At 39.9% G+C, this 72089-nt stretch overlaps 1 protein-coding gene and 3 long non-coding RNA genes across 14 annotated transcripts; 2 read left to right on the top strand and 2 right to left on the bottom strand.

The window, feature by feature from the left end:
• Positions 1 to 17665: 17665 nt before the first annotated feature.
• On the top strand, positions 17666 to 20149 carry LOC149685326 (uncharacterized). 3 transcript variants are annotated; one of them, XR_016383998.1, is made up of 5 exons: positions 17666 to 17941; positions 18120 to 18238; positions 18384 to 18524; positions 19202 to 19752; positions 19831 to 20149. It is a non-coding gene; the product is annotated as an uncharacterized LOC149685326 (long non-coding RNA). The 3 variants fall into 3 exon arrangements; XR_016383999.1 differs by having other exon boundaries at positions 19202 to 19757; XR_016384000.1 differs by having other exon boundaries at positions 19175 to 19752.
• Positions 20150 to 21277: 1128 nt separating this feature from the next.
• LOC149685325 (uncharacterized) lies at positions 21278 to 36379 on the bottom strand. 8 transcript variants are annotated; one of them, XM_089870920.1, is made up of 19 exons: positions 36296 to 36379; positions 34656 to 34818; positions 34426 to 34499; positions 33511 to 33620; positions 30350 to 30421; positions 30102 to 30272; positions 29966 to 30010; positions 29638 to 29693; positions 28835 to 28954; positions 28201 to 28339; positions 28025 to 28132; positions 27047 to 27430; positions 25836 to 25898; positions 25640 to 25772; positions 25290 to 25577; positions 22652 to 23331; positions 22505 to 22588; positions 22326 to 22448; positions 21278 to 22267 (listed from the first exon to the last, which is right to left on the bottom strand). In XM_089870920.1, the coding sequence occupies exons 4-19, from the start codon at positions 33521 to 33523 to the stop codon at positions 22086 to 22088; spliced, it is 2661 nt and encodes an 886-aa protein (XP_089727046.1). In that variant the 5' UTR covers positions 33524 to 33620; positions 34426 to 34499; positions 34656 to 34818; positions 36296 to 36379; the 3' UTR covers positions 21278 to 22085. The 8 variants fall into 8 exon arrangements, with proteins under 8 accessions (XP_089727046.1, XP_089727042.1, XP_089727045.1 ...); XM_089870916.1 differs by having other exon boundaries at positions 22505 to 23331; XM_089870919.1 differs by having other exon boundaries at positions 22505 to 23331; positions 27047 to 27382.
• Positions 36380 to 38653: 2274 nt separating this feature from the next.
• Positions 38654 to 40125, bottom strand: LOC149685324 (uncharacterized). The gene is made up of 2 exons (XR_016383997.1): positions 39301 to 40125; positions 38654 to 39180 (listed from the first exon to the last, which is right to left on the bottom strand). It is a non-coding gene; the product is annotated as an uncharacterized LOC149685324 (long non-coding RNA).
• Positions 40126 to 41398: 1273 nt separating this feature from the next.
• On the top strand, positions 41399 to 47759 carry LOC149685323 (uncharacterized). Of its 2 annotated transcripts, XR_016383996.1 has the most exons (5): positions 41399 to 42883; positions 42970 to 43488; positions 46090 to 46165; positions 47218 to 47331; positions 47652 to 47759. It is a non-coding gene; the product is annotated as an uncharacterized LOC149685323 (long non-coding RNA). The 2 variants fall into 2 exon arrangements; XR_016383995.1 differs by lacking the exon at positions 41399 to 42883 and having other exon boundaries at positions 42892 to 43488.
• The last annotated feature ends 24330 nt before the right edge of the window (positions 47760 to 72089 follow it).

Here is a 72089-nt window from a genome sequence, read left to right as displayed (position 1 = left end):
ACTAGCTTCACGGCCGCCGTGTCCTGGGACAGGTACAGCGGTAGAGTATTACAGCAAAGATCCCTCCGAACCAGGATACACGCCCTAGGTCTAGCAGCAGTATGTTCATAAAAGAGTGACCCCGCCGCGTCAAGACTGAAGATTTTGCCATGGCAAATCCACGGTTATTGTATGAGGGCCAAATCAAGACCCTCTATAGCAAACCTCCTACAGAGTACCGCAGATGCCGCCTTACTATGGTGCAGATTAATTTGAATTGCACGTAGCGTCCCCATGATCCCCAAGAGTGGGGTTCAGAAGGAACCTCGCTACACCTCATCAGTCCCGAGAGGGCCAGTAGCACCTCCCCCCCGACAGGCAAGCTCCCAGTCCCAATATCCTCCCCCTCATCAGGACCAAAAGAGCACTCATCGGCCGGACCCCGAAGGGTCCCATCCGATTCTTCCAGTAGGGTGAATTCATCCTTGAAAGAACAGACTTCGGAATGAGCCCCCTCTCCCTTTGTGCCTAGAGCGACACCAGCGAGCTCCACAGCGAGATCCCCCATCTCGCTAGTCCCACCCCCTGCCGCAGACTCGGCTGCAGTGGTTTTAGTGGTTTCCGTGTGCTGAAGGAGTTTGAAGGAACCCTTGTCCACTCCTGTAAAGCCCACGAAACCAGCACTCTTGATGGCTTCCAATGAGGAACCATCAATGGACAGTACCCAGTACCGTACGGCCCTGTCCACGTACGTCCGGATACATTTCCAACGTTCAGTGACAAAACCTGCATTAAGGGCCTTTAGGCGCCGAAACAGCACCGCCGGCTCTTTGGTTATCTGGTCCCTGGTGCGGAACATTACCTTAAACGGCTTAGGGAGTTCGCTAGCTCTCATTACTGAGAGCACCGCATCCCCCACCACAGAGAAGGTTAAGTTTTCCTATAACTATTGCCCAGTAAACGCATCATCACAGGAGTACGTTAGGATCCAGGCCGTCAGGCTAAAATTCGCTAGGCGCGGTAGACGGCTCCTCAAAGTTATCCGGTCTAGCGCCCCTAGAACCACCTTCAAGATTGGGCCCACATCTTCCTCCGTGATGACCGCAGTCAGAAAACCATTTTTGACAATGGCCATCTATTCTGAGCTGGCGGCATCCCTAAAGGAATTAGTCCTTTTGGCCGCCGCCTGCGAGTTGCCGGGCGAAGGAGTCGAGTCCTCCACTCTCGGTCTCTTCGTTGTGTTGTCGCGTGTCGCCGCACCCCCGACAGGAGTGGAGACCGCTTCAGAACCCGGTTTGGCCTTTTGCCGAGAAATATGCCCTTTAAGCCGGCGTCGCTCCGTACGTTTCGAAGCTTTGGGGGGGCTGAGTGGAGCCAGTCACACGCACCGATAAATCGGAGCGAGTATCGCTGGATCCAGGCCCTAGCTTTGTGGTATCTGTGAGGGTTCTGCCAAGAGCAGACTCCTGCACTGTAGTTTTAGTAATATTAGTAGTTTTTAAATTGGTATTTAAATCTGAAACCATAAGAATCCCACGAGTAAGGGGGCAAGTAAAAGGTCGCCACCCGGTAGCCCCCACCCGGGTGGAAGGCTAGATTCAACGGGGTGTCGCCTGGTGCCCCGAGGCGATCGTTAGCGATACCGTAGTTTTACTTCCCCAGTACCATGCAGCCCTCGGCACGATGCCTCAACACATTGGCTTGAGAAGGACTCGTATCCGCTCAGCCCACACAACGTAGTGGTTACCAGCTCTCACCACCGAGGTGTTGTACTACGCATTGATGAGGAACAAGCTAGCGTGTGTAAAGTTAAGAACGCGAGCGGGAAGCAAAAGCAAGAGGGGGAAAGAGAAAACACTTCATCTAGCTTGCGTCCCGATCTTCGAGAGCCAAAAGCCGAGATAAGTAAATTTTTGAAATTGATTACCAGTAAAATAAGTTATTTCAACGAAATACGGTAATGGAACATTGTTTCTTTTTAAGCAAGCCTTTAAGTTTCAATTTAAAATAAAAATTAATATCCGAACCTTCAGTCAAGTCTTACCTTAGTCTTATCGACACTTTCTAAGCCTTGATTCTAATCAAGACATTGTTTCTTAATTTATTTTAATGTTAAATCTAGGGTTGAATTTAGCCATTTATCATCGCGTATTCCCTCATACCATAGAATAGGCCTTATTATTTAATTTCCGATGCAGGCTGACCAGAAATATACCAGATGCTCCCAAGCTGATAATTTTTGTCTGTTTCAAATGCCATTGTTTCAACAACTGATTTAAGTACGGATATTTCTCTTAACTTTCAAGTTTAATGTAAATGACTTTAAAGTATGTCTTATTCCCATAGTCGCAACTAATCGAGGAAGAACAGATAAATCTCTTCTGGCTAAAAAGAAGCGTCTCTTATTACGGTTTAATGAAAGTGAAATAGCCAAATTGTATTAGACGTTAATAAAAAGAAACTAATTATTAATAATAATACGACAACATAATAGTCGCTGTAGTAAAAAAGAGAAAGATTTTGATACCGAAATTAGTGGGATAAAATTGTAAAACTGATTCACAATAAAAAATACTTTAAAAACCAAATGTCCATTTTATTAAAATCTTACTTCATCAAATATTGGTAATGTCAAGTTTACAATGCCAGCTGCAATTAAGAACATAGGATTAATGAAAGACGTCATCTCCCAATCCAGTTTTTCATTAAAGATTGAAAAACGTTTTAATCTTTGTATCACACTCTCTACGTGCACTCTTGCTTTTGCTATTTTCAAGTTTTCGAGTGATTTCGTTTCCGTAAACAGTTTGGATGTCTTCAGAAATTGTGGGACAAAAATTTTAATTCCTTTTTCTAAACATTCGGTCTCTATTCTGAATCCTTTATCTACTATGCATGCGTCAACATATGGTGTTGTCTTGTCCAATACTTTATTGTGCAAAGTGATAAATTTGTCAGATGCTCTTCCTCCATAAGCTCGACTCAAAAATGTAATCAAACTGGCAGGAGAAACGCCGACCAAAACTTTAACAGTGTGATTACGTTTGTAATAAGAATTAGACAAGATTCTACATTTAGGTTTCTCCTTCATGGTTGCCGTCTTTCAAACCAGAAGAAGGTTTACATCACGTAAAGGAACCAGAAGAATGTCGTGTCGAAGAAAAACTAGTCACACTAGTCTCAGCACCATGTCAATTGGACAACTCCATGCTAAACAACTACTCGTCTTTAAGAAATTTGACACACGTAACGGCCTATATGCTGCGATTCGTTTTTAACGCAAGAAGACCTACGGAACAAAGAAAAATCGGGCCACTTACTCCAGATGAACTTGAAACAGCACTACTGCATTGGATCCGACGAGCGCAACTCAAAACCTTCGCCGAAGATTCCGATCGGCTAAGGCAGCAAAAGGAGCTACCTTCCAAAAGCAAACTATTACCACTACACCCATTCTGAGATAAAGTGGGGATAATTCGTGTTGGAGGGAGGCTTCAACACGCACGCATATCGCCAGATAAGGTCCACCCGATGTTACTTCCACGAAGACATAAACTAACGGACTTGATAATTCACCACGAACATATCAAGCATTTGCATGGAGGTGCACAACTCTTGACCGCCGTGATTCAACGACGATTTTGGTTCCAGGGCATACGAGACGCAATTCGTTTCCACGTCAGAAGATGCGTAAGGTGTATCCGACAACAATCGATTGCTGCAAAGCAGTTAATGGGACAGTTACCAGAGCCCAGAGTCAATCCAGCACGAGTGTTTCTAAGTTGCGGGGTGGATTACGCCGGTCCTCTTGTGCTTCGAGTCCTAAAGGGTCGTAGTCAGAAAACATTCAAAGCCTACATAGCGCTCTTTGCCTGTTTTATTACACGTGCCATACATCTGGAGTTGGTGAGCGATATGTCAACGGGAGCTTTTCTGGCGGCGTTAAAACAATTCGTCTCCCGACATGGAAGATGCTCAAATATTTACAGCGACTGTGGCACAAACTTCGTGGGAGCCGACCGAGAACTCAAAGACTTTATCAGAGTTATCTCATCGAATTCAAATAGCTCTGAAATTACACAATGGACAGCCGAAGAAGGCATCAATTGGCATTTCAATCCACCTGCAGCGCCACATTTTGGTGGTTTATGGGAAGCCGGAGTGAAATCTGTTAAATTTCATCTGAAGCGAGTCATCGGCAACACAACATTGACATACGAAGAATTGCAGACGCTATTATGCCAGGTTCAAGCCTGTCTTAACTCAAAAACCCTGACATCCATGAGTTCAGACCCGAATGACTTGTCGGCTTTAACTCCAAGACATTTCTTAATTGGATGCCCGATATCTGCCATACCTGAACCAGACTTAACCTCACAAAAACTCAACCGCGTATCCCGTTGGGAGTTGAGCCAGAAACTTGTGCAACACTTCTGGAAGCGATGGAGTAATGAGTATTTATCCCGACTACAACAACGCCCAAAGTGGGCCCTACCAAAACCAAATTTGAAGGTCGGTGACTTGGTGTTACTAAAGGACGAGAACATGCCCCCCACAAAATGGAGGATGGGTCGCATAACAGTATTGCATCCTGGGATGCGTGGTAACAGTAAAGACAATAGACAAGGAAATCAAACTACCGATTGTAAAGCTATGTCATCTGCCGTTGGAAAGTTGAAGCTAGTCGCTCAAGGGAGGCGGAATGTTCAGTAGATCAATTTCGTCGACCGTATAGTAGGCGAATAAAAAATATCTTGGAAGTTTTAATTTATTATTTATCTATTGGGACTATGAAAAAACATGTGTCTGCTAATTTTGCTAAAATTATGTTTTATTCCTCTATATATACGTGAAAGTTGATTGTAAACCGGGTTCTTTTTTGGTTTGACGTTGTTATCTTCACATACGATGATTAGTGACTATTTTTAAATAAATGGTTTTACTTAGTTAAATTTAAAGTTGAGTCGGTTACTTGTTTTCTTTGTCGTACACGTTCATAGTATCATCATGGATTCATGCGCGTTATTAAGGTCTGATTTAATTTCGATCTTAATAGAGATGCTTTAGACGATTACGAGGGTAATCCGACACCGCAATTTATCGCTAGAGTCATGAATTGTGACGGATTCAAGTAAATAAACAGGGTGTTTTAATTAGTCTGTTAAATAGTTCTAATATAATAACAATATTAGAATTATCGCTAACATCCGCGAATTGATGATGCCCGACTTATTAATTGCCGGGGTTGAGGAGTTAATGTTGATGCATGAAGACGTAACCGCCGAGCAGATGCACCCCGTGTATGTATTGTTAATTATATAAATAGTATAGGGATAATTGAATAGGGTAAAGTACGTATCTCATATGGTTTCGCGAGTGGTCGAGTTTTTGGAGGGAACCCGCGGATGAATACACTTCCCCGAATTGGGAGTTGTATATTTATTTACATTTATATTTAGCCCGGAGAGAGATGCGCATCACGTGAAGTATATCCCGAATGGGGCGCACATAAGCCCTAATTGCGATGGATTCAGGTACTTAATTAGTTTTCAACATAATCATACATTGTGTTTTCATACTTTTTTCGATTAATTTCATTGTTCTAAGTGTCTTGGCTGCGATCTACGCAATCTTCATTAAGAGAAAGGACGCCCGGACAATCAACCCGGAAGTTGATAGTGAGACGTGGGCGCAAATCTTGGAGTTTGACCGGGGTTTAATAAACCACATCAATCGGTTTATTTTATCTGATTCTTTGGGGAATTTGGAGGATTCATACATTTACAATTAAAGTCGTTTTATCGGTATGCTATCGATTGGGCGTGTTATCAAAACAGCATTGTCCAAAACGGCTTTTTCATAAACGGGTTTGCCATTATAGCCATTTCTCGTTTTAGCACATTTTGATTACAGCGTTTGTATCTTGAGCGTTGTTTCGTACGCCTTTTCCAAAATATTGTTTTTCATCTTCATTGAATTCCCAAAATAATATGCCTTTTCCAAAACATTATACTTTATATTTACTTCCGATATAACATTACTCCTTTTTGCATAATATTGTTCTTTGTTCTATATACTTAATATATTAGAGATTTCCCTCCCTATCAATCACAGTTTGGGCGGAAACAGCAACCGCTGTTTTGGGAAATAGCGCTGTATTGATAAACGCGGAAATAGCAACCGCGGTTTTGCTTCCACGCGCTTTTGCAAACCTCTGTTTTGGGAACCGCTTTATTCCAAAACGCTCTTTTGAAAACCGCTCAACTACCCGTGAACCGTTTTATCGTTGTTATTTTATTCGATTTATTAATCTCCTAAATGATTATTTACAATTTTTTTTGATTATAAATCCACTCGGAAAATAATATACATTTAGATAGTGCACGTAAATACTTGTTATTACGGACAGCTTTATGATTTAGCATGCATGTAATCATCGGACCATCATCATCGATTTCGTTAGCTTTTGGACATCCTACTCCATTCAAGTCTATAACTTCTCGATTAATAATGTTTAACAAAAAGAAACACTTTTCCTCTCCTTTACAGAATACGCGGCCGTAACCTTGAACTGCAGATCGGAGGCACTCGCCGAGTTTTTCGTAGGGGGTTACCCCATAATCCCATTCCAGGCCGTGCAGGTTGTTTAGAAGCCACCTGTTCTGACGCACAGTGTCGAATGTAAGTTCTTTTTCACTGTATGGGGGCACGAAAGACCATGAGACAACCCTCGGTGTTTTCTCTGCGGTTGTAACGGCCACCTCCTTGGCATTTGTTCCCGTTCAACTCCAACAATTCGCCCGGTTAGAAAATCAAAGTCAACGACCACGGATTTCTTAAGCCTTGGTGAGGGTAAAAAAATCTCCTATTAACACTGATATTTACGGTTCAAACTATAACTTTAAAAATAATAAGTACACAAAAACTATACTTACATTGTACTTGGTGGCTGTTCCTTCCTTCCAAGTCGAGCTTGAGTGAGATTGTGATGGTTGTTTAACTCAGGGTCCTGGCTATTTATACTATTTAATAAGATCATCATCATAGCTTTGACTGTACATTAATGGGTTTTTGACTGTACATTTTACGTCCTGGCCTTAAACAACGTTAACTCGGGTTTTACGGGGCGAATTTTAATTTCTCTAGAATAATCTAGTGACTTGGGTTTTAAGGGGAAATAAAATTTTTCCCAGTAGGGATTTTTGGCGATTCTTTATTTTCCCCCAACGTCATCTGGAGTTTCATACCCCTTAACCATTTGATTAATATGGGAGAAATTTATGGTTAAAATTTTAATCTAATTAACATATTAAAATACTGTTTATTTCGTAAATCATAGTTCACCCTATCTTCATACTCCAATGTATGTACTTCTACATCCGAGAATCGAACACGCTTCATTGACCTGTCAATCAAAAACACCCCTTGTAGGTGCGAGAGCGCGGTGCGTCAATCAAAAACGCCCCCTTGCAGGTCTGAGAGAGGTGCGTCAATCAAAAGGCTTACGTACAAAGTCTTATCCACCATCTTGTTTTCTCACCCGCCATCTTGCAATCCTCCAATCCTCAATCCTTGCCTGCCTTCCACTGTACCTGTTCTGGGAACGGCATATTTCCCCTACTAATGTAAATTTGCCAAGTTACTGTTACTGTTTATCAAATTCTCATATTAAATCATTATAAAATTCAACCTGACATATATAGACATTCCTGGCTTTTTCTTTATATTTTTATTTTCATAAAAATGGCTAGTTGAAGTGACACGAGCTGGACTTTTTATAAGTTATTTACACAAATTTTACAATTTTTTCAAGTTATTGCGCAACCCACTCATAGTTCCGTTAATTTAACTTCTCTTGCTGATAATTCCGGTAATTTTCCTAGTGCCGCTGATAATTCAGCCCCAACTGATAGTTCCTGTAATTTTACTTGTTATCGCTGATTTCGTAATCATTAACTTGCCTTTCTTTACATTTATTGCAAAACCACCGGATTTTGCAGGAAATACATGTGGTATGCATGTTTTCAAAAATATTAATTATTTCCATTAACGTGACCTTTTTACAGTTATTGAAAAAAGCAACGGATTTTTAAGGAAATACAAGTGGTATGCATCTTTTCAAAAACGTTATTTCCATTAACTTTACTTTTTTATAGTTATTGAATAACAAAAGATTTTGGCGTTAACTCTAGTGGTACGCGTTGTTTTTAAAATTATTAATTATTATTTACATTAATTGGACATTTTTTATACTCTAAGAAAACGCCACGGATAATTCCGTGAATGGTACAGGTTTTTGCTTTTTTAATTATTAAATATTAATTGCTTTAATTAATTTCATATTTTTTAGATGTTATAAAGTCATAGGATATATCTGGGACCTAAAAGGGTATTTAGATTTCATTTTCATAGCTTTAACATATATGTAATTTGTGAAATTAATATTTATGAACATGACTATTATTTGTAGAAAAAATGAACATTACTATTATTTGTAGAAAAAATGAACATTACTATTATTTGTAAAAAAAATTAACATTACTATTATTTGTAGAAAAAATGAACATTACTATTATTTGTAGAAAAATGAACATTACTATTATTTGTAGAAAAAATGAACATTACTATTATTTGTAGAAAAAATGAACATTACTATTATTTGAGAAAAAATGAACATTACTAATATTTTTTAAAAAAATAATAATAATATCTGTAAATTACAAAAAAAAATTAAAGAATCATTATTTACAAAAACTGAAAAGATCACATTTAAGCAGCGATGTCAAAAATTTCGTTTGTATTGCCAGAATCAACTTAGTTTCTACTCCTTTTTTCTGGCAGGGCACATTGACTTTATGCCACAAGCCACTCTCCCTTCCACAAATGGGATTCTAGAATCAGCAGATTTATTATTCAGGTAGTTTTAATCTCTCCTAAGACGGAGTCGCTTTTGTATTTGAGTCTGTTACGGGTTTATTCCTTTATATGATAACAGAAAATAAAGTATTATTGAATTTGGATAGGACTGTAAGTCTTAATTATTTTATGGCCCTCGGAAAGATTTTCCTTTTATCTAGAGGGTTACATAAATGGTGCCCGAACAGGGAGTCGAAGCAAGTTAGGCCATAAGCCTCGGTTTTGCCCCTTCAAAATGTTGTTTATCATCGTAAGTATTATAAGCCCCCCCACGTGCGACGTTAATCCTCAGCTCTCACAATCATAAACTAATTAAAGTTAATTATTAATTAATTAAATCTATTAATCGTGACCTTTTTGAATTATTAACGAGAAATAAAACTATCCTTGACTTTAGTTCATTAAATTAAGAGAACTTACTTAATTTTTTAAATATAACGATATTTTGTATTAACTTAAATTAAAATAACCTAATGAAGACATTTTAGCAGCCTTGCCTCTTCTTATCCGAGGACATGCTTTACATTGGTATAGGGATTTAATCCGCCAGTACGATGATATCTGTACGGCTAAACCAAATCACCCTCACCTGGCTTTGAAGACTTTTAAGAGACACTTTAAGGCCCAATTTAGAGATTCAGAAGCTGACACAAGGATAAGATTAGAGATTTCTCAAAGGAAACAGAAGGATAAGGAAGCGGTTGAAGATTTTTTGGGCAAATATTAAAGTTAAATTTAGGAATGAGTCATCCTCTTTCTAAAAAGGAGAGAGTTCCCATAATTAAGAGTAATTTAAACGATGAACTAAGAACTCCTCTTTTTACAAATGTCTAAAATGGAGCAATTGAGGATTGCCTTTAGGAAGGTAGATAAAGATATCCGACAGACCAGGCGTACCGAGAAAAAGGAGAGGAAATCTCACCCAAAATCTTACCCTAATAATTGGGGTCCTTCGCATGTTTCTTATTCCCAAGGGAAATATCAAACCCCGTATTATCCTCCTACTTCCCCTCCACATCCAAAATGGGAATATCCCTTACAACCATTAGATTCTAGAACTAGAACTAAAGTTTAAAACACCTTTAGTGGCCAGAGAACTTTCATTAGGAATCTTAACTGGAGATGAAAATCTCCTAGCCATCAATTAACCTCAATCACACCCACCTTCACGCGTTGTTAGGTGTTATAACTGTAAAAAATACCTGATTCTTCGCTTTGAAGAAGAGAAGGATGATGAAGATGCTGATACGAGAAAGAGGACTGCAGCATCTTCAGTTTCGGGATTTTCTCCCTATCAATTATTCCCTCCTAAGGGCATTCCCGCTCACCAGGGAAGTTCAACTCCCTCAAATTTCCCTCCTCGAACTGGGCTTGATACCCTTGTTCCTCCCATACCAGAGTCTAAAAGCGTCAGGCCTAAAGTTAGTTTTGCAAACACTTTACCTAATCCTAGAGTTAAAACTACCGGAACTCAAATGTCTCCGTCTCGTCCCACGAGAGATGCTGGTCCCTGCAAACAACCTCTTCAATTTGGACCAGATACTACTGATGAGGAATTTAGATCCTTTATGCTGCCTTTACTTCAAACTTTGGCAGATAACTCCACCACTCAGGCTAATGCCGTATCTCAAAATGTAGCAATAACTACTGCAATAGCTGCAAGTTTGGACAAATTAGTCAGGGATTTACCTGCATTGATAAATAGAAGTACAACTCCTTCAGTAGTTCAAACGGAAAAAGTTCATATTGAACCTACAGAAAGATTAGAATTTACGGGTTCCTCTAGTGATAATGCCTCAGAATTTTTAGCTGCTTTTGAAGAATATGCTAAATTTCATAAGCTTTCGAATGAAGATATGTTAGTAGCATTGCCTCTTCTCTTAAGAGGGCATGCTTTATACTTGTACAGAAATTTAGTCCGTCAGTATGATGCTATTTGTAGCTCTAACCCTAATCATCCTCAATAACGTGGAAAACCTTTAAAAGACATTTTAAAGCTCAATTTTGATATTCAGAAGCTGACTCGAAGCTTAAATTAGAGATTTCCCAAAGATCTCAGAAGGATAATGAATAACAAGAGGATTTTTTTGGGGATGTTATGAAAGTAAATTTAGGGATGACCCATCCTCTTTCCGAGAAGGAGTTAGTTCCTATTATTAAAAGAAATTTAAAGGATGAACTAAGAACTCCTCTCCTCTTCTTGCAATTTACTACAATGGAATAACTAAGGAATTCCTGTAAAACGATTGAAAAGGACATCCAAGTAAGGAAAAGGAATGCTGAGAAATGGGAGAAAAAGAAATCTCCCCCAAAATCTAAGGTTAAAGCTGAGACCTCTTGCCCTGCAAACTGGGGCTCCGCCCATAGTCAGTGTTCCCCCGGGCATTGTCAAAGCCCTTGTAATCCTCCTACTTCTCCATCACATCCTAAATGGGAATATCCCTTGAAACCCTTAGACTCTTAATCGAAAGCTAGAACTCAAAACACTTCAAATAGTCAAAGATCCTATAATAGATATTATAATCAGAGATCTAAGTCCCCTGGTCGTCAGTTGGCCTTGTCCTACCCGTCTACACGTACTATCACGTGTTTCAATTGTCAGAAACCAGGTCATCTGGCACCCGACTGTCAAGAAAAAAAGATTAGCAAGTCGGGGGAAGCCCAGACGGAAGAGGTCCCACGTGGTCCCTCTCCCGGTGCCCAATAAATTCCCCTACCAAAAAGCGTGTCGCGTTCCCCCTGAGGATTGAATCCCTCAGGAAAGGTTCAGTTTATAAAAGGGTTACCATTCCCGTTACTTTTGAACACGCGACAGTTCACGCTAAGTTAGATAGTGGGGCCGATGCCTCTTTTGTCAGTCTAGATCAGTGGCAGAAAATTTGTAAATATAGAAACTCTTCAGAATTACCTGAAGATAAACAATTAGATTGTGTAGTTTGGGGCGATGGCCGTTATACATTTACAAAAGGTTCTCACGAACTAGAGTTTACTCTTAAGTGAAACGAAAGCGAGAAACAATTTAAATTTAAATTTTACATAGTTCCTTCCCTCAATAGTGACTTTATATTGGGTCAAGATTTCCTTGAAGAAAACAGGGTCAAGCTAGATTTCGAATCTTCACAATGTCTAGTGGGTAACTTAAAGATCCCTTTTTCAATTCCATCAGAAAAGGATCCAATAGATAAGGAGATTGTGAATAGTATTAGGGACGCAGTTTCCGCAGCCCCTATCTCTGATGAACAGCGTCATCAATTAGAATCCCTTTTATTAAAATTTCCTGAGTTGTTTTCGGATGAAGTAGGAAGAACAGGACTAATCTTCAATGAAATTCATACGGGAAATAGTCCGCCCATAAAATCTCAGCCTTATCGGGTTAATGACCAGAAAAAGAAAATAACAGAACAACATGTCAGGGAAATGTTAGATGATGGGATAATCAGACCCTCAGTATATCCTTGGGCTTCGCCCGTAGTTTTAGTTGATCAAACAAAACGGGGTAAACCCTATAGGTTTTGTATTGATTACAGAAAACTAAACAGTGTAACCATATAAGAACCTTATCCCCTGCCTAATATAGAGGATATGCTAGCCAGGGTAGGAAGACCGAAATACATTACAACACTTGACCTTAAATCAGGGTATTGGCAAGTGGAAATGCACCCTAAGAGTAGAGAAAAAACTGCTTTTGTGACTCACATGGGAAAGTACGAGTTTAATGTACTCCCATTTGGGGTTTGTAACGCCCCCAGCTCTTTCCAACGTTTAATTGACGAAATTTTTAGAGACGCCGACTATTTCCAGATAATTGACTATTTAGACGATTTAATCTCTCTTAGTGAGGATTGGGATCAGCACTTGACGTGTTTGGAATACGTTCTAAATAGAATAAAGGAAGCGGGTCTCACCCTTCTGTTGAAGAAATGTCGTTTCGCCCAAAAAGAAGCTACAGTAGTTGGTCACATAGTCAATGAAAAAGGAGTGCATTTTGATCCTTCAAAAATTTAAGCCATTGAAAAATTTCCTCCACCTAAAAATGTTAAGGAAGTCCAGAGATTTTTAGGGATGGCAGGTTGGCATAATAGGTTTATTAATCACTACTCGCAAATAGTAGCGCCTATTAACAAGCTTAAAAGGAAGGATCAAAGATTTATTTGGGGTATTGAACAACAACAGACGTTCGACAAGACCAAGGAAGAAATTTGTAAGGCTCATCCCTTAGCTTCGTTTAGAATGGATTCCCCGTGCATTCTAACTACAGATGCTAGTGATGCAGGGTTAAGTGCCCTTCTTTTCCAGATTCAAGATAATGTTGAAATTCCAATAGCTTACGCTAGTACAGGACTAAAAGATGCAGAAACTAGGTACTCCACTAGCGAGAAAGAATGTTTAGCTATTGGTTGGGCAGTAAAAAATTTAGACCCTTTTTAGAAGGTCGTCAGTTCACAGTTCTTACTGACCATCAAGCTTTGCAATGGCTGTTCAATATTAGGGAACCAAATTCTCGTCTAGTTAAATGGGCCATGTACCTTCAAACGTTTGACTTTAACATTAAACACAAGAAAGGAGTAGAGAATGTGGTAGCTGACGCGTTATCGAGAGCACCGATAAACGTCTTAAGCATAAATCTCTTCCTCATCTACTAGTATACAGGATCCAACTAGTAGTAGTACAAGTTCCAATTCTACCGGTAGTAGTTCATCAACTTCCTCTAGTGATTCTGTTGAAGGTCAGAAGATGTGAGAAAATCCCAAAGGGAAGACCCTTTTGCTTCTCCTATACTAAATTCCTTACAAGAACCAAACCCAGTTAAGCATAAATTGTTTGAACTGAAAAATAATCTTCTTTGTAGAAGACCTTATAGAAATCAACCTGAGAAAATATATTTACCTCCGCGGTTAAGGTTAGAAGCCATGCGATTATTGCGTGATCACCCTTTATCTGCTCATAGGGGCAAAGATAAAACCATGAGCAAAGTACTATTTAGATATTGGTGGCCTACTATAGCAAAAGATGTCCAGGATTACGTTAGAGGTTGTACGTTATGCCAACAGTTTAAGGCTAGGAATAGAAAGAAGCCAGGGCTAATGCAACCCTCCGAATTGCCAAGTCCTTGGGACCAAATTAGTGTCGACATAATGGAACCTTTCCCTCAAAGTAGACATCATTATAAGTATTTAATAGTCTTCGTCGATTATTTGACAAAGTTCGTGGAGATGATTCCACTTAAGACTATTACAGCTAAAACTTGTGTTCAAACCTTTAAGTCTATTATTACTAGGTGGGGAGCACCTAAAGCTATTCTTAGTGATAGAGGGGTACAATTTACTTCGAAACTTTGGCTGCAAACTTGCAGAGCTTTAAGAATAAATCCCAAGTTTTCTACCCCCTACACACCTAAGGGAAATCCCACCGAAAGAGTAAATAGAGTAATAGGCGAGTTAATATCATTCTATGTAGGGAATCATCATGATAGATGGGATGAATCCCTTGACCTTCTTCAATTCGCTATAAATTCCGCACCCCATGAAACCACGGACAGATCCCCTTTCTTTTTGAATTTAGGGCGGGAGCTACGTCTCCCTTGGGATTTAGACATTGAAGAACCCATTCAGGACCCTGATGACCCTAGTCGTAGTAAGGCTTTAAAGGTTCTTAAGGAACAATTAGCATTCAGTAATGAATTGTCTAAGTTAGCAAAAGCTCACCAATAGAAATACTATGACCTCCGCCATGACCCTCTTGAGTTTGAGGTAGGAACATTAGTATGGATGGAAACGCATCCTTTATCAAGTACGACCGGTCAGCTTATGAAAAAGCTTAGTCCTAAATGGGCAGGTCCCTTTAAAATAGTAGCTAAACATTCTCCCGTAGTCTACGAGTTAGAAGATGCTAACTCAGGGCAGAATGTAGGAAAAGTTAACCAAGAACATCTTAAACTCTACTGGACTAACGTAGCTGTCTTCGATAACGCCGGAAATGCCCCCGCTTCTCAATCCGAAGTCGCAGATGAAATTGAACCTAGTCCTTCTACGGATGGTGGTAGCGCGCACCACCAACCTGAGGAGACTTCCTCAACTACTTCATCAGAATCATCATCATCTTCTACGTCACCGTCACCTCAGGACGGTGAGGAAGTCGATCAACCGATCATTCCTGCTATCCCAGATATCCCTCAAACCTCGACATCAAGTACACTAGAAGAACAAGCAGCGGATCAACAGATTCCTCCTGCAATTCCAGATGATTCACATCAACCTACAGACTCTGATAGTGAACCGGGCATGGCCCTTTTTGAAGACCCTCCTCTCCTTCTCCGTACTAACCACGATATGAGGGCTTTTTAGCTCAATCATCCCACTAACGATAGTCCACCTTCTGCGGCAGGGGAGGCTTCCCCGTCTGATCAGGAATCAGTCGCGGGAACTAAGCTACATACACCAACTTCGAGTTTTACGGAAGAAATCCTCACGCCGGAACACAAATCAACGTCTTCTGAAAAATCAGTATCGGAACCGGCGTTACACCATTCACCTTCTTCTGGCTTTTCGGAGGAGACTTTGGCTCCTAAACAGATTCCTCAATCGCAATCCCAATCGCTGCGTGCGTCTGACAGTTCATCGACCACGTTATCAGAGTCTATGAGAACTCCTAGATTAAACAGGGCTACTTTACCCGATAGTTATTTAGAACCTTTTCGATTGGTATGGCGACGAGAGGTATGTAAGAGGGCGACGGTTCAGCCCGGAGGTAATGAAGTCGATATATATTACCGACCTCCTGATAATAAACGATTACGGTCGAAATATGAGGTCCAAGTTTACCTCCAAAATAATAAGATCCCGAACCTAACCAAGGAACATTTCTGTTTTTCCCGAGAGCCAATCTCTGATTTCCCTTGGGAATTTATCTCCCAAGCAACTAAGAGAAACTACTAACAAACTATTATTTTTAGATGGCCGAAGGAGGACGAGAATTTACAAGACCTATTTATTTTGGAATGTTATCGATTGGGCGTGTTATCAAAACAGCATTGTCCAAAACGGCTTTTTCATAAACGCGTTTGCCATTATAGCCATTTCTCGTTTTAGCGCATTTTGATTACAGCGTTTATATCTTGAGCGTACGAAAGTACGCCTTTTCCAAAATATTGTTGTTTATCTTCATAAACTTCCCAAAATAATTTGCCTTTTCCAAAAAATTATATTTTATATTTACTTCCGATATAACAGTACTCCTTTTTGCATAATATTGTTCTTTGTCCTATATACTTAATATAATAGAGATATACATCCCTATCAATCACAGTTTGGGCGGTAGCAGCAACCGCTGTTTTGGGAAATAGCGCTGTATTGAGAAACGCGGAAACAGAAACCGCGGTTTTGCTTGTACGCGGTTTTGCAAACCGTTGTTTTGGGATCCGCTTTATTCCAAAACGCTCTTTTGAAAACCGCTCAACTACCCGTGAACCTTCAAAATTGGATTAATCCCAGGACATCTGTATCAAATATTCCAACTATTGTACTAACTGCGGCCAAGCCTCACATACACAACAAGACTGTTATTTCCCTAAGAGGGAGGAAGGGGAACCTCTCCGCTGTGTTGAATGCGGAAAACGTGACCATCTTTCCAAAAATTGCAAGACCCCTCCAGATGAGATACTTTTAGTATTAACAGTCGACCAAGACGAAAGGAGTTCCCTTATCAAAGAAGAAGAACCCGAACAAGGTCCTGTTACTGCCTTCAGGCGCCAAACGGATTCCGTCCAAAGTTCCCTAGTACCTTGGCCTCAACCTCCTGCTCGGTTCCCAGTCCCTCCTGCTCCCCGTCAATGGCGCCCATCGTTGGAGCTGGATGAGGAGGATGACCTCCATTGGGAGCGTTTTGGACGTCAGGTTGGACCCCGATGTCAATTCCAAAAATTCTTATTCCGGCGAAAGTTGAGGGGGCGAAACACTCTCTCATCTGGAATACTGTAGTCTGCTGGCGATGCAGAAAGACGTACCACCACGTCGTTTCAGACTGCCCAGGAGGGCGCAGCAAGGAATCGATTGCCAGACGAGAGGCCCGAAGAATTGCCCGATTGGCAAAGAAACATTCGCTTGATTGAAAAAAAAACCTTTGTGATAATCACCCCTGCCAAAACATTCAAGGTTCCTCGGGGTAACCTTTCTTTCTTTTTTTCATTTTTCTAGCTGTAATACGATAGTTCCTAAAGAGGGGAGATGTAGCATGGCTGCCAGATTCCTTGGAGTTTCTACTCCTTGGATCTGGCAAGGTATATATGCCTCCATGCTACATACTCCTCCTCCTTGTCAAATCGTTTGTGATTTTGATATAATTGTTAGTCAGTCACTAGTCAGCTTTAGAGAGAGCGGTCGTTTTTTGTTACATTAACTGTCAAGTGCATGGTTTAGACCGTTTAGTCGGGTTTATCCCTTTTGTTTCAATTAATAAAATAATAGAAGTTTTCTTCTATTTTTGGATTAAATTGTAAGTTGTCTTTAATTCATTTTTATGGCCCTCGGGAGAATCTCCCTATTTAGTAAATTTCTATTGAGGGTTACAATATGCCAAGTTGTTTGGCCGTAAAAAGAAGTGAGATCTAAAATACGGCCAAGTTATTATCTCCAGGTGAACCAACATTTTATTCGACTTAAAACTTCTCAAGAATGTTTTTCTGACTTGGCCATTATTAAATCAAATTGGTTAAATATTCTTGAATAGCCTTTGTGGTTAAACTTCCGTTTTTCACCTTCACGGGCGCAAAGAAGAGGTATTCCAAGAGTCAGATATCGACCACAATGATCATTATCGAAATGCACTGCCAAAGGCTGGCTGTTCTTTAGGCGGGTTATACTCCCCAACTTCCTGTTTAAATGAATAAAAAAGATGGCTGCCTTCGAATCGAAGTAGCTCGTAGAATTAATTACAATGCAGTTTGAAGATTTTATATTTAATTCTATGCGACTAATGTTTTTCAGAACTATATGTTTCAACCTTTTATAGTTTAATTTATTCGTTTTAACGTCACCGAAGCGAGAGAAACGTAAGTATTTTGAATAACAATTGTTTTTCATGATAATCGACCAAGGCTTAGGATTGTTTTCCTTACTGTTTCGCGTTATTAAATACATATTTTGCATTTTTAATTAAGGGGAATCATTCTTAAATGCATAGTTCCATTGTTAATTTAATTAAAATTGAAAAAAACTACATAATTTCAGATTTTTCTTAACTACGGAGCACTGAAAGCCGTTGCTTATTGCAGTTTCAACGAACATCAAGAAGATTACGAGTTAGTCATTACACCCCCCTTAAACAAGTCAAATTAACTCAAATAACGGTAAATAAACGTCATATTAATTGAAACTAATCTCATTATACCCGAAACTCCCGTCAGAACCTACTAACCTTGCATGTTTTAAAAGATCTTCATCCCCGTTCCGTTTCCACTGAAATTTGGTAAATAATTGTTATTATTATTGAAGCATATTGGTAGCGGCAATATTTAACACGATTGATAGCCACCATTGTCATTATGACTTGATGATAGGGGGTGGGGCGCAAGCCTTTCGCCTCAAAATCGTCTCTCAATGGAGTAGGCTGTCTATTTAGCGCAAAGAGACACGGTAGGTTCCTATTTGATGATAGACCAAGCCCCGCCCATACCTTACCTTATGTAGTTGTAAATAGACCAAGCCCCACCCATACCTTACCTTTTGTAGTTGTAAATAGACCAAGCCCCGCCCATACCTTACCTTTTGAAGTTGTAAATAGACCAAGCCCCGCCCATACCTTACCTTATGTAGTTGTAAATAGACCAAGCCCCGCCCATACCTTACCTTTTGTAGTTGTAAATAGACCAAGCCCCGCCCATACCTTACCTTTTGTAGTTGTAAATAGACCAAGCCCCGCCCATACCTCTGTAGTTTTAAATGCACCACGCCCCCAAGACTTCAACCCTCTTTAATTGGAAATGATGGAGCGCAATTAGTACTATGGTGGGCTTTATCTAGTTCAAGGACGCATGGGAGGTTCTTGTTTTCTGTTACACGATGAAGCCCCGCCCATAGCTTCTGTAGTTAGTACTAGACCTCGCCCCTAGATTGCCAGCCACTTTAATTGGAAACTATGAAGCGTTGTTAATGATTATTGTTTAAAAATTCCCTATTTCCCTCTTAAAGGGACACGAAATTGATTATGACACAGTCAATTAGAATAACGTCACAGACTTTTGCGAAATCATTATACTCATTTAATTCCAATTCTTGTTCTAAAGACTAAAATTGCAACCTCAAATTTTCAGAAAAGTTGCCAACTTATTGCGTTTCTCATCATTGGTATATTGCAAAAGAGACCCGAGCGTAGTTGAAGGAACACTCTAGACGAAGCTGAAAACTCTTTGAAAGGATGTAACGAGGTCGAAAAGGTTGGTATTTAAAGGGACACGAAATAGCGGTGACAAATATTTTAAGAGATATTATTTTTAGTTGTTTGTAATTATAGCAGAATTTCAAGTTAAGAATTAATGTTCAAATGTTGGAAATTAATCGAAATGAAAAAAAAGCAAATCATATTTTATTTCACGCAGTTTTTTTTGCAAACAAGGCTTCTCCGGTGAATTAGAATTATTTGAAATATGTCACAGACACCTGACTCCAAGATACAAAGACTACCCAAGGAATGAGATGGACAACATAGTCCTTGTTATTCACGAGATTGTAACGCCGATTCTCCCAAGTATTAGTTTTTCGAAATAAAACTAACCAAGCTTCTTTGAACCAAGACTTTCTTTGGTCACGTCCTTATCATTATTTTCAACTCGCTGATGCCTTCTTTTCAGACCATTTAATACAAGTACGGTGAGGTTTTTATTATTTTTAAAGTGTGCATAATAGCTTAACCGTTAATTTGAATATTCTTAAATTATTTCAGGTTTCCTTTTACAAAGGGTTTCACCGCAACACGATCCCAACCAGAAAATATGGGATATCCAGTTTTACCCACTAATCTTGAGATTGATAAAAATTTATGGAACATTAATCGTTATTTTAATTGTGTTTGTTTCAACCCCCCTAATATGAGCCTGATTCAATGAATTTATTATTAGATTAAATTTTAAGAAATTTTAAAATCGTAGAAATTTTCCGTTTTCTTGCAAAATAATGAATCTCAGTTTTCAATAAAATATTTAGAGTGAAAAGAGAACGTTGTAATTGTTTCGAGGTAATAAAAATCTTTAATTTCTAGGTAATTGAGGGATTTGCTTCATTTAATAAAAAGAAATCAACATTAGCTACTAGGGGGAATTAGGCAACGGAAAACGAGTCTGTGAATAGGAGACGTCTTCATGGGAGACATGGACGTCTCGTTGGTTATATCTATCAAAATAGCTAATATGAGAGGCTAAAAAAGCATTTCCGCGCTAAATCAAGGTAGGTTTCAAGTTTTAAAAGAGTTAAAACAGCCATAATTGGATCATGAAGCAGTACAGTAAGCAGACGACACGACAAGAGCAGCTTAGCTAGCAGCGATGATAAACGTATTTACAGCCCGCCTTAATTACAATCCGTAATTGTTGTCTGCAACGTAGTCTGCTAGCGTGGAGATTCCTGAAAAACACTTTAGTTTACTTATTTATCTATTTTAAATTAAACTGGATTGGCGAATTAAACTAATTACACTCGCGCTTGTTAATTGCTTACGTCTTTAAGGTTTATTTTTTATATTACCTCAAATTTCAATAAAATCATTTTACTGTTGAAAATCATTTTGATTTATTTACAGCCCTCTTAACTTTGATTTTTAAAATTACGCGAGTAACGCGATGTCTGAATCGTCGTCTGCTAGGAAAGTGTTTCCCGAAAAACGTTTAATATTTTTAATTAAGTGTCTAAAGTTAAAATAAAATAAATATTTCAGATTTCTAAAGTGAATTCTTTTTACAATTCGTTGATTATTAACAGATTTAGTTTTATATTTTGTCTATATTTTACAAAGGTTGTTTAACAGACCTTGACGTAACGCTATTACTGAGGTTAATGAATATTAACTAGTTCAATTTAAATTATATTTTAACTCATTTATTGAATTATTACAAATATTCGACTCATTTATTGAATTATTACAAATATTCCAAGGGCCTAGTTTTGTTTTCAAAGCCTAATAGACAGCGGACGCTTAGATTTGGAGCTTTGAATGTAGAAATGTTCAAGGAAGGTGCAAATTATTAATTAACAATTGATTTTTAACTATGTACCATGTTGTATATAAAATATTAAGCGACACTAACCTTTCTCATCCGTGTATTTTCAATGGGATCCCTTTAACTTTGAAACTCAGAAAGATGAGAATCAAATAATCAGAGTAAATAAAACACAGAATATATATGTTTTTTTTAATCAGGAAATAGTTCATTTTCGCAATACTTAATTGCTTTTCATTTTTGGTAGATGTTTTTCACTTTTTGGTTTAAGTTTTATAAAGAACAAGATTCATACATTAAATAAGAACCAATTTTATCATAAATGTTGGTCCCATTTTTACAAATCACTTCTAAGGTTCTGTAATTATAATTACAAATTTTTGTTTGTTAAGAAGTAATAATATACAGTTAACGCATTAATTCTTATATACATAGTTAACACAAAAGTGTGATATTTGAAAATCTTTACAGTTTCTTCATTGTTATCAAAATTGAAGTATTTTGTCACTTAGTATAAATTTTAATAAGATAAATATGAAAACAGGCAGTTGTATTTTAAGTCAAACAAATTTTTGGTGTAAATATCAGTATTAAAATTCATAAAATAACAGTTAATTTTTAAGAACTACAAAAACATCTATCAGAATCAAAAATCATATGATAGTGCACATGCTGCACCTTCTAACCAAAGACTACAATGTATGAAAATATCACGTTATTTTTGGTAACTATCACAAATTAAATGTCTGAAGTGCGTGTTGAAGACTTCATTGTCTGAAGTTTAAATAGTATTTATGAATATTATACAAATTTAAGTCACTAAAATATAACACTTAATTGTACCACTCTTAATAATTTAATATAAATATATATATTGATTGACAAACCAACAAAATTTCATAGTTTGGTTTTAAAACAAAGTGCAAATGAGCATGGAAGCACAGTACTTTTCTTCTACCCCAATTTCATGAAAACATTTTATAGCCTATTTTTTGGATTCGTTGACCAACCATAAATATAACTTACAATGACGCATAAAATTTTCTTGAGTCATGTACGACAAGGAATTTTTTATTCTTTGTAAGCTGGCATTGATTTGCTCGTTGATTTGAGAGTTGATACTCTTATATTTATTGTATTTATCTAAACAATATCCTACAGAGCAGCCTAGAATTTAGTTGTGATTAGAAAATTAGTTGCAAATGAAATTTAGAAGTATAAATACCAGTATGATTTTTCCAGTGAAGCCTATCAATCAGAAATTTAGTGTTCTTAAAAAGCATTGGTTCTCTATTTAGGCAGTATTTATGCAAGGCACAAGCGTGATCATAGATAACAGCACTGGGCACTAAAATAAAATTATAAATACCACTGCGCAATTATGACAATTGAATTTTTAATTACTTTGTGCAAAACGTGTCGTTAATATGGTGAAGGGAACATCCACGCATTCACAACTTGGCATCACTTGGAAACCATAGCAGACACCTGACAAAAATGTTACAATCAAAATAATTTTAGATGGAAGTTTTAATATGTAACAGTTATTACCATGTCCACAATAGAGCGTGAAAACGCCTGGTAAAAGTATTGGGTGGCCACTAAATGTTTTATTGCAGGCACTAGGGTTTTTCCTTGTATTTTTATCCGCAGCATAGTTCTGTCTTCCGCAAAGCAACTGGAGTGATGGAAAGTGAGTCACTTTTTCTAAATTCGCGTCTAGATCTGTTAGGGGCTGCTGTAGACGATGAGAAACGTATTGGGTCTCAAAAGGCTTAAGGCTATAAGATATGAGAATTCGAATCAGGGGCCTCATAAATATAGGAAAATTTCCTTCAGATGATAGGTTCAAAAATTCTGCCAGTAACGGAGCGTGTTCACTTAAAATTTTCATTAGCTTCACGTCATCTTGGATTTTAACACCATCAATTGCCGATTTCAGAGCGTTTATACAGTCATCAGTTGGGAAAATAGTGGCACATATTGGGGAGTCTTTAGCTAACACACCAACAACATTTTTGTAAACAGTTTTACAATAAACTGCACCCGTTTCTTTGTCAAGAACTGTAACTGACGTAACAAAATCAAAAAGTTCAGGAGTGTTACGAATTCCATTTTTTAAATCGAGATACTGAGTCGAAACCATAGGACTTGACTTGGTTGAGTTTCCAAACAAATCCAACAACTTTCTAGTTTTAGAATTGGAAATGAATACTCTTTCTTGGAACCTAGTATAAACATTATCAAAACACTGTCAGTTAATTTGAAAAGGAAAAAAAGTTAAACCAATATAAGTCATTTCCTTCAAAGCCCCTTAGGTATTTTTATCGCTACTTTTTAAGATTTTTAAAACAATGCTTCATACCTTTTTAGATAACCATAAAAAAATTTGAACTACAACTTTAATTGGGACAATCTCCATAAATCAACACTACCTTTACGGCCAAGTTGGGAACCCACAATTTAAAATACAAGCCGAACCATAAAAATTAATGAAAGTGATTAAAAATGATAGGTACGTCGAGTTGGATGTCCAACAGTTTATCCATGGTTTATCAGTCAAAATATTTCAAAGCTATGTTTTAAAACCTTAAAGCGAAGCGCGGGTCTAGCGGATCCCCTACAAGTTGACTTTCCCTACGAACTCCAGTTTTGGCTTGGCGAAGGCAGGAGTCATTTGTAGGCGGGATTTATAAGTTTACTTATAAATCCCGCCCACTAGCCTTTGGCAAGCCAAAACTGGAGTACAGGGGGAAAGTCGTCTTGTAGGGGACCCGCTAGACCCGCGCTTTGCTGTAATGCAAAAGGGGTCCAAAACTGAATCAAACTATCTTCTACTTAGGCATGTGTAAATGCTCTAAAAGGTTCGAGTACTCAAAGTGATTTTTGAAAAGCTCGATAAGTTTTTGAGCCTTGGCCCAAAGCGAGATAGCTAAATTTGAGTTCCCAATACCAACAATATCTCAGAAATCCTGGATGCACAAAATCCTACTTATTCGATCTGCGCAGGTTTTTAAGTAAGCTTAATTCTTATTGGCTCTTGAAATGGCGTGACACTGAACTAGGTCCGATATATAAGACGACTCTTGATTGGCTCTTATAGTTTGAGTTATTCGTAGCATGCGTTATGCAAAACAAAGAAATTATTTCATCATTGTAAGTTAGCCGCGTTGTTGTAGGAAATTTGCCCCATTTTTCTTGCTGGTTTGCGATTTGGTGGTAGAAAGTCCTTTGTTGTGGGCGTAGCGGTGAAGCTTCAGGAATAATGTTGAGTTTTATCTGTTTATGAAATTTGTTTCAAAGTAGAATGTAAAACTTAGCGTAACCCAGAATGTAAAACTTAGCATAAAGTAGAAATTCTAGTTTATGCTAAGTTTTAAATTCTAATTTAGTTTATTTAAAACTCAACATTAAAAAGTTAAAGATACCAGAATAATCAAAAGTCGTCTTATTTAAAAAGAATATTAAGGCTAGAAATCCGATTGGAAATTGCACAGAATAGCTTCTGGTAGCAGGTCTCTTTTGTTTTTATGTTTGATTTATGTAAAATTGGATGAAAAAATGGTGAAAAAATATACTGTCGCAAACAATTATTTTAAAAGTTACGAGTGTTTAATACTTTGGCTTACGCAAAGGCTTAGAGATGCATACCGCCCGTTACAAAAGCAATAGTAAGTAGAGAAGGACCAAACACGCACTGGAGTCAGGAATTAAGTTCTATGCAGACGAAAATAACGAAACGCAACCTAACCTAGTGAGATACTTTTTTCCGTGGCGCGCTAGTAGCAGACGACATGGAGCTCTAAGCATTCTCGTAAGCCAAAGTTTTAAACTCATGTAACTTTTTAAATAATTATTTGCGCTGAAAAATGTTTGCACCATAATTTTTTTCATCCCATTTTACATAAAATAATCATAAATACAAATGTGACCTGCTACCAGGAGCTATTTCGAAATATGTCCATCCGATTTTAGAAAGCTCGATAAGGCGCAAAATCCGATTTTTCACTAACTTGAAAGCTTGATAATAAAGGAAAGTCGATTTTTGACTAAACCTGAAAGCTCGAGAGCTCGATAACATAATCAAAGGTCAGCTCAATAAGAAAACATTTTCAAGGCTCAAGCTTGGCTAGAAACTGAAAGTTCAGGGCTCGCCCACCCCTACTTCTACTATAACTAAGATACTCATCTCCCACGAACAGGTTCCGTTTTCGTCTCAGTTTCTTCCCGCAGAAAAACTTCCCAGTCAAGAAACTTCCGTCGAAAAGAAACGGTGGTCCCATCACAAAGTATAACTTCTGGTTGTGCAAGGCACACATCACAAGAGAATCCAGAGTCATAATCTATGTCCAGTAAATACAGGAAATGATGCCATCCAGATCGATATTTTTGGTATGATAATTCTTTTCTCGCTTCGGTATAACCGCTATCTTCTAACAATGCAGTGTAAATCATGTAGGAACTATAAAGGGAATTTCTAAAACGGAACAAATTTTCTTAAATATTTCGGCAATAAAAAATAATGAAAAACATCATTACCGTCCAAGTTGAAATTCTCTTAAAAAACGACGATAAATAAAATGACTAACACAATATGTGCCCATATTTAAAATTCCATCATCCCTTCCATCGTATTTTATAAACTCCCCACATGTGCATGTAACAAATGGAGCTAAAAGTTTGGAATATTATTAGTACGAAAAATCATCTAGAGTTCTTATTTTGCTACGTTTACCTGATATTTTAGCTATTTTAGTTGGCAGAAAAAGAGGCAAATCTTTAAAAACGCACGTAGCTTCTAAAACAAAATAAAATATATTTATGAATACGGATCGAATTAATAGAGTAATTTCAATAGACATGGGAGGGAACCGCGTAGGGGGCAGGGCTGGAAATAAGCACAGGACACTGCACAGTGTCCAATAAAATTTTAAAATGTCCCGTAATTTTTTTTTTAACTAAGGGGGTCTTTGGACGGTTGACAAGTAAATTTTTCGTAAGTTTTGATAGCTTGACGATGAAGATGCCATATTTTCGCACATTCCAGTGGACAATGTCCTATAAATTTTCCAGTCAAAGGGCGTATCACTGGACACATGTCTTATAAATTTTCAAGTCAAAGGGCGTATCACTGGACACATGTCCTATAAGAAATTTTTCTTATTTCCGGCCCTAGTAGGGGTTTGCTTTATAATACAGAATAGTATTGCAATGGTTTCGCCCTCCGACCCGTTGCAGACGACGGAGAGCTGAACTTTGCACTTTCCCATTTTTGGAAAATATGTTCAGGCCATATGCTTCAGCCCTCCGCTGTCAACGTCACTTCCCCCTTCCTTTTTCTATCTCGAGTCTCGATCCGAGATTACTTCTTTAGAGACGCCAATTCAAGATAGAGAGATTCTTATGACTGCCGAGGAGCACAGTCGCTCCCCGCAGATTAACATGAAATTATGAAACACGTTATATTTTTGTCGCGATCTCCCAGAGAGGAACGCGCCAGTTATTTTGAAATTTTTGCATCTTTTTGACCTCGAATAAAGAATCGTTCACTCAGTAACATGAGTACAAGCAATTTCTCTAATTGAGATTCTGAGACTGAACGAATTAGTCTGATTAGGCATAAAAATTTAGACTTAACGTTGTCACGAGGTCGCCCGAATATTTGTAGGGCTGACTAACGTCCTGTAACGGAATCCCCTAAACGACCAGCCAGGATTTAATTATAAGTGGGCATTCGGTTACAATATATAGGGGGTATGTCACCAAGGTTGCAAGATATGGAAAATTAATTATTCTATGTCTTAATAAATCCCAAAACAAATTGGTTTGGTTAAAGCCAAGTGTAACGTTATACCCGTTTTTGACTGCCTTGTTTGATTCAACAAGATTTTATACAAAATTAAGAAAAGAGTTTGGCAAGATGGTATTTGAGTTGACACAACTTACCAGCTGCTACGCAACAAGGCGATGGTGATAAGGGAACGAACTTATCTTCTTTTAAATGAATGCCATCCTTGCAAAGGACTTTCTGGTGGTCTGTCAGGGCATACTTTATTTTTAGGGCACTCACTGGCTTACGAGAGTAAGGAATGCCAGGTTGTAAGACAGCATACTCCTCCTCTTCCACCATATTTCCGCAAACTTCATTTGATTCTGCCATGAGTCTCAGAGCAGCAGTGTGTTTGCATGTAGTTTTTCCAAAACGGCAGTTCATGCACGTAATTTTTCCATTCATCATAGCCACTATACCAAAACTTTTCGATTCAGCTATAACGCAAACACCTTGGCAAAATGGGACCTCAAGCACCAGGTTTAAATCCACTTCAAGTTCTGTTAAAAATTATTATTAAGAAAGTGATTGTAACAATTCCACTCAGTGCAATTATTTTCATTTAAACAGTAATATGTATAATTAAAAGGTAGTAATGAAAAATGGTTTATCTTTAATTCAATGCATCCCAGTGAACTTCAGGGGTTAAAACACTTCCAAAATTCTATCAATTAAATCTCGCTTTAAAGCATAGCGCGGCTCTATAGTGGCTCCCCTACAATTGTACTTTCCTTGCTAACTCCTTTCTTGGCTTGGGAACGCTAGAAGCATTTGTGGGAGGGATTTATACATGCACTTGCCTTTGCCAAGCCAAACCAAATCCGTAGTTCAGGAGGAACGTCCCCCTTATAGGTGATCCACTGAAGTTGCGCTATGCTTCAAGTTATTTTTTCTTGGTTCTATAAATTATGTGCTTTTCTTATTTAAAATTGTGTAAAGTTAAACAGAATTGGCCTAAATCAAGTGTCTAGCAGGGAAACCACTGAAATTGCACTGATTATTCATTGCACTAAATATTCAGCATAGATGCGTATTAACACATATACATTACTTCACTATATGAGCATCCGAAATGGCATGAAATCTATAATTACCTTGTTCAATGAAATTCTCTGCAAGTACTCCACGATCATTCAGAAACTTATTAATTAATGGTTCAGCAGCTTTCACGTGAATGCAGTAATCAATATGTGACAAAAATTCTAGAAATATTTACATATAAGTACGAACACAAATATTTTAACAATAAAACTAAAGATCTTAAATATACCATCATAGGTATTGATTGTTACTTCAGATGTTAATGTCACCAAATCTAGATCATCACCTTTACATGAACAAGTATATACTAAGTGTGAGCAATCGGTGAAAACTTTAGGGATGATCTTTATGAAAAAGGTTTGCTTCACCTATAAGAAAGCAATGAAAAATATTTTTATTTAGGCTAATTTGTTGTTGTGAATAAGGATGATGGGGGAGGATGCGAAATTAATGTTCCCAATCCGTAATGCATTGCTCCCACAAATCTGATAATCCATTATCTATAACAATAGCCTTAGGTGTTTTGCCTAACAACACGATCTAGGTGTTTACAAAAAAAATTTAATTCGACATTTGATATCCTCCCCCAACTCTTTGCTACGAGTTAGGGTTGGAAATAAGAAATTAATCTGGGCTATACAGTTCCCTAAAATAGTAAACGTAATTAAAGTTAGAAACTTAGCTTTTTAATTAAAAATTTTTATAAACCATAGATTTAAAGCCCGAAATATAATTAAAGTGCAGTTAGGCTAAGTGAGAATAGTTAAGTGGTGAAATTGAGTTACTATAAGGCAAAAGAACGGTAAGAACCCGTCAAAAGAAGGCTTACTCAAAGGATGAAAAAGTTCAGAATGCAAACTCACATTGATACACTTTAAATTGAAGTCGAAACCACCAACCACAAACACACGATAATCATTGGAACAAGGTAGGATGGCCTGTTTTCGGGCCAGTTCGGCTTGATAAACTAACACATCTTCCATCTAGAAATATGCATTGCATTAACAAATTCATTAGCGTTTTCAATGGAGAACGAAATGGGCAGACAACCACATTTCTATCGTTTTAGATTGCTAAAATAACGCCAAAACTACTAGCAAGATTTACCAAACTCAAATTAACTTGTAAAAATCGTTTAGCCAATTACCAACAACAATTCGCTTTTGCCAAATTAATTTTTTGGAAAAGCCTTACGCCCTCCCTCCTGTAACGCCGGAAGGAAACGCGCTTCGCCCAAATTAAGTTCTCCGCACTGGCGGACCACCAAGGCTCACGACAAAGTCCAGAGCGTTTGGGTACCGGACCAATAATAAGGGGAACCATGTCTGTCTGAGCAGCAAGAACATGAGCCACGATGAGCTCGACTATTGTATTTACGATGGAAGCCAGGCGCACACGATACCACTCCTTGTTTAGTAGACTGTGTTCGTACAAAATTTACGAACCCAGGTAGAGCAGCCTGAAAAAGCTCGTAGTCACCGCGACCATACGCGAAACGGTCAGGAGGTAAACACCGAGTTGGCAAGACAATGTTGAGTGTTAACTCAAAGGTTACGACATCATGGTCCGCCTTACCCAAAAGGGGTAAATTGTTAAGCCCATTCGCCATATCCCATTCAAAGGTAAAGACTAAATCCTGAATTGAAGAAGAGTATATGGAACTCACCAAAAATGTTAATGTTTGAGTAACTATCGGTACCGTTTCATCACTATGTTCCGTATCTGTCAAGAGAAAAAAATACACATATTTTACGTTATGAACTAATAAAAATTTTAGGGAAAAAAATATTGAACATAATCAGGCGATTTAACTTTGGTCACATTGATTACTCACTCACCCAGGAGACTGACAAACGTAGGTATATTTTGCTCAAAGTAATAATGTTTTAGTAATCTTAGACAAATCTGTTACTCTCGTTTTGGATTATTTTTGAAATTTAAGTAATCCAACAATTCACAAGAAAACCGATTAAATTGGAAAAAATTTGACTTACGTGTTGTAAGTAATTTATCAGTTGCTGATACTTCAACAAGTTCATCTTAAAAGAATATAGAAACATACCATTAATGAACATCACAAAAAATTAAGCCTAAAACTTTTCATAAGCATTTTGGTGATATATTACTTACTCTTAGAGGCTCCAGTTGCTGATTTGGAATTGGATCTATGCCTCTTAGACTTTCTAACTTTAAGTTCTTTCAGACCATGTTTTCCAGGAATTAATAGCGGTTTTGAGTCTTCAGGCGCTGTGGATAAATTGAGCTCATGCTGATATGGTTTACTCCATGTTGAAACATACTCTATTTAATAATACATAATGTAATATAGAAATATAATAATAATATAAATATAATAATATAATAGAAAATATACAAACTTCTTGGAGCTTCAATTATGGCAACAGAAGATTCTACTTTTTCTACGTTGTCATAAGGTCCAGGCAAAACATCTAAAAGAAAAGGGATTGAATAGGCTACTTTGATTTAACTGCCGAGTAAAGGCCCAAGCACTGCTTTTTCCAACCATTATCCACATTTTCATTATCTTTATCAAGAGAATTTTATTCGCTGTTTTAGACTATGCATAATTTCATTCAATGGGGTTCCTTTATTCCCCTTCTCCGTGTAGTGCTGCCAACCTCTTCTGGTTGTATAAAGTAACTAAAATATCATTTTTTTTTGGAAAAGGTGCCACCAATCAAGCTAATCAGCAATAATTTGGAAAAGGTAGAAATATTTCCGGGTAAAAACATATCAAATTTATTAAAAATTAGAAAAAAAGGGGAAATATATTAAGTTGATAAAAATTCATAATAGCAAAAACAGGGGCACATTTAGCCACTCTCAAAATATGAACTTTTAAAATTGATTTCAGATTAACTATTGCTTAGATGAGTTTTCCTAGTAGTGGGGAAATTCTGGACTTTTGTCGCTGCCTGCGTTAATCAAGGCCGCTGCGCGTTACTTTCGATGGGGGCGGCTTTAAAGAAACGCCACTTCTAATTTCCTCCCTAATCTGACACGAGATGGCATCGCGAACTGGACCGAAACGCGCGCGAAAGTGAGTATTTAAAATTCCAAGGGCGAGAAAAATAACCATTTCAATCCCATCACTCAGGCTAATAGCGCTCTCGGGTGAGAGAATTCGGCAACTGAAATTGGCAAACGAAAAGCAAAAATCTGCGACGCGCACAGACATTTATTAACGTAGACAGCACTTTTGTACTAGGCCTACGAAACCTGGGTTGGGGGGAGGGGTGTTCACTCATTTCGTAAAAAGATCGCGAATTTTCCCAGAAATGAGTCATACAATGACTATTTCCACACCCCAGATTTAAAAAAAACTATTTTTGTACTTCATTAACATTTTAAGGATCTTAACGTCTCAATGTGGTTCATCTCCAAATTACCATGGAGGAAGGATACGAGCTATGGGCTCTATAGGAGAGGCCAACTAATAGGCGCGCGAGAAGCCAAAAAGGGTCCAGGGTGACCACAACAAAGCCTTGAAAAAAATATAGGAAAATAGGAAATTTTCAATTGATTTATGGGAAAATATAGGAGATGTTTCATTAAAAAATAGGAAAATATAGGATATTTGCCATTGAAAAAATAGGAAAATATAGGATATTTGCCATTGAAAAAATAGGAAAATATAGGATATTTGCCATTGAAAAAATAGGAAAATATAGGTTTCAAGTGATTTGGAATTAATAAGACAGGATTTTCAAAACAAACTGAAACACTAATAAACAATTCAATTTAAAAAGATAAAATAAAATTCGTTAGCCAGATACCTCATCGAAATGGCACCCGGGGGCCGAGATAATGTGCGCCCGCTTAAGTCAGGAAAAAAAAAAGGAACAGCAAATGTTGCTAAGGCTTGCTTAATTACTCGGTCCCTGTTTGTCGTAGCCCTTATTTTTTAGTATGGTTGGATGGGGGACAAATTGGACTATAATATACTCAAAAGACATCCCCGTATCTCTAGTAGAAACAGAGTTATGAGCCTCCAAAGTTGGGTGTAATGCTATTCCTATGGAGTGTATGTTTTTGAACATTTTCTCAATTACTCGGCAAATTTTTACTCGATCCCCAAGTTTTTAGTATGGTTTGATGGGGAACTCAATGCGCCCCAACAACCCTTGTGCTCGAGAGCCAGTGCCCCTCGGCCTCCCCTTTAATCTGGCCCTGACTAAACTAAAACCACCATCTGAAGCAGACGACAAGATTTTTTTAACTCTATTTTTTCCCGTTTCCCCATACATTTTTCATGGAGTAATTTTATCGTAGTGAGAATTATGTTTCCTGAAAAGTGCCTTACATTGCAGCTAATAGCTCCATGGTGGCAGGCTGGCAGCATGGATTACTAATACAAGCTAAACGTTAGCTTGTATTATTAATCCTTGGTGGCAGAAATGTAAAACTGCATTCATGTCTGTCACACTTCAAAATTTTTGAGTGACATCTACTAAAAACAACAGTGAGCGCGCGCAAAATGTGAAAAGATTTCGAAAAATAGGAAAATATAGGAAAATTGTCTAAATTATAGGAACTTATAGGAAGGTATCGAAAAAATAGGAAAAATTATAAAATATAGGAATTGTGGTCACCCTGAGGGTCACGGTGGCGCCGCCAGACGGCGAGTAAAGTAACTAAAGTTCAAACAAATTATTGCTCTATAACGTGTAAAAAACAGGTATTTTTGGGAAATCGGAAAAAAGACAAATTTCTAGCATTTCCTTTATTATTTTTGCAGTTAGGAGCGCTGCAATCAATTATTAACCACATGTTTCGATTTGTTGTTCCCGACATGGTTTTGAATTTGTATTAAAACTTTAGTTACTCGCCGTCTGGCGGCGCCACAGTGTCCCTTTTTGGCTTCTCGCGCGCCTATTAGTTGGCTTCTCCTATAGAGCCCATAGCTCGTATCCTTCCTCCATGAAATTACTGTACTACCTTATTAGGCAGTTTATTTGATTTAAGCTTTCAAGCCAAGGTCTAACCTTATTTCCCCTAAGCCTCGGCTTCTTATTCGTGTGAGCTTAAATAAATTTATGGCAGGGAGTTGAGACACAATGTAACCAGCGAACTAACGCAGTTATAACATAGCCATGGATAAAGAATATGCGTGCGGGAATTTGTTTCCACGGTATAGGATAGGCAACTCCTTATCTCCGACGACAGCTTATTCTGTATATACTCTGTTACAATATCAGTTGTCATCACGCACAAACCTAGGTCTCTATGTAACCTAGCTTTCTAAGTGTTCTCAAGAGACGAAAAACTTCAGGATCATCAGGATTTAAAATATCCGCGAGCTTTTTAGCTCGAGTGCACGGACCTCTAGGCCTTGCTTTCAAATACGTGTATTAGGCTGTAGGCAATTTCACACGTATTTGAAACCAAGGCCTAGAGGTCCGTGTACTCGAGCTAAAAAACCCGTGGATATTTTAAATCCTGATGATCCTGAAGTTGACAGCACGCACAAAGCTACACTGCTTGGACCATAAATGTATAAAATGCTTAAGAGGCTCACCGGCATCTTCCATAACTGATTTTCTCTAAGAGGTTTTAATGCAAGCCTATGACAAATCTGTCTCCAAGGAGTCCAAGCGGATAAAGTGTACCACCAAGCTTGCTTGAAGACTGCAAAATAACAAAATTAACGTTAGTTAAATGATAATTTATATGAACTTTATCAAGAAACATTATTTGCGATGATCTTTAGACAATGCTACCAGGGATGTTTGGTATATCGACACTCTATAGGGATCGGCCTCTTTTGATAAAAGGTGGGGTAAGAAACCGACCAGTCGAAAATATCGGACTCCTGGTGGCGGGGAGAAGCGTAATTATATTCATGACGTAAATTTGGGAGAAATTGTAACTCAAGGAGAAGATGATTTAATGATTGGTTGAAATAAAGGCGCAGAATATGGAAGATCTTTTTACAAAAATTTTTGCTCAATTTCAACGACCATAGGGTTGACACTGAATTTTCAGAAACAAATTCCCCGACTTTTCCGTGACCTTTTTCTGAGATTTTCCCTGATCTTTTTAGGCCGAAAGTATAAATGTTTACAGCACGTTTTAAGTGCTTATAATTAAATAGACTCTCTACATTAAGTTTTGCAATGTATTTGTTGCACCAAAATGATTAAGAAACATTTTAACTATAAATAACAGTCGATTTTTTTGAAAACAATTCTAGACAGCATTTTTAAGGATTGCTCTAGAGTTTTCTGTGTTAAGAGATAATGTCAGGAGAAACTTACATTACTCTTTCAATAAAGACTTATCCACAGAAATTTTAGCCCACTGAAATAAAATTCCCTGACTTTGCTGAAATTTTTAATTCCCTGACTTTTCCCTGACCTTTTCGACCCATTTTCAAATTTCTTGACTTGTTGTAAATCCTGAATCCTAAACCTAAATAAAAAATTAAACAAACCTAATATAATTGCAGTAGATATTCAAGTTCAGCACCCACAATCTTTTTTGGTCCTAGCTTGACTATAAACGGAGCTAAAAATATATAAAAAGTAATCAGAAACAACCTGATTTGTTTGTCACAAAATTTCTTGGTTAATAAAAATAATTAAACTTTTTATAAAACCATTTAGCCAACTTCATTTCGACTAAATCCTTAAGTTAGAGAATAAACTCTTATGTTTGACTCACCAGTTAAAATCTTCCCAAAATCGGTTTTACTTGGTGCAGGGCTTCGTGACTAATACTTATTGAGCCCAGCCCAGGTTAAGATTGTGCTCTTTGAATGGTCACAATAAACACAACAGAAATACAATGGGGAGGTGGGATTAGTCAGGTCGCCATCTAATCGGCTCTAGAGGCAACAAAAAATGTATGAAGTAAAATTCAACATAAAATAAAAACCATGTCTATAAACTAATAGACCCTAAATAGGGCCTTGGAAATTGGAATAGGGACTTGGCAATTCGGGCTTAACTCCGCCCCCAGCGCCATTATGGTATGTTTTTTTTAACAGAATGAAAGCTATATAAGCCCCTCCTCTTGGTATGTTTTTTAGCACTAGTGGAAGGTAGCCTGACATTGCATGACACTCGGAGACAATATAAAAACGTTAGCTGAATGGCGACAGGGGGTGGAAAGTCCGTTGGTAATCCACCTTATTCCCTTTCGCTGGAAGTTAGGCTTAGCTCGGGATTCATGGGGGTGAGTAGCGGGAAGAAATTGGTCTGTCGGGCAGAAATTGGTCTGTCGGGAAGAAATTGGTCTGTCGTCCGCTACAGTACATATTTTCGGCTATGTAGCAGACGACAGACCAATTTCTTCCCACTAAGTAGTACTCACCCCCATGAATCCCGAGCTAAGCCTAACTTCCAGCGAAAGGGAATAAGGTGGATTAAAATGCTAGCTTAAGTAAAGTTTTCCCAAACTGAATAATTGTCTAAGATATACGGCCTTTACACGCTCAATATTTTGTGCAATTTTGAAGAATATCACCTGTGCTCCCAAACTTTATAAATCATATACCAAAAGCAAGCTTAAGCCTTCCTCTATTCATTGCACACCATTATAATGAGCCCAAACAATCACCTGCTCTTCCAAACTTAATAAATCATATACGAAATGAAAGCTTACGCCTTCCTCTATAGAGTAATATCGGTAGAGAGGGGGAGTGAACTGTGTATCCCCTTCGTTGGAGGCAACTTTGTATTAGAGAATACTATTTGCCCATGGAAGGAAGGATATCACTAAGGTAAGAGATAGAGGGTTATGACGTTGCCGTATATGGGAAAGATATTACTCTATTCTTTGCACACAATTATAGTGAGCGCAAACAATAATTAACATTAAAAAACTAATTATATATATAGCAGTGCCAAAGGCTTTGCTGGGACGCGCTGTGATGATACACGCAGCGGCGCCGCACTTAACCAAACTTAACCAAACCAAACCTAACCTAAAATAACGTGTAAATAATGTAAAAATAAATTGAATTTTGTTAAAATTAGTAAAAAATTACCTTAAATCATAAATTTTAGGTTAGGTGAGGTTAGGTTAGGTGTCAAACAATTGGTATATGATTTATGAAGTTTGGAAGAGCAGGGACTATAGGGACTTGGCAGTACTACGTCATGCAACGTCAGGCTACCTTCCGCTAGTGCTAAAAAACATACCAGGAGGAGGGGCTTATATAGCTTGGATTCTGTTAAAAAAACATACCATAATGGCGCTGGGGGCGGAGTTAAGCCCGAATTGCCAAGTCCCTATTCTTAAATTTTGCCAAGGCATAATGTACAGAAAGTATCATTTTTGGTGAAAATAAATGTACTCACACAATCAGAACTGGCGGGTTTCAACGGTCCATCGTTAAGCGCTAAGAACTTGAGAACCAACTTCACCGTCGGAGACGGAGAGATAAGGTTTCCCACAGTTCAGTTCAAACAGTTCAGTTTTCGGTTCAGTTCAGTTATTTTCGGTTTCAGTTTAGGGACTAAACTGATTTGATTGCTTCAGTTCAGTTTCAGTTTGCACATCTCCAAACTGATCAGTTTTCAGTTCGGTTCGGTTTATTTCTTAAACTGAACTGAATCGATGGTTAAGTACTCTTTCGATCTATCGCGAGAAACGATATCAATACGTTCCCGCAAACATTAGTAGAACAATAGAAAACTGGCATCGTTTAGTATTGCATGCTGTATGATATTTTGGGGGATGTGTCGCCTAAAGTTACCTTATTAGAGTCGCGTATATTTCATCATTTATGTCGCGTATATTTAATTATGCATAGAAATAAGCAATTAATTTAAGTCCCGTGATTAGCTGGGACCGTCTGCAGAGAGACACAGGCTAAAAGAATACCAATAATTAGTAACTAAAAAGGGTATCATATCGTAGATATTGAATTTCTGATCCATGGTATTTTAATATTTCTAATGTTGTTAATTTCATTAAGAACTGCTACTCCATGAAGTAGCAGTTCTTATTTAAATTAACAACATTAGAAAAAGGGTATCATAATTAGTTAATTAGTCAAAGTTAAATTGTTCAATGTTAATAATTAGTAGTTTGTGAAATAAACATGACTCTTAAGGTATGGCACTTAACGATTCCAAAATATTTAGTAGTAGTAGAAAAAGTTAGCGGTTAATAGTTACAATCTAAGGTTTTCGGTTCAGTTCAGTTTTAACTGAAAACTGAACTGATCAGTTCGGTTTCTTGGCTGAACCGAACTGATAATTTCAGTTCAGTTTCAGTTCTTGAAAATCCTAACTGAAAAGTTTCAGTTCAGTTTCAGTTTTAGTCCAAAACCGATTTGAACCGAACTGTGGGAAACCTTACGGAGAGATGAACACTCGGTCTAAGAGACTGATTCAACGGTGGAAACTGGAAACCGTGTAACCCGATTGACCGACTAATCCCGAATGGCGGAGAGCCGGAGAGCGCGGGAGTGGCGGGACGGCGACGGAGATTCTCTCCTAAACAGCGGGAGGAAGCTCAACTCTGCGCGTGCGCCAACTTTACAAACCGTCAAATCTCATTGGTTACGCGGAAATGACTAAAATGAGAGGTTTCAAACAGACTGGATATAACAACGAAATAAAAGGCGTAGTAAGACATCGTATTAATCTCTCGCTAAATAAAGTAGTACTCCTTCAGCGTCGCTGTAACAAAATGTATTTTTTAAATTCAAGACGCTGTCTAGCCAAAATGTTGTGCACGTTCATTCGGAGTTTTCTTGTTGCTAAGCTTGTGTCAACGAAGGATTGCCATGTTCTCGAGATCTTCTAGTAACGGCAAACTAGCCTGATTAAGTTGGATTAATGCACTTGCAAACAAGGGCTGAGGAGAGGTTCAATGCGGACGGTTTAAGGAATCTTACATTCACACTCCAATAAAATATGCACGCTCCAGACCTAATAATTTAAGAGTCTTATATAATCCTTCCTATAATTTGATGAATCTGGTCCTATAAAACCCTATAATTTTGCAAAGCGAATCATATTTTTCCTATTAAAAATTATCTAAAAGAGTTGGTGCCCTGACCTTGAGAAAACGGTAAAAGCGGGCACCACCTCGAAGTTGTCTCGTCTACTTTTCTTCGCGCCAAATGAAAAATTTCCTAGTATTTTAGGCCTGATTGTTTATTAAAATGAGGCGTTTGATCAACTTTAATTGACATTGAAACTAACTTTACTGAATAATTTGAGGGCGGGGAATCCAATGAAATCACAAGCGACATCGTATGTTCAGCCGTTTTTGATCTAACAACACCTTTTTGTACAAAATTAAATTACGTAATTAGTTAGGCAATTAAAATATATGCATAAATAGACGTAACCGAAATAAAAACTGGTTTTTAACCCACTTTAAGTACGAATTTTGCCTCGGTTCTTATTTCATTCGACGAGCCACACTTATTTCTATAAAAGTCGGCTAAAATATTTGGTGTTAATTGCTTAATTAGGCCTTATTTAGCCTTAATTATATTTTTTCTCTACATTATGCGTCATATTAACTTGTCACAAAGCCACGGTCAATCGAATGCAGCTGTCTTATTTCCCTCACGCTTTTAAGGTAAACTGGTTTATTCCTCTAGGAGCCTTTTTTCACACGTTTTAACTTTGAAAATTAATATCTCATTAACAATTAAAGATAAAAAATTTAAGCCAGGTTCAAAATATTCGACGACATTTAAACTACATCATTATGTTTATTAATTAAAAATTACAATTAAATTTAATGACAATTAGGCGTAATTTCTGAAGTTTTTACTGTATTTCAGTTAATAGCTAATTAACTGTTATTCACACGAAGATAAAAGCGAGTTTATCGGATTCCCCGGGTTTTTGTAGTCTATTTAGTTAAAACTAACATCATAATTAAGCAATTATAAGCAAAATAATTAACAAAACACGAAACGGATAAAATATTTTATGGGCATCCGTTGAAATAGTGTTCTAAGCATAGAACCTTCATAGGTTTCGAAGTTTAAATTTTCGTCTGAATATTTCGTGGTTTTTGTGTTTTTAAATAGTTATATTCAACTGTAATTGACATTAAAGTTGTCTTTTCCGACTATTACGAGAACGGGCAATTCGATAAAAATATTTTCGACATAGCACAATGATTAGCTTTGAAGATGACAAATTATTAGTAATGTAGTGCGAATTGCGATTTAATTTTTGCACCGTTCAATGCGCCAGCCTTCATTACATAACTTAAAAAAAAAAAAACCAGGTTAAATTCGCTTAATTAGGGCTTTTTTAAGCTAATTCTAATTTGTAAATAAAGAAAAATCAACGTAACTTGAGAGTAACATGCGTGAGATAATCAATACCCTTTGGTCTTCATAGTACAACGAGAAATCCTTGAAATGTTTCGTTCAAGGACACAATTTTAGACTGTAAGTTCCGTCACCTATATTTTCAAAAGTATAAATTGGATTAACATGCGATTTTGATCAAGGGTTCTACACATCATAGTTAATATCGACTTGAATTGGCATAAACCTAACTTTAATAGAAATTGAGGTATTAAATGTCAAAATATGTCGAAGTTAGGTGTTTATTTGTGACCAAAATAAATGGGCTGCAATAATGCTACTATGGGAATGTGCTCTCTACTTTATAATTAATATGTCTGAAAATTTTTAAAATTTTATTACAAATAGAAGCGCAGATATTAAATGATCAATTGCGTTACAATTCTTGTCAATTTGTGTCAAAACTATTAGTAATTTAGTTACGAAATTTTGATAATATGTTTTATAGTAGTTGGTTAGTATGCACGAAAATTTATAAGATTTTACAATGAATATAAATGACGTAATATAAGTCGCATTTTTTGTAAAATATTGATCAATTTCCGCCCAAAGTAACTCGTGAATAATAATGACAAGTTATGGACATTATGCCTATTTAATGTGTCTAAGTTTTGGTGACTTTAACACAAATACAAAATAAGATATTCTGAATCAAAAATGGGCAAAAGTGGTGGACATATTATTATAGAAATTTGAGTGCATGTTTTACACATTATTATGTACCTATCCCAGGAAAGTTAGCGCGGGAAATTTTCAAATTCAATGGAATGATTACTCCTATAGTTGCAACTACTCAGGGCTTCAAGGCTCATTAAAGCCTCATAATATTTGCCGCCCATTTCTCTCGGACCTAAGCCGTTTTTACACTTACCACTTTGAAACCGTTTTCATAAGGTTTGGAAAGGTCAAAATTTAATCTTTAGCTGTTAACCATATAAATATTTCTGGAGAAAAATTAATATTTTGACAAATATGTTCGACTTTTCCAAAACGGTTGAGAACGGTTTGAACGTGTCAAGTGTGAATATGGCTTAACTGTTTCCCTACGTTAGTAGTTTTTCATAATTCTAATGTGGGAGCACTTTAACATCCGTATTCCAGTGAGTCCAGTCCCAAGTTCCCAAACACGAAATTAGAATAAACTGTCAGTTTGTTAATATATATTAAAATTAGTAGTATAAAATGGCCACCAATTCGAAACATAAAGTGGACAAACGATTTTGTAAAAATCAAGATCGAAGTATTATGTCAAAGGTATTTATAGATTCCAATGATAGGGAAAAACTTTAGGAAAAACTTTACTTTAGCTCGCGCATTCAAAATACAGTTTTTTCAATAAATATCTTTTCTGGGAGGTTAATTATACGATAATTAATTACATTTAAGTCGCGGAAACTATTTTAATAAATATTTTCACGAACCTAACCTAACCAAACCTAATATTGATTATAATAGTTTCCGCAAACGTAACATTTCTTGGAGACTGGAGTTGACAATACTTAGTAATATTTTGGAAAAGGTGATATTTATGCAGTTGATAAGCCTTGGCAATAACAAAAACAGGCGCACATTAGCCGCTCATGGAATAAGGGAATAAGAGGGAATAAATTACAAAAAACATGGAAAATATTGATGTAAGTTAGTTTCCGCACCTTAAATTTAATTAATTATCGTATAATTAACCTCCCAGAAAAGATATTTATTGAAAAAACTGTATTTTGAATGCGCGAGCTAAACCGTAAAGTTTAGCCATATGTTCTGCTATCATCCGGGTAATTTTTATGAAGAAGAACATACAGAATATTGTTGACAATAACCAGAAAGACCGCTTCAGGTTAATATTTATTTATTTATTATTAATTGGTACAGATAGCTAGTGACTTATAGAGACCGCCTTGCAATACAAAAAAAAAGACTGATGTTTGAGAGAGAAAAAATTGTTTTCTTTACAGTAATCACAGCTTAGCCATATAAATAGATAGTTTCACGCTTGGAAAAGGAATATTAAATAAATCAAGTACAGTTCTTTTAAAATTGATTAAAGAAAGAAATAAAAAAGGGCGAACAGTACATGCTACAAGTAGGAACTATTAATATTTGGCCGGGAACATTGCAGAGTTATTTTGGGGCATATTTTAACCATGGTTACTTACATGAGAAGAAAAGTAAAAAATGAAAAGGGAAAGAAATTTAATAGGAACCAACGGCCGTTTTATGGACTTTTAGCACAAAACAAGTCTTTTAAAAACTAATCTAATTTGTGTCATTTCCTTAAAGCACCGGATAAATATCTTACTGGGCATAATTCCCCAAAATATATCAACTATTTTACTTATGGTTCAAACTAGGGATGAACTGGTACCGTATCAGTATTGGCAACAATACTGGGGGTTTCCGGATAGTATCAGACCGTTTGGTTTATTTATTTATTTATTTGAGAGAGTTTGGTACAATAAGCCAGTACCGACTTGTGAAGACCATAAAACAATGCACATGAAATTGAAATATTAAAACAATACTAGTAAATTACAATATAATGAAAGTATTTACAGAAATAGATATTATTACAATAATTAGTATTTATAAAAATAATGCAGAGCAATCTAATTATGATTTTTGGCAAATCTAGTTATGTGGTTTGACATTTAAGGTGCGTAATGAGGTTCTTTCGAAAAAAAAACCGATACTGGTTAAAACTCTGAAAAATGGCGCCACATGATAGTTTCTCAGTTTATTTTATAATATACAGATGGTGCATTATATTTTAAAGGTTCATAGTGTCATCCCTTTGTTCAAAAAATAGACTAAAGAAGTTAACAAAATAGAGGCATTCACTTTATCCATGGGTCTCTTTAGATAGGGAAAATTTTTCTTTCATTTTGAAGCGTCATTAATTTCTTAGTCTTAAGGTACTTGTGAAATTCAAAGTTGGAGATGTTTTCAAGGTGTAGAAATTTGAAATGGGCGCTCTGAGATCGATACTCTTACAGCTTTTCTATTGAAAGTTGATCAAGGCATGTAATCCGCCGTCTAATTCAATTTCTCCGCCTTGAAAACATCTCCAACTTTGAATGTGTATTATTCGCCAAGCAATAGCTTAAAAATTATGAAAAAGATCTCAAAATGTAAATTAGAACTTACTTGACTTATCATTTAAAATTCACTAACAAAAATATTCCATAAATATATTTGGAATGCTCTGAAACTGTGTCCACTTCCAAAATTGGATCCACATTGAAAAAGCATTACGAGGGAAATTGGGTTGGTAAGCACACCTAACGGACTAAGTCGGAACTAGGGGCGCTTTTGCTATTCGTTTTTTAACATGGGGCTCGAACAAAGCTAGCAGGCATTTTACCACCGAAACAAAGTTATCTAAGTTGGGGCATACTTCTACACTACACTTTTACCTTGCCAAAGGCAGGAACAAACCAGAACTCGTCCACAAGGGTGTACCTAAAACTTGCCTTTGCTAAGCTTAGCTGGCCAGTCAACTACACCCCTGGACTATGGGAGCATCTTGTGACATTTCTTTAAAATACAGCCGAGACTTAATGTGAGCATTTGCATCGGCATTTTAAAATATGCACCATTTGAGGTAAAGGAAATAAATTCCATGAAGTTTTTAAATAAAATTTCTTAAAAGCGTTTACAATTTTGTTTTTCAATTTTGAATGAATTTAGTTTCGCTTTCCTAACTTTGTGACTAGAAGAACAGGGAAACAAGGGCCTCACAGCATAAACTAGTTGTTTTAAAAAACAATGATACTCTTTTTTAAAAAAATCCTTAAAAACCATAGTAGTATATAATTCATGAAATTACTCTTTGAATTTAATTGTTTGGTATTATTTTTAGTACTTAAGCCGTTGGATCATACTCTGTAAATATCGGTATCGGTAACCCGGTAAAGGGTTAAGCCGGGTATCTGCCATCTCTATTTAAACAGGTTAAAACCGCGTGCTTTTTTAAATTTTCGAAAAAGCTCGATTTTTGGCAGCCCTTACGCGGGGAGGATGTAGAGAAAAGAAGAGTCAAAGAGGAAAGGGGATAGTTACTTAAACAAGACAGTCCGGTATGCATCTCGCGTGCACCTACCTCGACGCACAGCAGAGGAGCCAGACGTCACATGATCCGTTAAGGAGGAAATCCAAAAGGGTTAGAGTTGGAAGGGCACACCGGCTTCCTGAATGTCCGTAAATTGGGTAGGATTTTACTTTACCTATCTAACCCAACCAACATTGGTTTCTGACTAATTAGACTACGGGGAGTTCTAAAAAAATAGTGAAAAAGATTCTAAACTCGCCGTAAGTTGTAAATTTTTTTTTTTTTAAATTTGAAAATTGTATGTATTTACCACCATTAAGACTGTTGCCCGCCATAAACTCGTTCTGAAATCAATTTTGAAAAATTACTAAGGGGGTAAACATAACAGCAAGGACTCGCGACGGAAATATAGCTATGAAATTTTAACACCCGCTGAAACATTAACAATTCTCATATTAGGATAGAAAAATAATTGATGAAACCTTCAATTTTAAAAATAAACGAAACTTTGCTTAAATGCGTAAATTATTTAGGAACGAAATTAAGGTAAACAACGAGATTTTGGAAAGGCGTTATATTATTTCGGAACGTACATGAAGATAAATATATTTTGGAAAAGGCGTAATATCGTTTGGGAAACTAACTAAACATAAGCATACAATAATATTAGGGAAAAGGTGTGATATATTATTTGGAAAACTAAATAAATGTATATAGACATTTTTTGGAAAAGGCATAATATTGTTTGGAAAGTAAATGAAGCATTTCTTAAAATACTTTTACAAATAAAACTACGCCTTTTCCAAAAGTGTTTTGTTTATCTTCATTTACTTTCCAAATAATATTACGTCTTATCCAAAATTTGGTTTTTTATCTTCATGTACCTTCCGAAATAATATTACGCATTTTGTTGTTTAACAACATTTACTTCCCAAATTATGTTATGCCTTTTCCAGAATTTTGATCTTTTTCTTCATTTACTTCCCAAATAATATTAAATTTTTTCTAAAATATTGATGTTTACATCGAGTTAGTTTCCGAAATAATATTACGCCTTTTCAAAATTATTTATGTTTACATTTAGTAAGTGTCCCAAATAATGCTACGCCTTTTCCAAAATATTGTTGTTTATCCCCATTTACTTCCGAAATAATTTAGGCATTTTAGAAAAATATCGTTGTTTATTTTTGAAATTGGAGCCTTCTTCAAATATTTTTCTATCCTGGTATGAGAATTGTAAATGTTTCAGCGGGTGTTTAGAATTTCATAGCTATGTTTCCGTCGCGAGTCCTTGTTATAATGTTTACCCTACTTGCAATTTTTCAAGATTGAGTGCAGAACGCGTTTAGGCGCGCAACGGTCTTAATGTTGGTAAGTACATGCAATTTTCCAAAGAACATTTGACCAACTTGCGGCGGGTTTAGAATTTTTTCACTATGTTTTCCGAACTCACTGTGGTCTAATTAATCAGAATCCATTGTTGGTTGGGTTAGTTAGATAAAGTAAAAGGTAAAACGTATTTGAAATTTTTCTTTTGGTTTTTTTTTCTTCTCTCTTTTGCGTTGGTTGCGCATGTGCGAAACTCTACGACCGAGCCGGCTTGGTTTTGAAAGGGAGATGAATTAAAATTTGGTTTCTCTGAGCCTTCTTCTATTTGTGCTAAATTCCTGACGTAACCTGGGTGAGCAAGCCGTCTTAACCAGAGCTGTGCTAATTAGCTGACTACTAATTGAATTAGAACTAGCAATTAGGTAAATATTTATGAACTAATCAATTACCCAATTAGCAATTAGACATAGAAACTAATTCAATTCAATTAGAAATTAGACATGTATTTATCAAACTAATTAATTAGAATTACTAATTTCTAATTAATTACTTGTCTAATTAAGGAAAAAAAGAAACCATAAGTAAACATAAAAGTTTAAAAGTGCCCATGGATTTAGTACTTTGGTAATGCAAAGTTTAATGTTTTAATGCCATTGAAAAACGGTTACGGAAGCCGTGAATTATTCACGAAAAATGAGACAGCCTCGAGCCTTCCGTCATGTTAAAATTTGTCTCATTTCTTCATTTTCTTGCCACAGTTCCTATAATGGACTCTGAGTAGTAAATCCATGGGCACTGCTATAAATTCGAGTAGGAAAAACAGTCGAAATTTCGAAATGGAACGGTTACGATCTACGAAATTTTTTTACTAGGGGCCTAGTACTAGTATTCTCTCATGTTTTAGAGGAGCTGAAATATTTAGAGTAGCACTAAGGTTTCCTCATCGATATAATAAGGCCGTTTTCAGTTTCAAATAGATGAATCAAGAGTTAATTCCTCGATTTTTAGTTTTTACTAAATTAAAAGATTAATTGAAAATCCAATTGGCTAATTAGTTAATCCTAAATCTAATTAAATTTTAATTAGATAATTACTTTTCCTATTCATACTAATTAATTAGAATTACTTCTCAATTAGCACTAAGGTAATTAAAATTCAATTACCATTTTCAATTAGTAAATGTAGCTAATTAATTAGAAATTCAATTAGCTCACTAATTAATTAGCACAGCTCTGGTCTTAACCCCAAAACACTGTGTTACAGGATCCTCTGTTCCTTGATTTATATTTTTTCCAATGTTTTCAAGTTTTTTCCTTTAAAGTATTTAAAATTTCCAGTGGTAACCCTGAAATCAAATCAACCATACCTAAAGATTCCATTCGAATTTGTTGAAGTGCGCCTTCTTAACAAAAAATATTTTTTCTTTTTAGATGGATGCTGCATACCGAAGATCAAATTCCCCCAGATTATACCTATATTATGAAAATGGGAAAGTGAAAAGTCACAGTAAGTAATTAGCCTTTTTCCTGATGACCTGTTCGTAGCGGCGACTTTGAGAACTAGCCAACCATTTGTCGCTATATAGATACGTTATTTTCTGTGGTCAAGGACAGGGTCGGAAATAAGGATTTTTTATCATGGATATTGGGACAGCGACCCCACTGGCCCATGACCATTGACCAGGGCACCTCGCCTGCTAAACTAAAGAACTAGATAATTAATATAATTGAGTTAAGGTCTTGACTCGGATTACCCTTGAATTTTCTTAGTGGCCCTGTGGACAACAGACACCCTCCAAATTAATTTTTAAACTGGTCATTTGCCCTGTGACACCTCCTTATTTCCCACGGTTGTCAAGGATTAGTCCGCTTCAACACTCTTTAAAATTAATTTCAGCGTAATTACTTGATTAAATTTATGAAATCAAACTAGTTTGTGCTCCAAACGTGTTTCTAAAGGATATCCAACACTTTTGTAAAGCTGAAAACCACTTTTAAGATTTCTTTAGAGCAACTAAAGCTGAAGTACCGTTACTCGCTAAACCTAGTAGAAGTACTCTAGAAGCTCTATAAACCCCGAAAATTTGGTTTTACTTGAAGAAAAATGTTGGATATCCTTTAGAAACGCGATCTAGTTGCATTTCATAAATTAAATGTAGTAAAGTAATTACGCTGAAATTGAGCTAACAGTGTTGAAACGGTGTAATCCTTGACCAGAAAAACTAATGAGTCTGAGCAATTTTTAGCGACACATGGGTGCCTCGTCGATTACAGTAGTTCTCAGTGCTGCTAGCCTGCTAATGGGATGGTGGAGCTGATCATTAATAAGGTTAATCCACTTTATTCCCTATGCGTGTGTCAAGGCTTAGTGGATTTTGACTTGAACATTGATTTTAACTGACCTACCAGACGATTAGAGCCTATGCAACCGATATCGAACTTAAAGTTGCTCGCTAAGCCTTGGAAAATGGATCGGTAATAAGGTGGATTGAAACTGCAGGAGCAATGCAAGTTGTTCAAAGAGCCTGATGAACAATTAAAATTCATTTCTTCATATAGTTACAGGTTCCACAATAAAACCTGAAATTTTAGAGGAATTTTCCAAAGAATTTTTGAAAGGAGCTGTTGCTTCTGAATTCACGCCAGAAGACGTAAAAATTAGAGATTTCCCAGGTATGATTTTAATACATGTTTAAAAAATATGTAGAGTGAGAACCATTTTATAATAGGTAGCTAACGTCAGGGTTGATATTAAGTCACTTTTTTAATTAAATTCTGTGAGAATTAGTTACTATTTGTCACTTTTTTTTCAATTTATCAGTCTATTTCAATGTTATTTTTCTTAAAACTATAGCTTAAAGGGATAACGAAGTAGAAAAACAAGTTATTTTTACTTGATTAATGGTGTTAAAATATGCATAAAAAGATTAGAATAATTCACCAGAACTTTCTCCTTAATTTATTGTAAATTTTGAAAGTTCTTGTGATTTTAGATAAATCAAATGTTGATGAATCAAATTTTGATGATGGAAATATCTTCGGAAAAAGGAATTTTCTGTCAATCAGAGGACGCTAAAAATTGCGCGGCTCATTCGTTTCTATAGACGTCTATAGACGTTTGTGCTCGATGGTTCATTTGCTTCAACCCTACCGCAGTTCAAAACTAGAAGGCGAATTGGCTAGCTGGGAGGGTATGCGAGGGGTTCGGAAGTGGCTTTTTGAACCCTTTAACGAATTTTTAACCGGAGTGTCAGAGATCGTCTCAGACGTTCACGTCCGACATACGTTTTTATGAATGATTTAAAGTTTAATATGTCTCATACAGTGGGGAAATTAGCAGCTCAAATGTCCGTGAAATCTATTTTCTGTTTAAAGATATTTATTTCATTTATTTGGTTATGGAAAAGTAAGGAAGCCAGTGCGGCTTTTGGCGTACAACGATATCGTCAAAGATCATAGATGTGCCAGGAAACCAAAGTGGCTCATATATTTAATAATTTTTCAACATCTCAGTGCATACGTACTTATTGTACAGCTATTGCTTTTTATATTATCTTTAATTATTTCACAAAAATTATTTTCTACTTGTTGCTATTATCAGCAAAGTGTTCATTCAAGCTTATAGTTCTGAAGTCTGTGGAGGTTCAAGAAATTTACAAATAACGTTCCCAAGGAAGAGATAACTTGAAACTTAACAAAATGTATTACAAAGAGTCCCATAACTTTTCTCCCATTGTTAAATTAACATAGATTTCACTAATAGCTTTAAAGCAAAGCGCGGGTCGAGCGGGTCCCCTACAAGGCGACTTTCCCCCTGTACTCCAGTTTTGGCTTGGCAAAGGCTAGTGGGCGGGATTTATAAGTACACTTATAAATCGCGCCCACAAATGTCTCCTGCCTTCGCCAAGCCAAAACTGGAGTTCGTAAGGAAAGTCAACTTTTAGGGGATCCGCTGGACCCGCGCTTTGCTTTAAGTTATGGTTAAGCCTGCGAGCTTCTTGGGAAAAGTATATTAAGTTGATTACCAAGGCTTAAACTGCTTAGCCCGCCTGCCGCGAAGCCCGGAGCCACTACTAAAGCGCTGGTGGATTTTCAAATTATCAAATGAAATTCTACAGTGTAGAGGGTACTCTTGGCGAAAAACTTAACCTGAAGAGGTCCTGAAGAATGCTTTAGGTATTCTTCAAGACCTCTTGAGGTGTAATTTTTCGGCTAGGATATGTTGGCTGTGAGCAAGTCCCTTTAGGATAAACATGAAGTTTACGCTGCTTAAGAAATAAATGCACTTTTAATAGGAAGCTCTAATTAAAAAGGGATTTTCATAAGTAAAAATGTTCGTGTTACTTTAATAGTTTAAAAACGCAAATTTGAAACTTTCATTAAGATAAGATGTCACTTTTAAATGTTTTCATATCTGACGTATATCTTGCACGCTTGTAAAGGACCTAAATTTGCAAAACATACTTCTGTTTGAAAATTGTACAATACTAAAAATTATGTGTTAGTCTTGTAAATTGCATATTGTATTTTATTCATTTTAATAAAACATATTGAAATGAATAAATTATTTCATAAATACATAAAATTGATGAATGACATTTCATTTTAACATTCGCAAAGAGGCACTATAATGTGTACAAGAAATCTGTGTGATAGTAGAATAGTCTTGTTCAGGCGGACTTGATGTGGTAAGAAAATCTAAAGTCGTATGAGTACAGAATGTTAACCCTCGTAGAAAAAGTAGTAGTACTCAAGTTTCACTAAACAAGACTATAGCGATTAAGGTGGAAAACGAAAGCCATATCGGACGTGACTTCATAGTTTGGTAATTTTTTATATTTTCAATATTGCAGGGCAAATGGAGGCCATAAAGTTGTGCGAGATACCACCGAGTGACTCCCTCATTTCGAACCAAATGAGGGAATTTGTTACATTAATTATGAAGTCCCATCGTGAGTACTATTACAATACTAAAACTCATCCCCCCTCCTCCCGGATAAGGACAAACGGGAGAGGCTTTTACACCACAGATTCGGTCTAAAGGGATATATTTTATGCCAGTGGACAGAACTTGAATAACGTAACAAAACATTGTCGTTGTAAAATAGTTTCACCCGCTAGCGCCATTGGGCAAACATGCAATTTTGTAAACTATTTCACACCTCGTATTATATGTTTTTATGCACTTTGAAGTGAAACATAAATGAAAAGCATTTATTTTCCAAACCGACTTCATTAAAAATAAAGGGCTACTACATTTCATTGGTGGAAGTCCAAGGTTTGGGTAACGATATATCCATGGATAAAGAATGCGCGTGCGGAAATTTGTTTTCATTCTACAGGATCGGCAACTCCCTATCTCGAACGACAGCTTATTCTGTATACACTCTGTTACAACATCGGTTGTCAGCACGCGCAAAGCTAGGTTTCTATGTAATCTAGGCTTGCGCGTGCTGACAAGAGACAAAAAACTTCAGGATCTTCAGGATTTAAATATCGTTTAAAATATCCTGAAGTTTTTTGTCTGTTGTCAGCACGCGCAAGGCTAGATTACACAGAGACCTAGCTTTGCGCGTGCTGACAACCGATGTTGTAACAGAGTGTATACAGAATATTCTGTCGCTCGAGATAGGGAGTTGCCTATCCTGTAGAGTGAAAACAAATTTCCTCACGCGCATTCTTTATCCATGATATATCCATGCCAGTGTGTATAGGCTTGAGACTGCAGAAATATACCACCTTTCATGGTTTTAGATTTTTTTCAGGATTCTAATTCAATATATATCTTCGTACTAGGATCATCACGTTTCTTTCGTGAAGAGGAAAAACCAGAATGGTGGCCTGATGATGTTCCTTTTGCATCTATAAATAATAAATGTTAGTATAAAATATTTAGGCTTAAAAATAAATCTTCCTTTTTCAAGTCCACATAAAAGGCGGTACAAAGTCATTTAGATTTTTGTAGGCGAAATCGCACCCAACATTTAGGGAGGGATGAAAGAAACATGAACTGTAACAATCTACCTCCGAATCCAAGCTTTCTACTCCCTTTAATAATGAAAGGAATACGCTTCATTAATATTGGTTCCAAGTCTGCCGCATCAAGTGAAAATTAGGGCGAAATATACTATATTAACAATGCTTAATTGTTTCATATAATTTTCACAAAGATACTATAAATCAAACTTTGAAGTATTTCACTAATTTATACTAATTTTGAAAAGTATTCTTTTTTCTAAAATTAAACAGATTAGTATTTTTGACTATATATATTAACGGAATGTCAAAATGAAAACGAAAATTTACCAAAAATCATGTAATGATTAATTTGAATATTATATCAAGTGAAACATGACCTTAGGCCGAGGCAAGGCGTCCATTCAAAGTAAACATACTAATGCCATGAGAAAACACTAATCCCACATCTTCTTTCACGTAAGGGATTAGGGTTTCATGTAACATTGTATCTCGACTTTACTATATTTACCAATAGTGGACGGTTGTTTCTTTATGAAAGGCAATTTGGATTTTTTTAAATTGGTCAACTGATCAAAATTGTCCCTGACCGGTTTTCTCTAGCTATCATAGTTTGTCCAGTATTCGTGATGAACGTACGACGAAACCTAGTAGTATTTTGGATTACATACGATTTTCTATTGTTTCTATTTATAAGGTTTTAATATCATTATAGTTGGCGAGTAGCTAAAGCATTATAGTTTTGATTTCTGTACCTTGGTTCGATTACCGACTACTACAAGGTTTTTTTTGATACTATAGAATTGAATTATTATTTAACTAAATGAAAAGCAACACTTATTCACACTATTATCATCTTTGTGACATTGTTCTTAAACATACTTTTTTTGCAATAAATGAGGTAGATATGGCATAATTTAAAACTTTCTAAACTTGTTAAAAATATAGTCTAGAATCATACTATCAATTACAAATTAAGAAATATTAGATAATAATCAGACGTTAAAAAATGCATGGCTCGGAATTCAATAAATATCCAATATTCAAAAAGCTAACGCATTAACCACTCCCCTATAAGTTAAGCGAAAATACTATTATTAAAATCTCATCCATAAAAAGGTAAGAAAATAGTATCTAGTGCTAAATAGTCCATTTAGTACAACTTTGACCACGGGAACTGCACAAACTATTGCCGCTAGGGAAAAACAACCATGGACACTTATGGACAGTTGAAAAAAACTGGAAAAAAAAAAATCCATAAAAAGTGCTATGTCCGTTGGCAACACAAATTTTTAAAGCAAGTCTCAGCTGTGACGTAGTTTAAAATAATACCACAAGATGCTCCCATAGTCGAGGGCTGGAGTTACTGGGCACGCCAAGCTTAGCAAAGGCAAGTTTTAGCTCCGCCCTCGTTGCCAAGTTCTGATTTCTTCCTGTCATAGGCAAGGCAAAATTTGTGTGTAGAAGATTAACCAGCATGTTTGGGCACACAGGAGCAAAGACTTGGTTTAAAAAATAGTTATTTACAGGATTGCCATGATTCTTTAAATTTGTCCAAATCCAATCAATCCAGTATAGTTAATGAGAAATAATTGTTGTATATATTCTAGATGAAGACCAAGAGGGAAATGAAACAAAATGGAAAATAAAATTAATAGAAAAAATTTACACTGCTGCCCGTACTTTTCTCATTGAAACAAATTGTCAGGTAATGAATTTTTATACTTTATCAATATTAACTTGGCAGATATAGGTTAAAGTAAATATTGCCATTTACATTTTAATGACAAAAATTGAGTAAGGATTCACTCATGTTAGATACATATATATATATACTATCAATCTAATCTTTCCAACTAAATCATTGTTGTTTTTTCTTTTATCCAATATGTAATTGCTTGATAATGAGGGTAAACATCTGCAACTATGGGCCCATGTAGCTACCTTTTACAGCGCATAGGTTTGATAGAAGCTAGCTGTATGTACCCATGGTGGGAAATGCTTAACACTTGGCCTATGCGATTAAAATTAAGACCGCTTCAAACTTGGCTGGGGTGGGGGAATAATTTATCTCAAAGGGTCGCAGTTCAATTTATTTGGTCACTTGATGGTGCTTTTTGTCATCCTCCTTTTAAACGGTCACTCATTTTATATAAAAGCAAAATTGAACCGAAGTGATAGAAAAAAAACTACTGCCTTAATATTTTTAGGAAAGCCCCCACCATCGTTCTTGAATTATTTTGAAATGACTGTACATTCCGTTAACCTTTCCTAAATAACACAGTCCGGTTAGGGAATGGAGTGAAACCATTAAGAGGCTAACAATGACATGTACCACATGCAGCTATAGCGTGTTGTGCCTGTTACCTTAATTCGGACAGCCCTTACATAAGTCAGCTCACTGAGAAAACTTTCCAAATAAAGCGTGAACTGAGCACCCCTAGCGACGATTAGAGGCGAAGTAAATTTCAAGAAAAAACAGCTGGAGGGGAAGCGGTCTTATTTCTAACCACGTGGGAACTATTTGATTAATGGCTCTAATATCTTTTTCACAGGACATTATTGGTGGAGACATTAAACCAAAAGATTAAATTGGACTAATAATAATAAAAAAAAAATTATGATAGTAAAAATTATAAAACTTTTTCCAAATGTGTTTTTCATTTTTTCTAAATTAAGGATTCTCACTCAAATATTGTGTTCCTTTAAATTGAGGGTAAAAGCAAAATTGATTTATTCCTTCATCAATTCTAAGACATACCTTACCGTCAGTATTATTTCTCAATGATTTAAAGTCAAAAATAGATTCCCTTTCCATTGTGGTATAAAGTAGCATTCTTTTTGGGTCTATGTGACGTTTAGAACAAAAATCCTTCACTTATACAGGGGAGAGCCGAGTGTTCCATGATTATTCAACTAACCAAAATTATTAATGAAATCTTAAACAAATTTAATTTTCAAAATCATTGAGAAATAATTCATGAATATTCCTCTATGCAGGCAGGTCTTAGAATTAACAAAGGCATCTATAATAAATTTCTTTTTTGCCATAGTGGGTGCTGGCTATCCGGAGGCAGGCGAAATGGTTGCTGGCGATCCAGTTGCCGGCGAATAGGGTGCTGGATTTCCGGTGGCAGGCGGAGAGGGTGCTGGATATCCGGTGGCAGGCGCAGAGGGTGCTGGCGATCCGGTGGCAGGCGAAATGGTTGCTGGCGATCCGGTGGCAGAGAAATGGATGCTGGCGATTCGGTGGCGGGCGAAATAGGTGCTGGCGATCCGGTGGCAGAGAAATGGGTGCTGGCTATCCGATGGCAGGCGTAATGGTTGCTGGCGATCCGGTGCAAGAGAAATGGGTGCTGGCGGTTCGGTCGCAGAGAAATGGGTGCTGGCTATCCGGTGGCCGGCGAATAGGGTGCTGGATTTCCGGTGGCAGGCGGAGTGGGTGCTGGATATCCGGTGGCAGGCCCAGTGGGTGCTGGCGATCCGGTGGCAGTCGAAGTGGTTGCTGACGATCCGGTAGCAGAGAAATGGATGATGGCGGTTCGGTGGCAGAGAAATGTTTGCTGGCGGTTCGGTGGCAGAGAAATGTTTGCTGGCAATACGGTGGCAGGCGAAATGGATGCTGGCTATCCGCTGGCAGGCGAAATGGTTGCTGGCGATCCGGTGGCAGAGAAATGGATGCTGGCGCTTCGGTGGCAGAGAAATGGGTGCTGGCGATCCGGTGGCAGGCGAATTGAATGCTGGCGGTTCGGTGGCAGGCGAAATAGGTGCTGGCGATCCGGTGGCAGGCGCAGTGGTTGCTGGCGATCCGGTGGCAGAGAAATGGATGCTGGCGGTTCGGTGGCAGAGAAATGGGTGCTGGCGATCCGTGGCAGGCGAATAGGGTGCTGGATTTCCGGTGGCAGGCGATAGGGTGCTGGATATCCGGTGGCAGGCGGAGGGGGTGCTGGATATCCGGTGGCAGGCGAGTGGGTGCTGACTATCCAGTGGCAGGCGAAGTGGGTGCTGGGGATCCGGTGGCAGAGAAATGGATGCTGGCGGTTCGGTGGCAGGCGAAATAGGTGCTGGTGATCCGGTGGAAGGCGAAATAGGTGCTAGCGATCCGGTGGAAGGCGAAATAGGTGCTAGCGATCCGGTGGCAGGCGAAGTGGGTGCTGGCGATCCGGTTGCAGAGAAATGGATGCTGGCGGTTGAGTGGCAGAGAAATGTTTTCTTGCGATCCGGTGGCAGGCGAATTGGATGCTGGCGATCCGTTGGCAGGCGAAATGGATGCTGGCGGTTCGGTGGCCGGCGAAATAGGTGCTGGCGATCCGGTGGCAGGCGAAGTGGGTGCTGGATTTCCGGTGGAAGGCGAAGTGATTGCTGGCTATCCGGTGGCAGAGAAATGGATGCTGGCGGATCGGTGGCAGAGAAATGGATGCTGGCGGATCGGTGGCAGAGAAATAGGTGCTGGATTTCCGGTGGCAGGCAGAGTGGGTGCTGGATATCCGGTGGCAGGCGGAGTGGGTGCTGGCTATCCGCTCGCAGGCAAAATGGTTGCTGGCGATCCGGTGGCAGAGAAATGGATGCTGGCGGTTCGGTGGCAGAGAAATGGGTGCTGGCGATCCGGTGGCAGGCGATTTGGATGCTGGCGGTTCGGTGGCAGGCGAAATAGGTGCTGGCGATCTGGTGGCAGGCGGAGTGGGTGCTGGCTATCCGGTGGCAGGCACAGTGGTTGCTTGCAATCTGGTGGCAGGCGAAATGGATGCTGGCGGTTCGGTGGCAGGCGAAATGGGAGCTGGCGATCCGGTGGCAGGCGAAGTGGGTTCTGGCTATCCGGAGGCAGGCGAATGGTTGCTGGCGATCCGGTTGCCGGCGAATAGGGTGCTGGATTTCCGGTGGCAGGCGATAGTTTGCTCGATATCCGGTGGCAGGCGGAGAGGGTGCTGGATATCCGGTGGCAGGCGCAGAGGGTGCTGGCGATCCGGTGGCAGGCGAAATGGTTGCTGGCGATCCGGTGTCAGAGAAATGGATGCTGGCGGTTCGGTGGCAGGCGAAATAGGTGCTGGCGATCCGGTGGCAGATAAATGGATGCTGGCGGTTCGGTGGCAGAGAAATGGGTGCTGGCTATACGGTGGCCGGCGAATAGGGTGCTGTATTTCCGGTGGCAGGCGATAGGGTGCTGCATATCCGGTGGCAGGCGGGGAGGGTGCTGGATATCTGGTGGCAGGCGCAGAGGGTGCTGGCGATCCGATGGCAGAGAAATGGATGCTGGCGGATCGGTGGCAGGCGAAATAGGTGCTGGCGATCCGGTGGCAGAGAAATGGATGCTGGCGGTTCGGTGGCAGAGAAATGGGTGCTGGCTATCCGATGGCAGGCGTAATGGTTGCTGGCGATCCGGTGCAAGAGAAATGGGTGCTGGCGGTTCGGTGGCAGAGAAATGGGTGCTGGCTATCCGGTGGCCGGCGAATAGGGTGCTGGATTTCCGGTGGCAGGCGGAGTGGGTGCTGGATATCCGGTGGCAGGCCCAGTGGGTGCTGGCGATCCGGTGGCAGTCGAAGTGGTTGCTGACGATCCGGTAGCAGAGAAATGGATGCTGGCGGTTCGGTGGCAGAGAAATGTTTGCTGGCAATACGGTGGCAGGCGAAATGGATGCTGGCTATCCGCTGGCAGAAGAAATGGTTGCTGGCGATCCGGTGGCAGAGAAATGGATGCTGGCGCTTCGGTGGCAGGCGAATTGAATGCTGGCGGTTTGGTGGCAGGCGAAATAGGTGCTGGCGATCCGGTGGCAGGCGCAGTGGTTGTTGGCGATCCGGTGGCAGAGAAATGGATGCTGGCGGTTCGGTGGCGGGCGAAATAGGTGCTGGCGATCCGGTGGCAGAGAAATGGGTGCTGGCTATCCGATGGCAGGCGTAATGGTTGCTGGCGATCCGGTGCAAGAGAAATGGGTGCTGGCGGTTCGGTCGCAGAGAAATGGGTGCTGGCTATCCGGTGGCCGGCGAATAGGGTGCTGGATTTCCGGTGGCAGGCGGAGTGGGTGCTGGATATCCGGTGGCAGGCCCAGTGGGTGCTGGCGATCCGGTGGCAGTCGAAGTGGTTGCTGACGATCCGGTAGCAGAAAAATGGATGATGGCGGTTCGGTGGCAGAGAAATGTTTGCTGGCAATACGGTGGCAGGCGAAATGGATGCTGGCTATCCGCTGGCAGGCGAAATGGTTGCTGGCGATCCGGTGGCAGAGAAATGGATGCTGGCGCTTCGGTGGCAGAGAAATGGGTGCTGGCGATCCGGTGGCAGGCGAATTGAATGCTGGCGGTTCGGTGGCAGGCGAAATAGGTGCTGGCGATCCGGTGGCAGGCGCAGTGGTTGCTGGCGATCCGGTGGCAGAGAAATGGATGCTGGCGGTTCGGTGGCAGAGAAATGGGTGCTGGCGATCCGTGGCAGGCGAATAGGGTGCTGGATTTCCGGTGGCAGGCGATAGGGTGCTGGATATCCGGTGGCAGGCGGAGGGGGTGCTGGATATCCGGTGGCAGGCGAGTGGGTGCTGACTATCCAGTGGCAGGCGAAGTGGGTGCTGGGGATCCGGTGGCAGAGAAATGGATGCTGGCGGTTCGGTGGCAGGCGAAATAGGTGCTGGTGATCCGGTGGAAGGCGAAATAGGTGCTAGCGATCCGGTGGAAGGCGAAATAGGTGCTAGCGATCCGGTGGCAGGCGAAGTGGGTGCTGGCGATCCGGTTGCAGAGAAATGGATGCTGGCGGTTGAGTGGCAGAGAAATGTTTTCTTGCGATCCGGTGGCAGGCGAATTGGATGCTGGCGATCCGTTGGCAGGCGAAATGGATGCTGGCGGTTCGGTGGCCGGCGAAATAGGTGCTGGCGATCCGGTGGCAGGCGAAGTGGGTGCTGGATTTCCGGTGGAAGGCGAAGTGATTGCTGGCTATCCGGTGGCAGAGAAATGGATGCTGGCGGATCGGTGGCAGAGAAATGGATGCTGGCGGATCGGTGGCAGAGAAATAGGTGCTGGATTTCCGGTGGCAGGCAGAGTGGGTGCTGGATATCCGGTGGCAGGCGGAGTGGGTGCTGGCTATCCGCTGGCAGGCAAAATGGTTGCTGGCGATCCGGTGGCAGAGAAATGGATGCTGGCGGTTCGGTGGCAGAGAAATGGGTGCTGGCGATCCGGTGGCAGGCGATTTGGATGCTGGCGGTTCGGTGGCAGGCGAAATAGGTGCTGGCGATCTGGTGGCAGGCGGAGTGGGTGCTGGCTATCCGGTGGCAGGCACAGTGGTTGCTTGCGATCTGGTGGCAGGCGAAATGGATGCTGGCGGTTCGGTGGCAGGCGAAATGGGAGCTGGCGATCCGGTGGCAGGCGAAGTGGGTGCTGGCTATCCGGAGGCAGGCGAATGGTTGCTGGCGATCCGGTTGCCGGCGAATAGGGTGCTGGATTTCCGGTGGCAGGCGATAGTTTGCTCGATATCCGGTGGCAGGCGGAGAGGGTGCTGGATATCCGGTGGCAGGCGCAGAGGGTGCTGGCGATCCGGTGGCAGGCGAAATGGTTGCTGGCGATCCGGTGTCAGAGAAATGGATGCTGGCGGTTCGGTGGCAGGCGAAATAGGTGCTGGCGATCCGGTGGCAGATAAATGGATGCTGGCGGTTCGGTGGCAGAGAAATGGATGCTGGCGGATCGGTGGCAGGCGAAATAGGTGCTGGCGATTTGGTGGCAGAGAAATGGATGCTGGCGGTTCGGTGGCAGAGAAATGGGTGCTGGCTATCCGATGGCAGGCGTAATGGTTGCTGGCGATCCGGTGCAAGAGAAATGGGTGCTGGCGGTTCGGTCGCAGAGAAATGGGTGCTGGCTATCCGGTGGCCGGCGAATAGGGTGCTGGATTTCCGGTGGCAGGCGGAGTGGGTGCTGGATATCCGGTGGCAGGCCCAGTGGGTGCTGGCGATCCGGTGGCAGTCGAAGTGGTTGCTGACGATCCGGTAGCAGAGAAATGGATGCTGGCGGTTCGGTGGCAGAGAAATGTTTGCTGGCAATACGGTGGCAGGCGAAATGGATGCTGGCTATCCGCTGGCAGAAGAAATGGTTGCTGGCGATCCGGTGGCAGAGAAATGGATGCTGGCGCTTCGGTGGCAGGCGAATTGAATGCTGGCGGTTTGGTGGCAGGCGAAATAGGTTCTGGCGATCCGGTGGCAGGCGCAGTGGTTGTTGGCGATCCGGTGGCAGAGAAATGGATGCTGGCGGTTCGGTGGCAGAGAAATAGGTGCTGGATTTCCGGTGGCAGGCAGAGTGGGTGCTGGATATCCGGTGGCAGGCGGAGTGGGTGCTGGCTATCCGCTGGCAGGCAAAATGGTTGCTGGCGATCCGGTGGCAGAGAAATGGATGCTGGCGGTTCGGTGGCAGAGAAATGGGTGCTGGCGATCCGGTGGCAGGCGATTTGGATGCTGGCGGTTCGGTGGCAGGCGAAATAGGTGCTGGCGATCTGGTGGCAGGCGGAGTGGGTGCTGGCTATCCGGTGGCAGGCACAGTGGTTGCTTGCGATCTGGTGGCAGGCGAAATGGATGCTGGCGGTTCGGTGGCAGGCGAAATGGGAGCTGGCGATCCGGTGGCAGGCGAAGTGGGTGCTGGCTATCCGGAGGCAGGCGAATGGTTGCTGGCGATCCGGTTGCCGGCGAATAGGGTGCTGGATTTCCGGTGGCAGGCGATAGTTTGCTCGATATCCGGTGGCAGGCGGAGAGGGTGCTGGATATCCGGTGGCAGGCGCAGAGGGTGCTGGCGATCCGGTGGCAGGCGAAATGGTTGCTGGCGATCCGGTGTCAGAGAAATGGATGCTGGCGGTTCGGTGGCAGGCGAAATAGGTGCTGGCGATCCGGTGGCAGATAAATGGATGCTGGCGGTTCGGTGGCAGAGAAATGGATGCTGGCGGATCGGTGGCAGGCGAAATAGGTGCTGGCGATTTGGTGGCAGAGAAATGGATGCTGGCGGTTCGGTGGCAGAGAAATGGGTGCTGGCTATCCGATGGCAGGCGTAATGGTTGCTGGCGATCCGGTGCAAGAGAAATGGGTGCTGGCGGTTCGGTGGCAGAGAAATGGGTGCTGGCTATCCGGTGGCCGGCGAATAGGGTGCTGGATTTCCGGTGGCAGGCGGAGTGGGTGCTGGATATCCGGTGGCAGGCCCAGTGGGTGCTGGCGATCCGGTGGCAGTCGAAGTGGTTGCTGACGATCCGGTAGCAGAGAAATGGATGCTGGCGGTTCGGTGGCAGAGAAATGTTTGCTGGCAATACGGTGGCAGGCGAAATGGATGCTGGCTATCCGCTGGCAGAAGAAATGGTTGCTGGCGATCCGGTGGCAGAGAAATGGATGCTGGCGCTTCGGTGGCAGGCGAATTGAATGCTGGCGGTTTGGTGGCAGGCGAAATAGGTGCTGGCGATCCGGTGGCAGGCGCAGTGGTTGGTGGCGATCCGGTGGCAGAGAAATGGATGCTGGCGGTTCGGTGGCAGAGAAATGGGTGCTGGCGATCCATGGCAGGCGAATAGGGTGCTGGATTTCCGGTGGCAGGCGATAGGGTGCTGGCGATCCGATGGCAGAGAAATGGATGCTGGCGGATCGGTGGCAGGCGAAATAGGTGCTGGCGATCCGGTGGCAGAGAAATGGATGCTGGCGGTTCGGTGGCAGAGAAATGGGTGCTGGCTATCCGATGGCAGGCGTAATGGTTGCTGGCGATCCGGTGCAAGAGAAATGGGTGCTGGCGGTTCGGTGGCAGAGAAATGGGTGCTGGCTATCCGGTGGCCGGCGAATAGGGTGCTGGATTTCCGGTGGCAGGCGGAGTGGGTACTGGATATCCGGTGGCAGGCCCAGTGGGTGCTGGCGATCCGGTGGCAGTCGAAGTGGTTGCTGACGATCCGGTAGCAGAGAAATGGATGCTGGCGGTTCGGTGGCAGAGAAATGTTTGCTGGCAATACGGTGGCAGGCGAAATGGATGCTGGCTATCCGCTGGCAGAAGAAATGGTTGCTGGCGATCCGGTGGCAGAGAAATGGATGCTGGCGCTTCGGTGGCAGGCGAATTGAATGCTGGCGGTTTGGTGGCAGGCGAAATAGGTGCTGGCGATCCGGTGGCAGGCGCAGTGGTTGCTGGCGATCCGGTGGCAGAGAAATGGATGCTGGCGGTTCAGTGGCAGAGAAATGGGTGCTGGCGATCCGTGGCAGGCGAATAGGGTGCTGGATTTCCGGTGGCAGGCGATAGGGTGCTGGATATCCGGTGGCAGGCGGAGGGGGTGCTGGATATCCGGTGGCAGGCGGAGGGGGTGCTGGATATCCGGTGGCAGGCGAGTGGGTGCTGACTATCCAGTGGCAGGCGAAGTGGGTGCTGGCGATCCGGTGGCAGAGAAATGGATGCTGGCGGTTCGGTGGCAGGCGAAATAGGTGCTGGCGATCCGGTGGAAGGCGAAATAGGTGCTGGCGATCCGGTGGCAGGCGAAGTGGGTGCTGGCGATCCAGTTGCAGAGAAATGGATGCTGGCGGTTCAGTGGCAGAGAAATGTTTGCTTGCCATCCGGTGGCAGGCGAATTGGATGCTGGCGATCCGTTGGCAGGCGAAATGGATGCTGGTGGTTCGGTGGCCGGCGAAATAGGTGCTGGCGATCCGGTGGCAGGCGAAGTGGGTGCTGGATTTCCGGTGGAAGGCGAAGTGATTGCTGGCTATCCGGTGGCAGAGAAATGGATGCTGGCGGATCGGTGGCAGAGAAATGGATGCTGGCGGATCGGTGGCAGAGAAATGGGTGCTGGCGATCCGGTGGCAGGCGATTTGGATGCTGGCGGTTCGGTGGCAGGCGAAATAGGTGCTGGCGATCTGGTGGCAGGCGGAGTGGGTGCTGGCTATCCGGTGGCAGGCGCAGTGGTTGCTTGCGATCTGGTGGCAGGCGAAATGGATGCTGGCGGTTCGGTGGCAGGCGAAATGGGTGCTGGCTATCCGGAGGCAGGCGAAATGGTTGCTGGCGATCCGGTTGCCGGCGAATAGGGTGCTGGATTTCCGGTGGCAGGCGATAGTTTGCTCGATATCCGGTGGCAGGCGGAGAGGGTGCTGGATATCCGGTGGCAGGCGCAGAGGGTGCTGGCGATCCGGTGGCAGGCGAAATAGTTGCTGGCGATCCGGTGGCAGAGAAATGGATGCTGGCGGTTCGGTGGCAGAGAAATGGGTGCTAGCTATCCGATGGCAGGCGTAATGGTTGCTGGCGATCCGGTGCAAGAGAAATGATTGCTGGCGGTTCGGTGGCAGAGAAATGGGTGCTGGCTATCCGGTGGCCGGCGAATAGGGTGCTGGATTTCCGGTGGCAGGCGGAGTGGGTGCTGGATATCCGGTGGCAGGCCCAGTGGGTGCTGGCGATCCGGTGGCAGTCGAAGTGGTTGCTGACGATCCGAAAGCAGAGAAATGGATGCTGGCGGTTCGGTGGCAGAGAAATGTTTGCTGGCAATACGGTGGCAGGCGAAATGGATGCTGGCTATCCGCTGGCAGGCGAAATGGTTGCTGGCGATCCGGTGGCAGAGAAATGGATGCTGGCGCTTCGGTGGCAGAGAAATGGGTGCTGGCGATCCGGTGGCAGGCGAATTGAATGCTGGCGGTTCGGTGGCAGGCGAAATAGGTGCTGGCGATCTGGTGGCAGGCGCAGTGGTTGCTTGCGATCTGGTGGCAGGCGAAATGGATGCTGGCGGTTCGGTGGCAGGCGAAATGGGAGCTGGCGATCCGGTGGCAGGCGAAGTGGGTGCTGGCTATCCGGAGGCAGGCGAAATGGTTGCTGGCGATCCGGTTGCCGGCGAATAGGGTGCTGGATTTCCGGTGGCAGGCGATAGTTTGCTCGATATCCGGTGGCAGGCGGAGAGGCTGCTGGATATCCGGTGGCAGGCGCAGAGGGTGCTGGCGATCCGGTGGCAGGCGAAATGGTTGCTGGCGATCCGGTGGCAGAGAAATGGATGCTGGCGGTTCGGTGGCAGGCGAAATAGGTGCTGGCGATCCGGTGGCAGGCGAAATAGGTGCTGGCGATCCGGTGGCTGAGAAATGGATGCTGGCGGTTCGGTGGCAGAGAAATGGGTGCTGGCTATCCGGTGGCCGGCGAATAGGGTGCTGTATTTCCGGTGGCAGGCGATAGGGTGCTGGATATCCGGTGGCAGGCGGGGAGGGTGCTGGATATCTGGTGGCAGGCGCAGAGGGTGCTGGCGATCCGATGGCAGGCAAGTGGGTGATGAAATTGGTCCACTCTAAGCTTAAAAATATATAGACCAACCTTTATACGCTTAAACAAGACACAAATGCAAACGCTGTGCTGTTTATCGTTTGTAGGGGCCTCTCTCTCTTTTTTGCTCTATGTTCCAAAAACAGCCATAGTTTTCAAAAAACCAAATTCTTAGGTAAGGTTTAAAGGGATAGTTATCACGTTTAAAATGTGCTGGGAATAAGAAAACTTGCAGAGTAAAGCCGAGAAAGCGGGAAATATGTTAAAATTATCCACGTCGTAAAATATTTTCATGTCATAAGAACTTGCGAATAATGTAACCTCTATATATATATATTATTTTAATTCAAACCATTCTCATCGGATATAAATATCCACTTTGAATTGAACAATATGCCTTCTCAACCATCCTCATGAATTCGCCGTCGAAATATTATTCCCACAATATTATTTTCAGAGCATTTCTCAACATCAAATTCTCAAGCGTGCAAACATTAATCACCGAACGTCAAATAAGTTCTGTTACACCTGTATTTTAGTCATGCCACCTATTTTGCTCCATAATCTATCTCTGTTACACCTGTATTTTAGTCATGCCACCTATTTTGCTCCATAATCTACCTCTGTTACACCTGTATTTTAGTCATGCCACCTATTTTGCTCCATAATCTATCTCTGTTACACCTGTATTTTAGTCATGCCACTTATTTTGCTCCTTAAATTTTCTCAAAGTATATTCTTGAAACACTGTCCATCATTCAATACCGCGGCTCGTCCAACTTTTATTACCGATTCAACACATAACACCATCTACCGTAAAATATCCGTAAAATGAATTATCCCCTCTGTATTAGCAACTAGAAAATTATAAAAAAAATCATTAAACATATCCAAATCTTTATCTAAATATTTAGACCTTTACAAACCGCCACCAACAACCCTCCATTTCTGAAGACTGAGTATAATTCATAAGTTTTCATATGTCAGTGTGGAACTAAAAATTCTCGGTTTGGAACATCTTGTTTTCCTGATCGTAATATTTAATACGGAGCTAAGTTGATATAGATAAAATTAATAATCGTTAAGCTTATTTGCTATTGTTTTGAAGGTCACGTTTTTTGTCATAACGTTTGATTTTCTGAACCGATTTACAATTTGAAAACAGGTTTGAATTCTACGTGACTAGTCGCGTGCAATGTTAGCATTGTTGATCCATTTGAAGCATTATTTCGTAACGTCATTATCGGGGGGCTTTACTATTTCCACTATGGCTTACGCCTTATTAGCGCCACAGTGTCATTTTTAATTGTAAAATAATTTTGAGAAGTCAGCCTATTTAGAAAGTCCTATTTTGTTACTCAAGCTCAAATAGGAACAAAATGGCAGCCAAATGAAAATGTCCAGAAACCTTTGTCCGGGACTGTACATAACTGTTCAGTGGTCTTACATTTTTTTTGGGTGTGGCCAATTCCACAACACATAAAGCACCTTTGAATTCTAAAGTACTCCTTTATAGGGCAAATTTCCCACCCCAACTTAACCTTCCCCAGTTCAAGTAGACCTTTAAACTTATTCGGAACTACCTCAAAGACAAACTCATAATAGGTTCTTAGAAGCATAACTGAAGAGCAACTTAAGGCCGTCTAATACAAATGCCCCATTCCCCTTTTCTAATATATCAGAACTAACCTCCCTAATTATTATTTTAGGATTATACCTACTGGAGCTATAAACAAATAATTTATTCTCTAGGACATCCGAGGATTCTATATCGGCCTTGGGTGTCTCTAAATTATCTAGAGTCTCTAAGTGGATAACTACCCCGTTTTTCCTACATGCCCTCATATTTTTTACAGAGATGCCTTGATTACCGGGATCATGATTAGCTTTCAGCAGCTTAATTATATCCTCAGAGGTGGTCACCACAATACTAGTCCCTTCTATCAGTTTTTCGCTTGCGATAATCACATTGCTACTAGTCCCTTGTACGGACGGGATCTTCATTCGGATTCGTTATATTAACTAGGGGTTGCTCCTTTGGATAAACTATAAGGGTAAAGTCCTCTAGAACGAACTTAGGCTGATTAGTTTTCCCTTTGCTTGTTATTGCGGTGTTATTTTTATCTTTTTTGTTTTTGATATTGTTATTGTTGCTTTTTTATCATTGCTATCTACTTTATTTTTATTATCGATTGTTTTGTTAATCTTTTAGCTTTTTTACCGTTTTTACTGTTAAAGTCTTTGCTAGTGTTCCTATTTATATTATTGCTCGGGGTGTTTGACTTTGCGCCTGATATGTTTCGCTTTTTTCTAGTAACTAATTTAAAATCAGCGTTGTTTGGTGTTTGCAAAACGTGTTACATCTCCATCCCTGGACTATCTAACAAATTAATATATTCTTTAACTATTTCAGGTCTGACTTCGGAGGTATACGCGGCTCTAAAATCAGTTAAAAGTGCTACCTGACTCTCTAATTTAGCGATATCTAGGGTTTGCAGCTGAAACACGGTGAAATGTTCTTCGAAGGTCGCGAGTATTTCACCACCTATAATTTTAGGGACCCTTTTCTCGGGGTTCATAATTATCTTTTGTAACCTGCACCTAGCGTCAGCTCTCCGCTTCGCCGAGTAAGTAAAGAAACGATGAAAGTAGTGGTATTTCACCGGCGGCCACGAGCAACTATCCACTTATGCTACAATTCTCATCTCTCTTCACAGAGTCAGACTAGAGTCAAGTCCTCCAGGGTCTTCTTTCCCCACTTTTTGAGCCCATCCATTATGACAACGCGGATATTTTGCCCTCGGAAATCATCCAGGCTCTAAAACGGCTGCCAACTAAGTTTTCCACGGGGATTGATGGTATCCCTGCCTTCATACTTAAAGGATGCCGGGATATCATTGTGCCTCTTTTAGTTCATACCTTCGATCTCTCGTTAAACACGCTTTGCTTCCCTACTGGCTGGAAAACTGCTGTAGTGGTTCCGATATTCAAATCGGTCTTTTCCACGGATTATAAAAATTATCGCCCAATATCACTATTATGTGCTTTAGCTAAGATCTTTGACATACTTATGCATCACCGCCTACAAAGGTGGTTCAACTCTTTTCCCAATGCATGCCAGCATGGCTTCATGCCAGGGAAGAGTGTTGACACCAACCTCGCTTCCTTTATGGATTTAGTTGCCCCACAGTTGGCGTCCCAGGGTCAGGTGGACGTAGTCTATCTCGATCTTGCGATGGCGTTCGATCGGGTGTCACATAGTGTTTTGGCGTTGAAACTTCGGCTGCTAGGCATCAACGGCGATATGTTACTCTGGCTTAAAGATTATTTACTGTCGCGATCGAATATCATTAAATGTAACGGTAAACTCACTACTGTCACCTATCCTATGAGATGCGAAGTTCCCCAGGGCTCATCACTGGGACCCTTACTCTTTAACATATATATTTACGATCTGCAATTTAAAATCCGACATTCTCATATTTTTCAATTTGCCGACGATAGCAAGATCTGTAAAGTAATTAATACCATTAGTGACACTATTTTATTGCAGCAGGATCTTAAGTCATTAGCAAATTGGTGCGAAATTAATAATCTACCCATCAACCCCGCCAAATCTGTACACGTCAGTTATACAAGACGTTATGGCAGGGCTATCCGGTCGGCTTACCACATAGAATCGATGGTCATCACGCGAAAAAGCATCATGAAGGATCTTGGAACCACATTCGATAGCCGTTTGTTGTTCCAGGATCACATCCATGACTGCGTTAATCGCTGCCGGCGCACCCTAGCGGTAGCGTTCAAATTGACGAGAAAATTTAAATCCATTAAACATTTTCGCTTGTTATACTTAAGCCTAGTTCGATCTCGTCTTGTTTTTGGCTGGGTTGCGTGGGGAGGCTGTGCCCAATATCTTCGGGATAGGATTGAAGGTGTACAACGTAAGTTTGTGCAATACTGCTCATACAGTTTTTTGCGCGACGAGGAGTACCACTATGAACCTTTATTATTAATACTTAAGTTACCTACCATTGAGCATTTTTGTAAAACTATTGACTTTAAATTTGTCTTTAAACTCCTTAACAATATAATCCCTCTTCCTGCTTTATTGGGAAACTTAAATATAAACGTGCCTCGTATTTTCCGAAATAATCCAAATACATTTTATGTAAATGGCCCCAGCCTTAATCCTATTAATCGCATGCAAAGATCATGCAATTTCCTACGTTTTAATCTAGATATATTCGCAATTAAATTAACTGACATCCGTTAACCCTTAGCACATGTATAAAATAACATAGTACCAGCTTATCCATAGTATACTCTTTGTCTTGTATATACTTAAACTTGATTGTTGTTCTTTCGTTGTACACAATGTGCATGTTCACGTGAGTCTGTAAATGACTTTTTTCATGTACAATAAACATTCATTTCATTTTATTTCATTTTTTTTCCAAGCCCGTTCCCTTGGCTGTGGTTTCGCTAGATAGTAGATAGGGACAGTGGGAATCTCGTTAGTCCATTCATGCGTGTCACTTATTAGATGACGAGGCATTTGGCTAGTTTCATACGGTCACGCTCCTTGAAGGGAACTGCGTAAATTCGCCACTAGATGGTAGGGCTCACCAAATGAATGCTCTTTTTTTGGGAAAGTACCGAATGGAAAAAATACAAAAAAAGTAGAAAAAGTTACAATTTGGATATAGCGTAAAATAAACGGAAATCCAATTAATAATGATACATTAACCCGCATCAAAGTGTCCTCTACCTTGGCTCATCGCAAGTCCTGTGACCGTCGTCAGACGATTAAACCAAGTCCAGCACCTTAAGGCACCTTGAATCGCGCCCAACGATGGATAATGGGCGTTCGATAAACCAACATGTTCGGACAGGTAACGCGCCGATTGGCTGCACCAGGCACCCTGCCACGTCAGCGTTACCTCCCGAAAATCAACAGATGTTTTTGTGGTTAGAGCGCAGATCTGGTCGCGCAAAGGAGACGAACGGCGGTACTTATCCATCATTAGCTCGTGAGCCCGATTATGGTTGGCGGCATCGGCAACTACCTGGACATCCAGGCAGATGGCTTTGGGTCGATCTCTCGCAGCGATAACGATGTCTCGCTTAAGAATGGAGCCATCCGGGAGGCGATGGTGGGCCTCCATCCACACCTTATGGTGTCGCCTCTTAGCGAAGTCGCAGTCGGGCTCCATACGTCCGATGGCAGCACTGCAGCACATGGGGTAAAGTTTCCTTCGCCGACACACCACCTGGAAGGCGGAAGCAAGCGCGGCAATGGGTAGGGCCAGATTGCCCTCTAGTCGTGCGCGCTCGGGTAGGCAAAGAATTAATCCTAAGCTTTAAGGCCTGGATTTATTCGTTCCCACTCATGTTACCCCCGCCAATGGTGATACAAGAATTAGAAGATGGCACCTCTCGGCAGTAGCGGAGGCCTTAACCATCAACGGACCGATATAAGAGTTCGGATCATCGACTGTCGAGAGCCGCTTTTGATTGAATAGGGACCCCCTTATCCAGGGTCATCCGCTAGATTCTACGAAAATGGGTTTGAAAGAACCTAGAATTTGTTATCCCATGCAACGCAGCATCGTGAGATGTTTGAAGCGATGACAAGCGTGCGATTGTGAGAGAAGGGATCTTCCATCGAAAAGACGGAATACCCAAACCCCCAGACGGACAGGCGCATGAAAGTACGCCAACGGCACATCATTCGTGGGGCATCCGAAACAAAGATCTAACGTGATGTCTGATCTGTGTGTCGAGCTTTTTTAACAAACCGATGGTTACCCTATTAGAAATTCTGACACAAGTCCCCAGAAGAAGCATGTAATACCTGGAGTGGTTATAATCTAAATTGTTTTTGTTCACTTCAATATCTCTTATTGCATACTTAAGTGTTTATTTTTAAATTTTAAGAACCTTTTGCTTATAAGCTTTTATAAATAACTACGTTACTTTTTATAGACTACCTAAATTTTTCGATCATATTTTATTTTGAAATTTAAAAATCTATTAATACCAATCTTGTGGAATATCTTAAAGGGATAGAACCAACATTTTCGGTTTAGTATAATCTATCTTTGGTTTTATGTTGAAAATTATTCGTAAAATTATGGGAGTAACTTAAAATGTTAAAAAAAAATTTTTAATAGAGATAAACGTGTTTAAAATTTTGAATTTCTAACGGCTCAATTTGAAGCATCCGCCATTATCTAACCCGTATCTACGTATGTACGGGAAATTCATATGATTGGTTTGCCAGTGGAACAGGAGGTTTCGGGTAGTAGCAGGCTGTATAGTAGGAAAAACCGAAAACGTCGTCTGCTACAATAAATTCGGCGAATTTCGCGAAATCAAATTAGAGTCTCAGACTAGCTATGCCAGATTTAGAAGCAAGTGATGTTGAGTCAGAAAATGAAAGTAGCACTGACTCGGACAGTGAATACGAGTCAATGAATAGCTTAGATTCAGAAGAATCCTTTGTGATAAATAAATCTAATGAAGATGAATATTCAAACTCGGATGAAGGGGAAGAATTCGGCCTTCAGCCTTATCAGTTTGAACCTCTACTATTAGTGGCAGAAAATGTTGCTAATGTCCCATTGGGAGATATTTCAATGGAACAAGATCACCCTCGATTGCAAAACACTAATTGGTACGTCTCAAGATTGTGAAAATCTGTTTTAAGCCAGAAATAACTGTTTATGGTGTCATTTTACAGGTGTAATTGCGGTTGTTTTGTGATGCCTTCTGCCGAAGAAAGTTTCTGTTGTAGAGACGAAAAGCATCCGAATCAAAGATTAATTGCTGAAATTGGCCCTTTAAATTGTGTTATAGAGATATACTTTCCATGACATTATGCGACGAAATATTTTAGATATTTTGTTTCATGAATTTCGGGAAAATAATTTTGTTTCAGCTGAGGATGAAATTAATCAGTAAAAATAAAACTTTCAATAATTTAGTTGAAGAAATTAAATGGATGACTCCCAAAACAAACCGCTAGTGGACAAAATATGCCTGCTAAATAAAGGGGTTTTGTTTTCTTTAAACAAGAAATATAGTTATTTCTTATGATAATTTTCATTTCTAGAGTGTATAGATATTTAATTAATCGACTCTATACTCGTTGGATACACCGAGTTTTGGGAAGACGAGTAAGAAGACCAATTCCGAGTTGTGCTGTTTTGCGTATAAGAAGGGAATATCCCTCAGATGATTAAAGAGGGTTCTCGGAACCAGGCCCAAGATAAAATTAAAAATGTATTTTCATTCGTATGCATTTTGTTATAATATTTATTTTTTATTTAATCATATTAAAATCATATTTAAAAAAAACGTTTCAATGCGAAAATCTCCTCCTGGTTTTATATTTTTCTACCGCTTCATGCTTATAAGGATGTTCAGACTGAGCGGATAACAGCATGGGTGTCGTAGACCTACTTCTATTACTGTCAGCAAGAGCTTTATTGTACGATTTTTTGCATTTTTCCACCGGGTTTTGCATTAATGTTCCCACATATTCTATAACAATTGGTTTCTAATTTTTCTTCATGCAAGATGTATACCATATGTCGATGCTTGCATTATGGGTTTAACCGAGTACTCTCCTTTTTTAGCTTTTGGGAAATAAACATTCTATCTTAATTTCCCATCTTTGGTCTTAGCTTGAATCTTCTCCGAATTTTCATTGAAGTGAAGCGCTGCCAAAAACATCCTACAGATAATATAATTTTTATTTGATTATCCGTTATTATAGCATTTCTTAATTAGTAATAAACCTCGCTTCCATGCCATTGTATGAGTAGTGAGTATTTTTCGGAGCAAAATGTATAAGTACTGAATTATATGCTTCAACGCTGGACGTTTGAGTTTCAGGAGAGATTTGTAGAACATCCTTTTCATACCCACTAATATTTTTTTTTTAATTTCTCGAAGACTGGAGTTCCTATACATAGAAAATTTATTGATTTGCTTCCATTATTGATAGTATAATGCGAAAACCGAAAACCTTTAATTACCAGGGGTCAGCCATTCTCTCTCTTTCCCGTCCAAGGCGAAGTCGCCATGTTTACATTTGAGAAACGGTTTTCCGTGACCTTGATGAATGTTGGCAATGTGACGAAGCACTGACATGAATTTTGCTTTAATTATGTTGGGTTTCCCGCTACTAGAGGTCGCGCTCCAATACATTTTATTCTGGATGCTTTTGTTCCAGTCATTTAGAAGTGAACATTCCTTAATTATGGCGGCGGCATTAATCTTCTTCTTCAAAGCTACTCAAGTTGGAATAATACACTTTAGACAAGCCTTCGTCATTTTCACCATGTGCCAACAGTCAAAGAAATGCTTTATGTTGGGATGGAATTTCTTGAGGTATGATCTGACTTGAACATGCCTATCAGTAACTATGGAAGCGATTTTCAAGCCACATTCAATTATATATTTTATTCCACGCTTCAAACCCTCGAGTTCCATTGCCACGCTGTTTTTTTACTTCAGTGCTCTGAAAGAAATTAACTTCCTGTTTACCAGTATGTTTTACTACCCATGAGCCGTACTTGAATTAGAACCAAGTGAATAACTTTTCTTATTTGGCTTTCAAAAAAAACGTAGGTTCCGTATTTGGCACTGAAACCTGGCGAATCAGATCTCACGTCAACACCGAGCTTTAGGTTTTTTTTAGCAAGTTAAATAATCGAACTTGCTCCTCCTGCCAAACCTAGTTTCGTTAAAAACGTTAAGCAAAATACCGAAAGCTTTAAGGTCAAGCCTCATAGACTTCAAGATTTTCAAATGTCCATAACTCGGGTTATGCGCATCACAGCTTCATCTGGTTTTGATTTTAATAATTTAGGATGACTTTGCTTGGGCATCATGGAGTTCCAACTGTTATAGCTCATTTATTTAAAATAAACACGAAGCCAGGAGTGAAAACATCCTTTGGGAAAATTAAATAAAATAGCTGTCACAGTTGGTACTCCATGACGCCCTAACAAAGTCATTCTAAATTTTTTAAAACAAATCTAGATAAGCTTCGATGCGTGGACGGTTGAAAATCTTGAAATCTATGCGGCCTCGACTTATTTAAGAGAATTATTTTTTACTTCTCGAATTGTTTGAAGTAAGTAACTTCGCTGGATTCGGAAAAATGTAGTACGACTGATGCACTCAATGACAGCAAATTTGAACATTCGTAGGGCTGGTGTGGGGTTTAGGCCAGAAAATAAGATT

The sequence above is a fragment of the Phalangium opilio genome, unplaced genomic scaffold (assembly GCF_054372755.1).
Source record: "Phalangium opilio isolate 3A_F unplaced genomic scaffold, DU_Popi_V2 ptg000032l_1, whole genome shotgun sequence".
NCBI classification, from domain to species: Eukaryota; Metazoa; Arthropoda; class Arachnida; order Opiliones; family Phalangiidae; genus Phalangium; species Phalangium opilio.
This window is presented reverse-complemented; position numbering and strand designations above follow the sequence as displayed.

Excerpts from the sequence above, each read along its gene's own strand:
- LOC149685325 (XM_089870916.1), bottom strand. Across the intron at positions 28,340-28,834 it reads TCAATTTAAAGTGTATCAAT|GTGAAGCAAACCTTTTTCAT; the intron begins GTGAGTTTGCAT and ends GCTTTCTTATAG. Across the intron at positions 27,431-28,024 it reads AGAGAATTTCATTGAACAAG|AACTTGAAGTGGATTTAAAC; the intron begins GTAATTATAGAT and ends AATTTTTAACAG.